Raw genomic sequence first — 71,762 nt, 5'->3', positions numbered from 1 at the left:
TGCTCATCCTTCTCCTACTGTCCATGGAACTCCCTTCTTCCTTAGGGGGCAATGGGAAACTCTGCATGCTTATACTTCAATAATTTTATTCTGGCCACATACACCTATGAGAGGGACCAAAATATGTGCATTTATTATACAAGTGATGTCATTCTCTGTACCGTGTTTGACACCTGACTTTCTAAAGCATAGATCAGGGATCGTTTCATGTAATAGATATAGAAAGCTGCTGTCCGTGTTTTGCTGAGTGACATGTGAATAGACTATGATTTACTTAATATATCACTCTTTTAAAAAAAAAAAGATGTTATTTATTTATTTGTCAGAGAGAGAGAGAGAGAGAGAACACAAGTTGGAGGAGGTCCAGAGGGAGAAGCAGACTCCCCACTGAGCAAGGAGCCACATGTAGGACTCCATCCCAGGACCCTGAGCCGAAGGCAGACGCCCAACCGACTGAGCCATCCAGGCATCCCTTAATAATATTTCAGTCTTGATGAACATCAAGTCGTCTGTCTTTAGGAATTCAAACAGCACTGCATTCTTGTGCTTGTTTATTACCCCCCTGTGTAAGCAGGGACATGGTTGGGTCCAGCTGGGGAGGAGTGCTAGCCCTTTATACTCCTGAGGCATGAAGGTACAGGGGGCTGCGTTGGGGCATGAAGTTACAGGGGGCTGGGTGGACCCTGGGTTGGCTGCTGCCAATGAGGTCTCCATATGCCTGTGGGAGGGTGTAGGCACCCGAGTGAGGCTTGGAAGGAAATCCACAGTGAGAAATGGCACAACTCAGACAGTAGCTGGACCCGCAGAGTGCTACATTTTTTGTTTGCCTGTGACCAGCCCCATTGTCTGGAGCTCGTGGTTCTTTGTTTCATTATCTTCTATAGTATGCATCTACCATAATTTACTAATATGCATCCCTGATAATAGACATTATGTTACTTCCAACATTCCATCCCTCCAAAATAAAGCAGTGGCTAATATGTAGGCACACATCCCCCAAAGAACAACATAAGCATTTCTTTAGGATATATGCCCAGGTATAAACAAATATTTAAATTGACCTAATGCTGCTGTTCAATACTTATCTAGAATGGCTACAGCAACCAGTAATGCAGGAAGCAGGGAAGCCTTGGATGAAAGCCCCAGAAATGCTTGTTCTATTAGATGAAATGCTTGGGACTTGTTTGGCAACTTGGCCCAATATCTTCTGGACATGAAGCAACTCAAATCTTCATTTTTTTTCATTAATCTTTTTTAAGATTTTATTTATTTATTTGACAGGCGCCCCTCTCCTGCCTTTCTGACTTTGGTTTCTGCTGTTCCGTTCTGTGATCCCACCTCCTCATCATTTGCCTTTTTTTGTTCGTCACTGTTGGCTCTGTTGCCAGAAACCAGCAAGCCTGGACTTGACCTCCGGCTTCAGCAGTGAGCCTGTGACAGTCATCACAGGAACCCCCCTACTGCCCTCATTCCAGCGTGCAGCCTGGGAGCTGCGGCCAGAGCCCGCCTCGGCCTTTCTGCTGTGTCTTCTCCGGCCTTGAACCTGCCTTTGCTCTCCCTCCAGAGCCTCAGTGCCTGACCCAGATTAGGTAGAACCCTCTGACCCCAAGAGATTGGGCTCAATTTCTCCCCAATCCTGTGGCTGTCTTCTGGTCACCCTGTGGGCAGGTAGGCGGGTCCTGGTGCGGTGAGGCTGGGCGGGGAGTGGATGGGCACAGCTAAGTGGGAAAGTAGAGGGAGGGTGAGCCACTGGGAGAGAGAGCGGGAGCCCCTGAAGAAGGAAAGGAGTCATGAATGTGGGCCTGAAGGTTCAACTGTCGAATTCTGAGCCTTTGTGATTTGTGGGTCCTAGAAATTTCTCCCTCCTTAGCACAAACTCTTTTATTAGCTTGGGTTAATACAGGACCTTTGGATTCCTTGTGAAATGAAAATAGTGAAATCGTGAACCCATGAAAATCTGGACATTTGGACTTGTTTCTCCTTAAGTCTTAGCAAAGAGCAAGCACAAGAGGATTAGATGCAGGTGGTTTAAGAAGAAAGAAAAACAAATCCGAACATCTGGATTTGAGCTCCAGCTCCCCACTTACGACTGAGCAACTTACACAGCGCATTTGATCTTTCTGGATGCTTCGGGGGAGGGGGCAGGGAATCAAATGCTTTAGGAGCCCTAAGCTGAGGTTAGTCATTGCTGCTACTTTCCTCCTGGGAGGAGACACAGGCTCTCTGTCACCCGACAGGAGGGTTTTTCTGGGTGGGCTTGTTCAGACAGGGTTGAGAAAGAAGAACCGGGGTTTGGATTCAGACTGGGAGCCTGTGACGAGACCCCAGGATCAGAGCCATAGGAGGCAGCACTCTGTGGGGTTCTGTCCGATGCTTCCCAGACTCTCTCTGGTTTTCTCAGTTTCCAAGTTTAAGTTCATTCTGAAGCTGAAAAGCTGTGAATGGACCCTGAGGTTCAAAAGGGGAAGGCCCACTCTATTCCCATTTTATCTAGAAGGACCCTCTCTATTCCCATTTTATCTGCACCTCTGATGAACCCTTGCCTGCCTGCTGTCTGAGAGGAAGCCTCTGTCCCTTTAAAAAATTTTTTTTATTAACATATAATGTATTATTAGCCCCACGGGTATAGGTCTGTGAATTGTCAGGTCTACACACTTCACAGCACTCACCATAGCACATACTCTCCCCAATGTCCATAACTCCACCACCCTCTCCCTAACCCCCCTCCCCTGGGCAACCCTCAGTTTGTTTTGTGAGATTAAGAGTCTCTTATGTTTTGTCTCCCTCCGGATCCCATCTCGGACAAGATGGGACAAGATGGTGGCAGAGTGCCTGTGCCAGATCTGGGAGGGCTAAGGGAGAGCCAGGGCCAGAAATAGGAAAGACGTGGTGGTTTCCAGGAGCACAATGCTGGTGTGGCTGGAGAAACATGGTCCAGGGGAGGAGGGGTGATGAGGTGGGAGAGGCCAGCAGGGGTCCCGGGGCGAAGAACTTGAAGCCAGTTTGGGGGTGAGGCTTGGATACACTCTGGCAGCTGCCAACTCTTCTTTGGGTTTTGAGGTCTCTCCAGCTCTGTTGGGAGAATGGGTCAAAGCTGGTAAAGGGAGCAGTGACTATGTGGGTGACCTGGACAGGAGCTGGGAGAAGAGGCAGCCCCTCCCTCACCTCCCCATTCCCAAAGAGTCCCTCCTCCAAGCCCCCACTTGTGTCTCCATGGAAATGAGGTGTTGGGCCTGCACATTGGCCCTTGGGGTTTTCATTCCCGGGCGTTTGTGGTTATTGTTTAGACAGAGTAAAGACCCAGTAAATTTGCTGCGAGCCATCATCTCTGGAACTGAGCTGGTGGTAAAGTAGGTAGCAGGTGAACCGCTGAAATGAGGTAGCCTCTGCAGAGACCTGCCGGTCCTCTGGGACACGCATGAGACCAACGCGGGCTGAGAAGATGTCCTATTTAACGAGAAATCCGGCCGCCAGCTTTGGAAATCCACTGCACGGCTGGTGGGCCCCAGCAGAGCCCCCTCTGATTGGCTGTGGTAGCCCCGGGGCAGGGCTGGCAGCCAGCTGGGCCTTAGGCCCCTGCAGTTGGCAAGCCAGGTAGTGTCTTGGGCTCAGGAATGCCCCCAGGGCCTGAGGAGTGTCTGGTGTGTTGAGCGTGGTTAGGGAGGGGGCAGTGGCCACCCAGATGTCTGGCCAGGAGGAATTCATGCTTCCCAATTCTCGTGAATTTCTCTCCTCCTTTCCCAGGAAGGCCTCCACAGAACAAGTGGCTAACACATTAAAAACAAACAAACATAGGGAGGGCACAGATTGCATGGAGCACTGGGTGTGGTGAAAAAAACAATGAATACTGTTACGCTGAAAATAAATAAAAAATTAAAACAAACAAACAAACAAACAAACACACGGAATAGGAGAAGATATTTGCAAATGACTGTACAGACAAAAAGTTGATATCCAGGATCTATAAAGAACTCTTCAAACTCAACACACACAAAACAGATAATCATATCAAAAAATGGGCAGAAGATATGAGCAGACACTTCTCCAATGAAGACATACAAATGGCTACCAGACACATGAAAAACTGTTCATCATCACTAGCCATCAGGGAGATTCAAATTAAAACCACATTGAGATACCACCTTACACCAGTTAGAATGGCCAAAATTAGCAAGACAGGAAACAACATGTGTTGGAGAGGATGTGGAGAAAGGGGAACCCTCTTACACTGTTGGTGGGAATGCAAGTTGGTGCAGCCACTTTGGAGAACAGTGTGGAGATTCCTCAAGAAATTAAAAATAGAGCTTCCCTATGACCCTGCAATTGCACTACTGGGTATTTACCCCAAAGATACAGATGTAGTGAACAGAAGGGCCATCTGTACCCCAATGTTTATAGCAGCCATGACCACGGTCGCCAAACTGTGGAAAGAACCAAGTTGCCCTTCAATGGACGAATGGATAAGGAAGATGTGGTCCATATACACTATGGAGTATTATGCCTCCATCAGAAAGGATGAACACCCAACTTTTGTATCAACATGGACGGGACTGGAAGAGATTATGCTGAGTGAAATAAGTCAAGCAGAGAGAGTCAAGTATCATATGGTTTCACTTATTTGTGGAGCATAACAAATAACATGGAGGACAAGGGGAGATGGAAAGGAGAAGGGAGTTGAGGGAAATTGGAAGGGGAGGTGAACCATGAGAGACTATGGACTCTGAAAAACAACCTGAGGGTTTTGAAGGGGCGGGTGGGGGTGGGGGGTGGGGTGTGGGAGGTGGGGGGAACCAGGTGGTGGGTATTAGGGAGGGCACGGATTGCCTGGAGCACTGGGTGTGGTGCAAAAACAATGAATACTCTTACGCTGAAAAGAAATAAAACATTAAAAACAAACAAACAGAACAAAACAACAACAAAAAAAGCCCCTCATTTTAACAAGTGGCTAACGCATTAAAACAAACAAACAAACAAACAAACAAAAATCCCCTGGGCCCCTGGGTGGCTCCCTTGGTCCCCAGTTGGGGCTCCCTTCTCAGCAGGGAGCCTGTTCCTCCCTGTCCCTCTGCCCCTCCCTCCCCTTGTGCTCTCTCTCTCCCTCTCTCTGTCTCAAATAAATAAATAAAATCTTAACAACAACAAAAATAGATCCCTGCCCTCCCAGAATGTGTAATCTAGCAATAGTACTAAGGAGAGAAAAATATGAGACTTTCTTCTTAAAATACAGTGAGATTTTAAAAAATTCAATACGTTTTGTTATCAAAGTAGCACGTGTAATGTGCAGACCGGAAGTCTCTCGCTGGGGGGAGCATAAGTGGGTCCAGCTGCGGCGGCCGACGGGTTGGCAGAGGCCCCTCCAAAAGGGCGCGTGAGCGGGTACTTAGTCCTGCGAGTCCGCTTGTAAGGGTCTAGTTCAAAGAACTGAAGGCGGGGCTCGGGTAGATCGGCGTCCGCACAGGATGACAGCAGCGTTGTTCACAAGGGCCAAAAAGCAGACACAGCCACATGTCCTCGAGCGGATGAAGAGATGACACTCGACAGAGCCACCCAATGGGATACCGTCCAGCCGTAAAAGGAATGAGATTTGTCCATGCATTCGACATGAATGAACCTTGGAAAACCTCTAAGTGAAGCTCGAGTTGTGTACATCTTACCAAAGAACAAGTACTGAACGATTGCACTTATATGTGGTACCTAGAATAGGCAACTTTATAGAGACAGAAAGGACAAGTTCCCAGGGGCTGGGGGATGGAGGAAATGAGGATTAGTGTTTAATGGGCACAGTTTCTGTTTGGGAAGACGGAACATTCTGGAGATGGGTGGTAAGGACGATCTCACCACAGCGTGAATGTACTTGATGCTATAAACCGTACACTGACGAATGGCTAAAGTGGGGGCTCAGTTGGTTGAGTGCCTGACTCTTGGTTTTGGCTCAGGTCATGATCTCAGGGTGGTGGGATTGAGCCCCACATCGGGCTCAATGCTCAGTGGGGCGTCTGCTTGAGATTCTCTCTTTCCTTCCTTCTCTGCCCCTCCTCTTGCTGTCTCTCTCTCTCTCTAAAATAAAGAAAATCTTGGGGCACCTGTTTGGCTCAGTCATTAAGCATCTACCTTTGGCTCGTCAGGGTTTTGGGATGGAGCCCCGGATCCGGCTCCCTGCTCTGTGGGGAGCCTGCTTCTCTCTGTCTCTCTCTCTGTCTCTCTCTCTGTCAAATAAATACAATCTTTAAAAAAATTATATACATATATATATACATACATATGTGTATGTATATATATATATATATAATTTATTTCTCATAGTTTGGTGGTACAGCTGGTTCTCTGGCATCTAACTACTGGGTATACTCATCATTTTGCTTTGTCACATTACCACATTCCATTAGCATTTGGTGTGTTTATATGGCTTAAATTATCTTACAAAGTTTGGGTCTTAGCATTTCTTTTGTCCCTACTAAGTCAAAAATACATCTTTAATTCTAATAATGACTTGTGTTCAGGATATAATTTTGTATCTGGTTATATTCACACTTTCTTTGTATGATATTTCTTGTAGTTTTTATTTCATCTTTTGAGTAAGTAAGGAATTTACATGGCTCATAATCCAAAAATACAAGCTAATTGTACTGTGAAGTTTTCCCCCCTTATTCCCCATCTCTAATTCCTCCCTTTCTAGCCTCTAAAATCCTATTTTTAGTTTCTTCTAAATTATAGTTTCTTTATAAAGTACAAGCAAATACAAATATAGATTCTTACCCCCCCTTTTTTTAAACATAGAATGTCATATTTGTTCTGCAACCTCTTCTTCCTCCTTAATTTTCAGTATACCTTGCCAATCTTTCCTTATCAGTAGATGGAGAGCTTCTTTATTCTTTCCATAGTTCCATGTATAAGTTACTCCATAATGGAGGGAGCTTACTTTCTTAACCAGACCTCAACTGATGAATATATACTATTTATTTCACTATTATGAACGTTGTTGCATGCTTCTACACATGGATATGTATAAATCAGTCTTAAGTGTAACAGCGGAGCTGCTGGGTCAAAGGGTTTCTCTTAATTTTGACTGATACTGTCAAATTGCCTCCCCCCAGGGGTGGTACCATTTCACCCTATCACAAAAAATGTGTAAAATTTCCTTTTTCCACAGCCTCACCAACTCCTTGGATTTTTGTCAATCTGACAAAGTTGAATTCAGATGAAAACTGGTATCTTCAGTTTTATTTAAAACATTTAAGTTAATTAATTTATACATTTATTTATTTGAGAGAGCACGAGTGGGAGGTAGGCAGGGAGACCGACATGGGGCTTGGTCCCAGGACCCCTGAGACCTGGGCCAAAGGCAGAGGCTTAACCCTCTGAGCCACCCAGGTGCCCCTAAAACGTTTTTTATTGCTATATGCATGTATTAATTTTTTTAAAAGTTATTTTATTTTATTTTTTTTTAAAGATTTTATTTATTTATTTGACAGGGATTACAAGTAGGCAGAGAGGCAGACAGAGAGAGAGGAGGAAGCAGGCTCCCCGCTGAGCAGAGAGCCCGATGCGGGGCTCGATCCCAAGACCCTGGGATCATGACCCGAGCTGAAGGCAGAGGCTTTAACCCACTGAGCCACCCAGGCACCCCAAAAGTTATTTTATTTTTAAAAAAGATTTTATTTATTTGTTTGACAGACAGAGATCATAAGTATTAGACAGAAAGAGGAGGAAGCAGGCTCCCTGCTGAGCAGAAAGCCCAATGCGGGGCTCAATCCCAGGACCCCGAGATCATGACCTCAGCGAAAGGCAGAGGCTTAAACCACTGAGCCACAGAGGCACCCCTGCATGTATTAATTTCATAACAAATGATAAGCATTTCTAATGTGGTTTTAAAAATCACGGGCCTAAGGAAATTGAGGTAGATTTCTATGCTCTTACACGGAAGAATGTCCAAGTTAACAAATGATTTAAGTTACTGGATAATGATATGCATACCATAATTCTACACATATAATGTGCATAGACGTGTCTATGTAGCTGTACATAAAAATAAATCTGGAAGGATAGAGAGAACGTAACAGTGTGACCCCTGGGTCGTGAGACTAGGGAAAGGCCTTAGTTAGGGAACTTTTACTTTTTACAATATATTCTTCTGCAGTTCTTGCCTACTTCTTAAGAAATGTAATTTATTTAAATTAAAACAATAATTTGTTCTGTTCTCCCACCCCTAACCATCACCTCTGGTAACCATCAATTTATTTTCTGTATCTATGAGCTTAGCTCCTCCTTCCTTCCTTCCTTCCTTCCTTCCTTCCTTCCTCTCTTTCTTCTTTCTTCCCTTCCTTTCATTCTTTCTTTCTTATTTTTTAAAAAAGATTTATTTTATTTATTTATTTAAAAGATTTTATGTATTTATTTGACACAGAGACAGAGAGAGACAGTGAGAGAGGGAACAGAAGCAGGGGGAGTGGGAGAGGGAGAAGCAGGCTTTCCGCTGAGCAGGGAGCCCAATGTGGGCCTCGATCCCAGGACCCTGAGATCATGACCTGAGCTGAAGGCAGATGCTCAACTACTAAGTCACCCAGGCACCCCTATTTGTTTATTTTAGAGAGAGAGCAAGAGTGGAGGTGGGGAGGGGCAGAGGGAAAGGGGGAGAGAGAGAATCCTCAGCCTCCCCACTGAGCATGGAGCCTGACACAGGGCTTGATCTCAGGACCCTGAGATCATGCATGACCTGAGCAGAAATCAAGTCAGTTGCTTAACCGACTAAGCTACCCAGGTGCCCCTCTTTTTTAAATATACATACTTTTTAGATTTCACATATAAGTGAAATCATACAGTATTTGTCTTTCTCTGACTTATCTCATAAGCGGACTGCCCTTTGCAATTACAAACCCTGTTTATTCCATTGGTTTCTAAATTTACCGAATTATATCTCCTTTGCTTCGTGGAACCGTAGTTACACCCTTTTGGTCTCTGGTTCTGTGGGGCACTCCGGGGACACTTTTGCTAGTCCACTTGGATGTGGCTCCTCCACCAGGAGCTTGTCCAGGTGATCAAGCAGAGTGTCCCAGATCGGGGACTCAGTGACACCGCGTTCTGTGCAGATGTCCTGTGAACACCGCGCTTCCCCAGGGCCTTTCAGGTTCTGCCAGGTTGTGGAAGAGGCCTCTGAGAATGTGAACCTCCCCTGACAATTCCAGCAGCAGGTTCCTGATGGTGTAGACCACCCCTCACCACGCCCAGTTATGCGGGACCTTCTATGACGAGCACCCATGCTTGCATAACCCAGCCATTGCTGTGGGCTCCAGGTGTGTCTAGACACCAGCTTGGTTTGAAGTCCGTATCCCATGGCCCTCTAGAAATCCAAAGCATTCTCCAGCGTCCTCACCAATACCCTGAGGATTGTGTTCTCATGTTATCTCTGACTTCAGCTCCCGCCCCCACGGGTGATGTCTCCGTTCTGCTCCTCCAGATGGTAAATGTCAGCCCTTTCTATTTCTACAGAGGGACCGGCTCACACCAAGCATGTGGGGCATGGGAGGCATTTCTGAAGATTTGGAGCACACGTGGCGATGTGAGGATGGCACAGGGGCAGCCCCCTCTTTAAAGTGCCTCATCTTGGAGGCACCGCTGGCTTCCTCCGCAAATGTTGCTGCTTTCCCTCTGTCTCCTTTTCTCGCCGTCTGCCTACCTTCCTCCCAGGAGCAAGATTCCTGACTCAGGCAGGAACAGTTTGGCTCTATCTTTTGATCTCACCTTCCTGGAAGGGGTTGCTGTGACAGGCAATCACGAGTATGACCCGCACAACCATGTGAGGTGGTCTGGCCTGCTGGAGCATGATTTTTTTTTTTTTCTTTGTAACTCTTGCTGTTTGTTTTTCTTGGGGGTTTCCTGTGCTTTCTGGAAATTCTGCTTTCTGAGGCTCTGGGTAGGGGAGTCAGGGCGTGATGGAGGAAGTGATGCGGGAGTGATGGAGGAAGAGGAGGAACACTGTGTGAGAAAGGATTGGGAAAGGACAATTAGGGGCACCTGGGTGGCTCAGTGGGTTAAAGCCTCTGCCTTCGGCTCAGGTCATGATCCCAGGGTCCTGGGATTGAGCCTCGCATCGGGCTCCCTGCTCGGCAGGGAGATTGCTTCTCCCCTACCCTCTGCCTGTCTCTCTGCTTACTTGTGATCTCTCTCTGTCAAATAAATAAATAAAATCTTAAAAAAAAAAGGGAAAGGACAATTAAAGGCAATATAGGCACAAGAAAAACAATTCAAACTGTAGAAAACCGAATATAGAGTGACAAGCAAGACTGTCCCCTCCACCATCAGTCCCATAGTTTGCTTTCCTAAAATAACCAGTGTTACCAGCTTCTTATTGATTTTTTGGGAGATATTTTATGCATATATAAGCATAAATTATATGTATTATGTATATGTATTTTCTCTTTTAAAAATAAATGGTAGCCTGCTATAGCTTTTTTTTTTTTTTTTGCCATTTATCTATTTATTTATTTTAGTAATCTCTATTCCCCATGTGGGGCTCGAACTCATGACCCTGAGATCAAGAAGCACATGCTCCTCTGACTGAATGAGACAGGCACCCCTTCTTTTGCCTTTTAAAAATTTAACCATATAACTTTATTATTTTTATTGGAGCTACCTATAAATATATACGCCTAAACACACACACACACACACACACACACACACACACACGCACGTATTTCTTCTTGTACTTGCACAAAAGGCAATCCTAGGTGACCCCTTTCATCAGCCCCTGGGGAAAGGTTTCTAGGGCATGGGGATTTCCAGCATGAGGAGGGATTCTGGTTGCTGGAACATTCCTGATGTCAGATTCAGTACCAGGAGGTGATGACGAATACCCAGCCTTGTTTCTGAGGGCTCATGGCTGTGGTCAATTGTAATTTTGTTTCCAGGTATTTTCTGTCTACGCCCTAGGGGATTTTGTGCTCCTTGAAGGTGACCTTCAGCATGTCCCCATGGGAGGAGTGGATATGTCCCCTCATTGGCATCAGGTTTGGCCACATTACCTCCCTGGGCCAAATGGAAGTGAGCAGGGGTGTGGGGGCAGCACTACCACGTCCAGGTCGGAGTCTCCTGAGCCAGGTGGGCTTCTGCTCTGTGTCTTTGCCTTTGGACAAGGGAATGGAGACGGGGTGGGGAGGGGATTGTTCTGTCAGCCTGGGTCCTGGAACCAGAAGACATTTGGGAAAAAAAGCCACAGTTGATCCATATCTCATGAGTAATGTGGGTGAGAAATAAACCTTGCTTGTTGTCAGCCCTGAAAGCTCTGGATTGTTTGTTCTAGCAGCCTCAACTCATGAAAACAGATTTATGCTGGGCAACAGTGCTGGGCGCAGTCCCCAGGTCCAAGAGGGTTCTGGGGATCTGCTTCCCTACTAAGAGCGGCCTCTGGGTTTGATCTGGATTCACCACCAGTTGATAAAGAAGTCTGGTTGTTATTACAGGAACCAAGATATGCCACAGGCACTATGGAATCCCATACTTTCTAGCAGCAGGACAGGTTGCCTCGAACGTTCAGAAAGCCATTTGGCATTGTATAATGAGTCCTAAGATAATTTTTACTTCTAGAAATCTAGGTCAAGAAAATAACCGGAGATATGCAGGGAGGTCCATAATAGAGTTATTTGAAAAATTGGAGACAACCTAAATGCCCCATCACAGGGTAATCATTTATTCTATATGATGGATGGTATGCAGCCACGAGAATCAAGTAGCTGCATATTTAATGAATGGGGGAGATGTTTACGTTTTAATACTGACCTAGAGAAACACGAGGTAGAACTCTATCCATATGACAGTCTTAATTTATATAACAAATACGGGTTGATGCTCTCTATAACTTTGTAGATTTTTTTCACTTACATCATGCGAATAAGCATTTCCGCTAAGTGTCAAACATGTAGATATGTATAGAAAGAGACCGTGAGGAAGTAAGCAAAAATAGTGGTTCTCTCTGGCTCGCCTTTTCTTTTCTGTGCTTTCGGTATTTTCCGCATATTCTACGAGGAGTATGGACTGCTTTCATAATCCAAAGTAACTGCTATTTAAAATAAGAATTATTCCGGTCACCTCAAGGGCTGTGCCTTTGCGCTGTGGCTGCCCAGGGGCCTTAACTGGGGCTCCTTGTCTAAGAATAAGGCCGGGTGTTTAATTAGGTCAGTCTCCTGCCGCCCTAGAATCTTCGCACTGAGCTCAGCTTGCCTGGCCCAGAACCCCAGAGACGCAGCTCAGCTGGAGCTCTGAGCCTCCTGGGCTGTGCTGGGCCTCTGCCTGCCTTTAGCTTCGTCTGGATTTGAGACATCTGTGACCCGTCACCCTGCCCCAGTCCCCTTCACATCCCTTCAGCACGTCTCCTTTAAGAAGTAACTGTAGACCTCACTGTTTTATAGAGGAGAATAGTAAGACTCCTGAAGTAAACATTCTGACCATTTGAGGCTGACAGCAATCTGGGATGAGAAAAGCTGCTCAGCCAGGCAGCTCCTGTTCCTTGCTCCCCGGGGCCTTCTCGGTAAGCTCTGTGTCAGACGGTGCGGGGCCCAGGGGCTGGCTGGGGGCCCAATGGAGGAGGGAGAATTCTCAGAAATCTCATTTGCCTGAGAGCCCAAAGTCTCCCAGTTTGGGAACTCCATCCAAGGGAAAAAGGAGCCTGCACCCAGCCTCATTATAAATAGGGTCAGCAAAGGCCAGTCCCTGCGTATGGTTTCGATAACGTCTTTATCCAGGTGTGTCCCTTGTGAGTGAGTGGTGGGTAAGCGGTGGCGGAGGCAGTGTTCGCGGTCCTGCCCCGTGGGAACTGCGGTGGAGTTGGGGGTCAGACCTGTGTCTGCTCAGGGAAGGGACAGCTGGGACCGGCAGCCTCATGGGAGCAGAGCCCGTCAGTTAGCTAGTGCAGCGTGATCCATGGGCAAGAGGAGTTGTGGGAGCTGTCTCACAATCCGTGCCACCTGCTGAGTGATTTCTCTGTCTGTGGAGCAGAGACCCCCCTCCCCTTCCAGACTCCATCAGGCTCTTTGGACATGCTTCAGCTCTGCCCGGGAAGGCAACCCTTGGGCCTTGTCATCTCCCAGACCATCCACATCTGCGACCTCAAATTCCATCATCCTGAGTTTTTTTTTTTTTTTTTTTTGAAAAAAAAAAAACAAAAACAAAAACAAAACATACAGTAGAGTGCACGGATTCTTATGCCTCCTGTGTCTGTAAAGATTCAGCTGTGTTATTGTGGATGGCATAGTTTATTTTACTTAATTTTTAAAAAAGATTTTATTTATTTATTTGACACACAGAGAGAGAGATCACAAGTAGGCAGAGCAGCAAGCAGAGAGAGAGAGGGAAGCAGGCTCCCTGCTAAGCAGAGAGCCTGATGCGGAGCTCAATCCCAGGACTCTGAGATCATGACCTGGACCGAAGGCAGAAGCTTAACCCACTGAGCCACCAGGCGCCCCAGCATAGTTTGTTCTTGACCGCTAATTCCATTGGAAGAACATACCACCATTTATTTATCCATTCTTTTGGCAGACACACATCGTCTCTGTAACCCACTTTTCTTCCTTCACCCTCTTTGTTGCTCATTGACGCCCCAACCTGGCAGCTCCACCACGTTTTCTTGCCCATCAGTCTGGCTACTGTGCCCCATCTCATTTCTTTTGAGGCCAAGGCTCTTGCAAGGGAACCCTCTCTCGTGCTGCTCCTGCTTCCCTACCCTCTGCTCCTACTCAGCTGCCGCCATCTTGCCAGGGACATCCCACAAGTCCAGGTCTCTTGTGACCTACCTTTGCCATATGTAGGGGACATTTGGAGCTTCTCTGTGGCACTGTCCCTGCTCATGGCTCCCCATATGTTCCCCGCTCCCTTTCTCCTTCTCTCCTACAAATCTGGCTGCCCCCTCTCAGCCTCCTTTGCTGTCTCCTCTCCTGTCCCTGTCCCCACGTGGTTGTTCCTGGGCTTCTGTCCTCAGCTCTCCTCTCTCCTGAAGGGCCCTCTTGGGTCCTTAGCTATCACAGATACTAATATAACTTCCTTCCTCCTCAGTCCCTAGATCCCCAAACTGAAAGGATTTCCCAAACTCATTTGGTGGAAAGCCTTGATCAGGCCCTGACATGAGCTTGTTTATTGTCTTTACATAACCACTTCGTGGGAATGAATATTCATGTGTTGGCTGCAGGAATGTCAATGTGTTTGATTATGGGCTGTTGTCCCAGACCCACCAAGGGAATGATCATGCATATATACAGTAAATCATGTATTACTTTCTGAAATTCAGAAAATTTTGAATTCTTTTTTAAAAAATATTTTATTTATTTATTTGACAGAGAGAGACAGTGAGAGAGCAGGGGGAGTGGGAGGGGGAGAAACAGGCTTCCCACCAAGCAGGAAGCCTGATGTGGGGCTTGATCCCAGGATCCTGGGATCATGACCTGAGCTGAAGGCAGATGCTTAACTGACTGAGCCACCCAGGCACCCATTGAATTCTGAAACATATCTGGACGCCTGGGCTTCAGGTGAGGGTTTGTAGACCCAGAACTCACTCCCCACCTCATACCCTCCCAACAAGTCCCTTCATTTCCTGCTGCCATCTCTGGGTTGGTGTCTCCTACTCCTGTGGTTCTGTAGGATCTTAACTTCTTCCTTCCTTAGGATCATCTCCAGTTAATCCGTCCCCAGGTCCTAACTAACCTACTGACTCTCTGGCCAGCTCTCCCCTCTCCACTTCTTGTAAATTCAGGCATGGCCCAGTGCCTGCCTGGCTGCTGTGGGACCCTCTCAGTAGCCAGTCCGGCTCCTAGCTGGCCAGTCATTGGCACTGTCACAAGGCGCAGCTTTAAAACACAGGGGATCATATTCTCTCCCTGCTCAAAACGCTGCCAGGGTTTCCTACCACCGTCAGGGTCAAGGCCAAGCTTTTTAGTGGGACATAGTACCTTTCCCAATCTGACTTTGCTCCCCTCCCCTACCTCTCTGGGTCTCCTAGAAAGAGGTGTGGGCTCACTGCACCCCTCCCCTTTCAAGAATTGTGGGAATTCTTCTTGCGGTCTGTCCAGGGAGCTCCTGTTCTTTTCAAAATCGGGCAGGCATCACCTTCTGGAAACTACCCTCATCCCTAACAGAGGAGCTCCCCTATCCCTCTGGCTGGCTGCCTCTGGACCTCATGGGCAGCATCACGTGCTCAGGACCAGGGTGCTAGGTATTGGCTTACGTGGCGGGTGGTACCATCAGGGGTCTCAGTCCTCAGTGTTCAGGGCAGGTGTTCATGAAATGCAAAAACAAAACAAAAAAAAGTTATACTTAAAACAATAAGTATGAATTACATAGCATTTCATATTCTGCTATTTTCATTTGGCATAAATACTTCTTGAGTTTCTATGTCACTTCATGTAGTTTTTTTTTTTTTCCATTATCAAGCCATCTATCAGAAAATTGAGATACTAAAGACAAGAAATTAAATATGACCCGGCATTTTGACCAGGCCCCGGAGTGCCTCACACACATTAAGCTGTTTTTTATTTTGAGTTATTTTCTCCAGTCCTTTTGCGTTTGCATTTTGTAAATGGTGGGCAAGTCGGTGCGTTCTGCCTCTTTTTCTCGTGTGGCAGTCTGTCTTAAGCGGTTTTTGGGTTCATCTTCTTAACCACAGTTAGTCGGATTTATCCAGCTGTTTGATGATACAGATGTGCTCTGCTGGACACTGAGGGGGCTGATGGTTTCTCATGAGTCGTCTTCTTGCATCTAGCTTTGTTTCTTTTCCAGGTGACTTCGTAAAGGATGGATTCTCAGGATTAGAGGATTCGAAGAAAATGGAAGTTGTCCGTGTGACTGGATATGCATGAAGCTGGGTTTTCCTCGGGGGAGTGACCGCTGACCACAGACACTGTGCGGAGGGGGTTGTCATCCCCGGAATGTGGACAGCCCGGGTCGCATGCTCTCACCACGTCCTGCCTGATTCAACAGGAGATAGTGGCCAGACTTGCAGAGGACTTACCGGCCCAACAAAAACATCTGGCCACTCACCCCTCCCCTGTTGCCCTCCACTCCTTTCTACCTGGAGCAGAGCTCCTGGCCCAGTGAAACTGTAGGGATTTCTAGTCTTTTAAAAAAAATTCTTTAAAAAGATCTATTTATTTGAGAGAGAGAGAGAGAGAGCAGGGGGAGGGGCAGCAGGAGAGGGAGAAGCAAACTCCCCACTGAGCACGGAGCCAGGTGTGGGGCTCGATCCCAGAACTCAGATCCCGACCTGAGCCGAAATCAAGGGTCGGACGCTCAACTCTCTGAGCCACGCAGGCGCCCCAGGGATTTCTGTTCTTATCCCTGCTCTCCGTCTGGCTAGTAGGTCAAGTAGAAGAGGGATCAATGACCCCCAAAGGGAGTGACTGTCTCCCTCCTCCGCCCCCACCAACTGGGATGGAGCCATGACTGAGAGACCTGGGGCAGACTGCAGGGAAAGCAGCAGGAAGGGGATGTTTCCCCCAGAACCTTCCCAGAGGGTTGGGGGTGGCATTGTTTGTTGTGGCAGAGGTTTCTAGAGCAAGCCCTTAACTTCCTCCTCTAGAAAGAGAAAAGGATGGCGATAATAGTAATAACATCCACAGCACAGGGCTGAGGTGAACGTTAAATGAGAAAATGAAGTGAAGACATAGTTCTCGAGAAATGCTGGGTGTTTCCGTGAGGGATGAGATTCCCAAGGCCCAAGGATGGGGTGGCTTCAGCCTCCAGGGGCACGCACTGTGTCTAATGTTGGCTTGCTTTGCTAAATGTCCTTTTATGTATTTTATTATTATATTTATAGAGTTTGACAGTTTTTAAAAGAGATTTTATTTATTAGAGAGACTGAGAGAGAGAGAGAGAGAGCATGGGTTGGGGGGAGGAGCAGAGTCAGAGGGAGAAGCCGACTCCCTCACGGGGCTGGATCCCAGGACCCCGGGATCATGACCTGAGCTGAAGGCCGACGACTGAACCGACTGAGCCACCAGGCGCCCCTGTTCAATGTCTTTTTAAAAGTGAGGTTCTGAAGTTTTGTTGTACATTAGACTCACCCAAGGAGTAAAAAATGCCCAACGCTCCCTCCCTGTATGCCTGCCTGGGGGACTTCTTTGCTGGCTGCTCCCGCTACACCAACTATATCCCGCGCCCTGTCCAGCCCTGGGTGACCAGCAGGACACTGCCGCTGCCACTGCCCAGGGCCCATGCCCTGACCTGGGGTCCCTGCCAAGGAGCACAGAGCCTTCGTGAGGGGCTCTAGGAGCTCAGTGGGAAGGCTTTCACTGAAGGCGGGGGCCTGACCTTGTAACAGGCTTCCCCTCCAAGGGATGACCCACAGCCTGGGGTGATGCCCCTTCCAGCAGAGCTGGGACACAACTCAGTGTGGTTCAAGGGATGACTCTGATACAGGGTCCAGGTTTCCTGGTCACCTCAGGCCTCCATATCATGCTCCGCTGTCCTCACAGCCTGCCCCAGCTGTGACACTGGCTATTAGCATGGGAAACTCTTCATGTTGTTCCGAAGCCTCTTCCAGGATGTGTGCGAGGCCATGGATAATGTCCACCCACTGGTGAGGGCCCAGGACCCCAGGACCCTTGTCCTGTCTGCCCTTGGCTCTGTTGGACCAACCCTGAAGGCTTCTGCCCCCATAGAGTTTCCATTCCTATGCCTGCTGAGGACTGTGGTCTGGGCTCTCTGCATCTTGGACCCAGGCCTGCCGGCAGGTTGGACACACACACACACACACACACACACACACACTCCCCTCTGCTCCACCTGTAGGTCTGTCTGAAGGAGAAGACCCTGGAGGACTTAGACAAATATGTGGAGAAGGACGTGAGTGGGTCATGACCAGGCCTGTCCCTTTGTCCCCCTCCTCCCTAGGGCAGTGGGGCTCTGTCCCTAACTCCCTCCTCGAGATGTGGCCAGAGCTCTATAGCCTAACTGTGCTCACAGACTTTCCTGCCCGGCCTGGAGCGCTGTGCCTGGGAGGCTGAGAGCCGAGAAAGGGATCCTGGGGGCAGCTGGGAGAGGCCCCACCCCTGGAAGTGACATCTGTCTACCTCTGCTCCAGGTGCGAATCCCCACCCTGCTGGGCAAGAGGAAGGAGGATGGGAAAGGGTTTCTGGCCACCACCAGCAGCTACTACTACACGGATGTGAGTCTGTGGATGGGGTGGGGGGACAGCCTCAGCCATCGGAGCCCAGAGAACAGCCTCCTTTCTGGCTGCTGGAGGAAGCTGAGGCCCTGTAGGAACAGGAAGGGGTCAGGAGGAGCCAAGACCCTGCTACCCTCCGGGTCTGTTTGGCATTTTGCATTCCATTTCTTGGCCTTTTAAGGTCTCAGTGGATTGAACAATTTCTCACCATGTTGTTCCTGTGGTCCCCAGTGTGTCCTGCAGGGTGAGGGCAGAGGCAGGCAGTGACCCCAGCCCCGCCCAGCTGGGTGCCTTGACCCTTGCCCTGTCTTTGCCAGGCCATCTGGACCTGCCTGTTTGGCCTCTGTGAGGTGAATGCCACGTGCCTGGCTGGGGAGCGTGTGCCAAAGACAGGGAGGGCCAGGCCAGGCCACAGTGCTGAGGGCCTTGCTCATGTCTGGTCCTCCCCTTTGGAGGGAACTAATTGTGGTAGGGGCGTTTCCCATGTATGGGCCTGGCTGGAGGGAGTCAGAGAGGCCGGTGACCTCAGCCAGGCCGAGGGAGGGCCCTGGAGGGGTGGAGAAGACCACTTACCGCCCTGGAGGAGCTATGAAGAGGCAATCAGACGTCTGGGGGTGGGGGGTGTATGACCCGGAGTCCCTGGCAGGCAAACGGGTGAGCAGGGCTCGCACTCAGCCGCCGTGCTCGGGTCCTGTGTCCCTGGGTCTCTGCCCCAGTGCTGTGAGTGAGAACTGAGAACCGGCACAATAGCCAACACCTGCCTCCACCAATACCTTTTGAACACTTCCTTGTGCCGGCATGGTCCTGGTCATGGGTGCTGGGGAGCCGGGGTGTCGCAGGGCTGAGGGTCAGGACTCCAGCACACGGATGGCTTGTGACCTGAGTGCGGGCAAGCTTTCACCAGTGCAGAGCGTGGCTGAACCTGGGCAGGTGCTCCCGCCAAGGTCAGGGGGTGGGTGACCGGGGAGCAACTGTGACACGTGTCAGGGTCAGGAGTCCCAGACTGCGTGCACAAGTCGGCACATGCTCTCCCACGCCTGCCCCAACAGGCTGAGGCCTCAGCCAGGCCCTGGAGGTCTGACTTCGACCTGATTGTGGTAGACACACGATAGCCCTGCTTGTTTGCTGAGGGAACGGTGCTGAAATGGGTCAGCACAGTGATGGTGGGTAGGGGGCTGCTGAGGCCCCATGAACCTTGACCGGTGGGCCACATCGTGGGGAGGGCACCTGCCCCTGAGGCTGGATCTGCCCTTGGCAGCTGCCTCTTGGCTGCTCTGTCCGTCCCTGGAGACAGGGAACAAGGGGACTCTTTGGGGCTTTCACCTCCTTCCTCCCTCACCCCCGTGGTTACCCCAGCCGATCCCATGCCCCTGCTGTCTCCGACCAGGGTGCCCCTCTGCCCCTCCAGGACTTAGGTAAGCTCCACATGAGCACCTACATGGGGCCCCACCAACCCTGGGCTGTTCACTTTGGAGGTATTAGCTCCCACCTCGCCCCGCCTCCAAAGGCACCCTACTAAGAACCCATGTCCCCATGTCCCCAGCCTGCCTACCAGGCAAGAGGGGCTGCGAGCAAGCCTGCCCTCCATGGTGGGGCAGGCTTTTCGGACGTGGTGCGTGAGCTGCTTTGGGTGCGGGGGAAGGATATCCTGTATGTTGGGGACCGCATCCTTGGGGACCTCCTCAAGTCTAAGAAGTGTCAGGGCTGGCGGACTTGCCTAGTGGTTCCTGAGCTGTCCCGGGAGCTGGGCATCTGGACCCAAGAGAAGGGTGAGCTGTGGAGCGGTCAGGACCTGGCAGGGGGCCACGGGTGGCTAGCGCAGAGGCCTGCCCTTCACTATCTTGTCTTCTTTCCTGTTGGGGGTTGGTAGTGACCATAATAATATTGTCCACTCTGTGCTTCACCAGAGCGGAACAGGGACAGGGAAACAGAGGAAACAGAGATCCAGAGAGGTTAAGCAGCTTGCCCAAAGTCACACAGCCAGAAAGGGCAAGGCTGACTCAAATTCCTATGTCCCGACACCAGAGTGCTGTGGTGTTTCCATAGTCTGAGGCTTCCTTCCCCACCTGACTCTACCCTCCCCATCAGCTGAGGACTCTGAGAGTGGACGGTCCACTCCCCCACCTGGGAATGACTGGTATCTTCGGGGTCAGGAGCGGCTTCAAGCCCAAACAATTCGGGTTTGTTCTAAGAGTTGGGTTTGAGTCATTACCATGTGACCTTGGGTGGGTCACCTGACTCCCTGACCAGCTTCCTCACCTGTCCCACAGGACCTCTGCTGTCTTTGCTTTGCTCTGGGTGGAGCTTCACTCAAAGAAAGGAAGGGGTGAAGGATGTTATGCACACAGCTTGGTATGTTGACCCCTGGTGACCTCACCACAGGTTGAACTGGGCCTGGGACAGACAAAGGTAGTTAGGGCTGTCACTCACCCCCCACAACCCCCCGCTGTCCCCTGTCCATTTTCAGAGCAGAGGGAGGAGCTGAAGAGGCTGAACGTGTGCCTGACAGAGCTGTACCAGTGAGAACCCAGCCCGCATAGGGGAGAGGAATGGAGGGTCCTGTGCAGTGGTCAGGAAATCACGATCTGTTCCAGGCTGGCCTTCCCTGCTAAACTGGATTTGGGGATCCCTCTGACCCCTTGGGTCACATTGTGACTCTAGACCCCTCCTCTTTACCCACTCAGCACAACCCCAGCCCAGCGCCCTCCCTGGGTGGCCGCAGAGTGCCCTCCGACCTCCACAGAGGTCAAGAGAGGTTGCGCCTGCATCTCGGAGGCCTCCTGGGTCACGTAGCCATTTTTGCAGCAGGCGCATGGACGGGAGCAGTTATGGGCTGCAAGTCATCAATCCTACTACAAAGGATATTCAGGTAAGCGTGCTGAGCTGCTCAGTCCCAGGTTCCTGAGCCCAGTTCCGGGATTTTCCCCAACCGCTGCAGGGCCACAGCTGTCCCTGTCTGCTGGTGCCCTCTGCTGGCCCATGTTCCAAATGACAGCTGCGTGCTGCCCCAGAAGGGCCGAGTTTCAGCCTGTGGGGTGATTTGTGGTGCGTCTCTCCATCTCCCTTAACCTTCCTTGAGATGTGCAGGCCTGTCCATTGACTGATTAGCTAGCTGTGATCAGCGAATAGGGACAGCCTGATGAGTCGCCCCAGGAGTTGGGTCTGAGGGCCAGTGAGCTGATAGGTCCTGGGAAGAGGAGGAAGGAAGATGCTCTGTGGCACTACTGACCAGATCCCAAAGCCGGGAGAGTCCCATAGGCCACGTCAGGGGGATTCAGGCCACTTAGCATTCACAGAGCCAGCAGGGCTGAATAATGAAGGATCTCTTCAGGGCCTTTGCCCTATATAAAGCCCTTGCCTACTGTGTGATCCTTCCCTAGCCCTGAGAAGTGGGCTGGGCAGGGACAGTTACCTTTATTGTACAGATGAGAAAACGGAGGTTCCATGAGGGGAAAGAGCAAGCTTTTGGTCCCTGTGGGAGTAAAGGTCCAGACCAGTTCTCTAGACGCTGAAAGCAAGGCCTGATGATGGGGTGGTGGGCTTGCGGAGGGGGCAGGCATGGGGCCGGGAAGATGAGCCTCTGCACGCGCTCTCTCGGGGCATCAGAAGCTACATTAAATGGAGGGTTTAGTTTGGTGGTCACTCTCCAGGTCCAGGCAGGTAACTGTGAGGAAAGCAGGGAAGGGAGGCCCGGGCAAAGCAGAGAGCTGCCCCACCACCTGAAGCACCAGTAGTAGCTGCTGCCTCTGGGTTTAGAGAACCCAGCTCCTTCCCTACCCGGGGGCAGAGGCCTCAAGTTCTGGGGGTGATAGACACAGGGAGGGTGCAGCGGGGCCTGGCCCCAGCAGGGTAGGATTGGCTGTGGGTGACACAGGTCCGGGTGGGGTGGGATCTCTCCTCTGCCGGAGAGTTACCCTGGAGCTGGACCTGTGCTACAGCATGATGGGCAGCCCGTCCGCTGTGGCTTCTGCCAACTGATCTTCTCCAACCAGCTGATGGGCTCTGCAGACCTCTACGCTGCCACCTGCCTCAGCTCCCTTCCCTACCTGCTCAGCTTGATGTATCGGGCGGCCCTGGAGCTGGCAGGTCCCTGCAGAGCTTCCCCGGCATCCCTCACCTTCTGCCCCAGAAGGACCCTCTGGTCCCCAGCCCGACCAAGAGCTTTCAAGGTCACCAGACCCAATCTCCCACCTCCAGGGACAAGTGGGTCCAAGCCTTACAGGGAATTGTGGGACATAAAAAAGGCTCGGGAGGAGTTACAGTGATAGAGATAAGATGCCGCTGCCAGGATGTTTCCCTCCTGCCCAGCCTTCCCAAATGCTTTAAACTGAGACCAACTTAACTCAGTATTTCCTTAGTAGAGAGGATACCAGATGCTAGGAGGAAGGCGGTAGTCCCTTTCCCTTCGTTAACACAGGGTGACTTCAGGAGAAATGGACGAAGCAGCAGATGGTACAGTAAACGCCTCAGCTGGCTTTCCTGTGGAACACCTGCGCATGCTCCTGGGTCAAGGGCAGGGAGGTGGAGGTGGGGATGATGTCACTGGGTTTAGCGGGGAGCCATGAGACCAACCCAGGCAGCGCGTCCCTGAGCACGTGTGTCAATTCTCTCAAAAAAGTGTCAATATTTTCATCTTGTGACATGGAGTCTCATGTCGAGGATCTAGACTTGAAAGGATTTTCCGGGGTTCCTTGCCCCTTGCTTTCCTTGCCCTTCTCAGCTGCCTTCCAGGAGCTTGAGAGGGGAAAACCATTTTTCTGAGTGTCTCCTGGGTTTCCTGCATTGGCTAGGTGCCTTTTCATTTTTTTAAAGTAATTTTGCTTAATGCTCAGTATGACCCACCAGAGAAGGTCTTTTTTGGGAGATTTTACTTATTTATTTGACAGAGACACAGCGAAAGAGGGAGCACAAGCAGGGCGAGTGGGAGAGGGAGAAACAGGCTTCCCACGGAGTTGGGAGACCAATGTGGGACTCAATCCCAGGACCCTGGGATCATGACCTGAGCCGAAGGCAGACGCTTAATGACTCCACCCAGGCACCCCTAGAGTACGCTTTAAAGTCCTCATTGTTCCATGTGAAATGGAAGTGCAGAGAACCTGAGTATCTTGCTGTCATGCTGCTAGTAGACTGCAGGGTCAGAATTTGAACCCAGTCTCTTGAAGAACTGGGGACATGCTCTGTCCCCTCCACCCCACTGCCACACACTGGCAAGGGGGGAGTGAGCTCTCAGGATGCAGTCTCATCTCATCGCCAGGTTTTTAGATGAGCAGGGCTAGAGAATTCCTGTGGCAAAGCTGGGGGTCTGAAATATAGTTAAATGTCATTGCTAATGTAGTGACCAAGAGGTGAAGAAAAAGCAACCTGAGCACCAAAGGGAAACATGTAAAGAAACCTGGCCTTTGCTCATCCATGCTGGCCTGGGATTAAGTGATGTCCATTTACTAGAAACTTCCTTCTCCGGCTGACTCCCCCCGGCACCGCCCCCCCCCCCCCGCCCCTCGCCCTGGGCTTCCTCTTCTGCAGCATTATTGAGCAGGAAGCCAGCAGCTGTGAGCTGTGAGTGAAGTGGTGGGTTGTCGTTGTCTATGCATAACCGAGGGCTTCCAGAATGTCTTGCCATGGAAGGAGCTGTTCCATCACCACTGGCACGTGTCTCTGCAGATGCCCCATGAGTCAGTTGTGGAGCCAGAACAAGCTAACCTGGGTCCCTTCTCCTGCCCCTGCTTCTACCTCCAGAGGGTGAGTTGCTGGGAGAAGGCAGGTTGCTTCTATCCACAGTGGAGCTGGGAGGCGCCAGCTGGCTGTTCTGGGGGAGCTCAGCCACCTGGGGGTTATCCTGGGCTAGAGTAGGGGTCCCCAATGGAATGGTACTCAACCAAGGAGGCATCTTGTCTTCAAGCGTAATTGAAAATTCCCGTATTTATGTTGGAATTTTACTATTTTATCATATATCGCTTTGCTCTGGATTTCTCCTATGTTATAGTATTACATTGATTTTTAAAATTGTGGAGACACTAACCACATTATCAATGAATTTCGATTCAGGGGAGAAAAGAAGAAATTAAAGTGTTTGTTTTCAAAATGGGGCATTGGGTCCCTCAGGGCCAGGAAGCACTGGCTCTGAGCCCAAATTCACAGGTTTTGTTCTTCAGAGGTTAGCTGGTGCCTTCCACCTCTCCAGACCGCTTTCGGCCGATTCATCTGACAAATCCATTCCCACTCTGGAAAAGGCTGCAGAACACGTGCTCTTCCAAGCTAGGATTCCTCTCCAGACAGCTTTTGTAAACACAATGAGTAGGGGCCCTGCTTCAGCTCCTTTGTCACGTCATGCTTCCTGGTCCCCCTGCGAGTGGACACTCCAGCTTTCATGATGGCAGTCTTGGCTCCTAGTCTGGTTCTTCCTCCCGAGCCCTGATTTTTTTTTTTTTAAAGATTTTATTTATTTATTTGACAGAGATCACAAGCAGGCAGAGAGGCAGGCAGAGAGAGAGGGGGAAGCAGGCTCCCCGCCGAGCAGAGAGCCCGATGTGGGGCTCGATCCCAGGACCCTGAGATCATGACCCAAGCCGAAGGCAGAGGCTTTAACCCACTGAGCCACCCAGGCACCCCCCGAGCCCTGATTTTTAAAACATCCACCTCGTAGGCTTCCTTTGGCTGGGTGGTGCCTGGCTCGGTGTGCATTTTTTCAGCTACTGTTTACTGAGTGCCTCCTGCACGCCCAGAAATTTAGAAATGGAATCATAAGCTACTTTACACCTGCCTAGGAGAAGCTTACAGTTCAAGAACATTAACAGTCCTTTATCAGTGGTCTGCAACTATGTTTCCAACTCAAGCCCCCAGAGGGCTGGACACATCCCCATCAGGACCTGCGGGGCCTCTGGGGAATGTGTGTGGTTTGATTTCTGTACCCCTCATCTCCATCCCAGACCAAGAAGGGGCATTCTGGCACATTCTCTACCCCAGGGTTGGGAGCCATTGTGTAAGCTCGGGAGGACGGATTCCATAACCAGCTTTCTTTGTTTCTTAGAAGGCTGAGGGCAAAGAGAGGGAAGAGGACCAGGGAGACTGCTTTGAGGTTGACTGAATCCTGGTCAATCCATTGTTGTCTTCTACCTGAGATATTTTTTTTCAGGTAAATAGAAACGTACGGAAGAGAGAAAAAGCAATCATACTGAAATCTAAATGTAACAGATTTGGAGCCTAAGAACACCTCTTTTAGGGAGGAGGGAGTACTGTCATTATCCTAGAAGACACCCACTGTGGCCTTGGAACCATTTGAAAACAGGCATAACAGGTGGAATTATTTTACCCAGTTCTCCTGAGCTGCATCATTGGTCACATCCAGTTTTATTTCTACACATTCTTTTTAAATGTTTTATTTATTTATTTGAGACTCTTACCACAGTAAGAGAGAGCATGAGAGAGCAGAAGGTCAGAGGGAGAAGCAGACTCCCCGTGGAGCTGGGAGCCTGATGTGGAACTCGATCCCAGTACTCCAGGATCATGACCTGAGCTGAAGGCAGTCGCCCAACCAACTGAGCCACCCAGGCACCCTACACATTTTTTAAATTAAAAGAGTATTTTTGTGCACTTTGATTCTGTTACTAGTAATAATAGTAATACTCGATTGGCCGTAGATGACTGCATTGACTGCTCTTTCTCTCCAGGTCATTACGAAAAACAGTGAAAGAGACAGCCCGAACATCTTTGAGATTGCTGTGTGCATGCATTAAAACATGTACAAGTCATACTCATGACTTAAAGGCTTGGTGCTTTATTTTGGCAGGAGCTGCTCTGTGACACTAAGCCTGGGCCCTTCTCTGTTCTGATGTCATTGACGAGTTCACTTCTGTAGTTCCTGTTTCATCTGCTGGTAGCATCACTTGGCATCATCTAGAGGCTTAAAATGAATACACCCACGTAACCAAAATGACAAATGCTCGAAGGAACAGGGCTGTGAAACAGTTCACTAGTTTTGCTTTATGTGGATAATCGAGGGAAACATTTAAAATATCTGAGGATCATTAAGGAACAATGGGCCATGTCCTGAGAGAGTTTCAGAAGCTTCCAGGTCTGGGACTGCTAAAGCCTTTTGCTCTTCTTCCTGGGTTGACTTTTGGGCCTGAATCTGTAAAGCGGCTTCTCCAGGCAGAGACCAGCTTTCCCTGACCTTGTGTCTTCAAACACTACATTCTTGTTCAAGGGCTAGAGGGTAGAATTTTATCAGGAAAATTGCTCGGCCCCTAGGGCCCATGCTTTTCTGGAAAGATGGCTGAAATATGGTGCAGTAACTAGTAACTAATACTACAGAAATCAACCAGAAGGGCTCTGTGGGTCTGAGGGAGGGGGAGGGGGAGGCGGTGGCCAAAGGGCCTTTTGCATGCTTTTTTTCTTCTACCTGAAGTGTCCCCTACCTCTTCTCCTGTTAAACCTGCTCCTGCCTCAGACTCGAGGGGGTTTTCCACCTTCCTGACGGGATCAGATCCTTCTGTTGGTCCCATCCTAGGTACCTCTCTTTCTGGTGATTATTCCGTTTCCTTAAAACTCTTGGCTTCATGGGGCCAGGTCACATGGCTCATTGTTGCATCTCGGGCATCTATGGCGTCCTGTATGTTTTACTGAGTGGACTACGTCAGTCACCTGGTTTATTATTATGTCACGGGGATAGGGTGGGGCAAAAGATGGATTGTAAGACAAGAGGAAGTGGGGAAAGACTAGAAGGCTTTGGATTAGAACTCTGCTAAGCTAGTAGGAAGTCAGCTGGGGCAGCGTAGGGTGAAAGATACTTCTATTGGGGGCTATTCATTTAATGCAGGTTTTAAAAAAATTATTTTTATTTATTTTTTAAAAAATTTAAAAGGGATTTTATTTGTTTATTTGACACAGAGAGAGAGAGAGAGATCACAAGTAGGCAGGGAGGCAGAGAGAGAGGGGGAAGCAGGCTCTCAGCTGAGCAGAGAGCCCGACACGGGGCTCGATTCCAGGACCCTGAGATCATGACCTGAGCCAAAGGCAGAGGCTTAACCCACTCAGCTACCCAGGTGCCCCCCCCCCCTTTTTAAACCTAATGTTACCTCTGTACCCATTTATCTATACCTTAGTTGGAAATGTACTTCATTATTCCAAAGACTATAGTAGATACTGATAGTCCCACCTCTGGAAGAATTTTTAGTTGGGCAGAATATGTTTCCCAGGGTTCTTTGGAGATAAGTGCATGTGCCCAAAGTTACAATCCCGCAATCCTGAGTAGAAATAATGTGTCCAAATTCCAAGTCGTAGCCTTAAAAGGAGAGGGGCATGTCTTCTACCTCTTCTCTTCCCTGATGCCTCTGGCTGGAATGTGACCTTGGTTGAGAGCCATCCTTGGCCACATGAATGAGGCTGTACCCCTTGTACAGTCGTGGCCTGGGCCTGGCACCAAACAATGGACAGTTTCACTTGAACTGCTGATGAAAGAGAGACAAGTTTCCCTTTGGGACTAGTTACAGCAGCTGAATGGATACCCTCATTCTGACATTCAGCCCTGGGCAATCAGAAAGGAAGGGAATGGAAGCATCATCCCTGAGTTAGTGGCCTGGTAAAAAATGTGATCAGGTCACCTCATTTGTAGAATAAACCACAGTACTCTGGCTCTCATAGCAATTTCTGTTTGGTAAATGGGAACAGTTCAAGAAGTTCTCCTACTTTATCACCTTCTCACTCCTCATTTCCTTACTTGGAGTAGAGGTGGGGACTGAAAGCTCTGGACTTGGCGCCAGACAACCTTGAGCCTGAAATTTCAGCCCTATCACTGACCGTCTAACGAGCTTCTCCATACCTATGTCATAAGGCTACTGTGAAGATGGAGTGAGATAAGGGGTACAGAACCCAGTCAGAGGAAGCACTAAATAACAGTGTCTTACGCTATTGTTTGTGTGTGTAGGACTTTTCCCCTAGTAACCGACAGAAACCTAACACAGGCTTTCAGATTTTGTGATCTCTCGGCAACTCCCTGGGCATTATTTGGCTTCGCAGGTGAAGGGAGTCTGTCCAAAGGGAAGGAAAGGGCTGGCTGTGTGGATTCCTGCATTTTGGTCATGGTGACCATTTATTCTTATTGAAAATTAGTATTTTAACTTTATGGCTTTATAGCTCAGTTTTATGAACCTTGTCATTATAAACCTGACTTAGAGAGATGGTGCTTCCCTCATTGTGATGAAATCTAGTTCCTGGGTGGGGATGATGGTCAGACTCTGATCAAGGTGAGTTCTTCATGGTAATGAATGTTCATTGTGAGGTCTCTTGAGATTGCCTAATAGTGTTTCCCCAGACAAAACCCTAATTCACTAGACCAAGCCATCATCACTGTTTTTTTTTTTTAATAATAAATAAAATGCATGAATAAGCAGGAATGAACAAAATTTAATTTTTTTGTTTTAGATAATACTTAAATATTAAGAGAGCTAAAATTTAAAAATTCACAATATGTTGGCTAGGTTTTTCTATACATTATATTTACATAATGATTCTAATTTTACCCTTCCAAGAAGAGTTGCCCAGGAGGAAGGAAAGGCAACCTATGATAGTCTCTGGGGCTTGTACTGTCTTCTCAGGCCAAGTGTCCCCATAGCAAAGAATTGAAGAAGCAAGTGGCCCTCCCCACCCCTCTCCCCTGCTCCCTTTTGTTTTTCTTTGAAGCATTTCTGAATAACAAATGCACAATTAGATTTGGATATAAAAGCTAGACAACTAATACGGCTGTGTTTCACTGGAGAAGCCCTGGCACAGACAGGACGGGAATTGCCCCTCATCTATAGGGACACTGTGACGGAAGTCAGAGTCGCATACGAGAGTCATCTGGGACATCTGAGCAAAAGCATAGCTAGCATCGGCTCCGTAAAATGAGGGAATTTGATCAGTCTGTCGCATGGCATCTGGTCTGGAAAGCTAGCTTCTAAGCTCCCCTCACCGGGGCAGGGAGGACTCGCCCCCTCTGGGAAGTTGGATGCAGGAAGGAAAGTCTATCATCCTGTGGCACCAGCCTCCTCATGTAAAAAAGAACTACTGAGCCTACTGAGAGTAAATTAGGTCAATAAGGTGAAAATGTTTACCATACTTGTGGGGTAAATGAATAGTCAATAGTTTAAAATTTACGTACTATAAAAACTGTGGCAAACTGTAGTCTTAAATCCCCCACGACAGTCCCGTGGGAATATTAAATTTGAGAGTAAGCCCAGGGGCTTCGAACTCCTGAGAGCCCGCAGTCTGCCTGTCCATTATAAAGTTTTGGCCAGGTCACCTGGACAAGGCTCTGAAAACACCTTTAACAACAAAAACAAAAAGACATTAAGAAATTAGGACTCGAGGATTTTAAACCCTAATGTTACAGGCAAGGCCTCATTTTTACGAAATATGAAACACTCTGTTTCTTCCACTTCTAATAGCTCCTTGAGCGAGGCCACCACCACATCATGCTCCTGCAGCATTTCCGGGTAGCGGGACACCGCCCGCTCAATCCTGGCCGAGCGCCGCACGGGGGTGATGAGCTTCATGTCTTGTACTTCGGGCAAGCCGCTTATTCTGCGAGATAGAAGGAGGCATTCAGAATCTCCCGAAGTGTTAAGTGTGGTTTGCCTTTGATACTTGGCAGTGGGTGTTTGTTTATTCCATGAACCTTCAAAGAGTTGATAGGTTTTAAGGAAATGGGGCCTAACACCAAGTGGGGTGGGACACATGAATTCTAAGATTCTTTCTGGCTTTGACAGAAGATTATTCAAAAAACCTCTTTTAAGACGGTGGACAAACCACAAACTGAAACTGGGCCAACTGGGCATCTTCCTTGTAAACTTTAATGTGTTCCAATAAAAGTAGCCCTGAGGATAGTCTGCAGAGAACTTTCATGTAGTGAATCTGTTCTACATCTCATAAACCCTCTGATGACATTAGCCTAAGAAAACTAGCAGGCTGGTTGGCTAAAAACTCTCATAATAAATTCCAGAGTCAGCAAGAGGTGGTTTTCAGACCCCCTGCTTGCCTTCGTCCTTCTGTGAGTTGGCTGTAATGGCAGGAGAGAGAGGGGGTTTAGGAATGGAAGAGGCCCAGCTGTGCTTTCCAGGGAACTAAAATACAGAACTGTGTGGTCGTGGTGCTTTTGTTCGGAAGCCTTTTTTAAGATCATGGATAGAGACTGATGTTAACGTTTTAGGAAATGGCACTGATACCTGGACACAGTTCCTATGAATTCTGCCTTAAACTTTTACTTATTCAAACATCAAAGACTTTTTCAATAAAACGTGCAACTTCTACCTAGCACGTATCCGACGGCGCAGCCTGTTCTTATAGGGCTATTCGCCGTCCCTTCCCTCCTATAGCTACAGAGGTTGCCCCTGCTTGGCATTTTGTGTCCCCGCCCCGGGGCCTGGGAGGAAAGGTGGGTGGGATCTGTAATTGCAGTACCCAGTCCAGGAGGGAGGGGAAACCCATTCCAACCTGTCTCCACACTCCAGCACCACCTTCCTCATGGCGGGTCAGGTCTCCTCAGAGTGCTGTGAGGGCGATGGCGTGTGTGCACAGAAAGGGCACAGGTCTTCCTGTCAGTGGTTCCAACCCTCCCCTCACCCTCAGCTCCTTTCCTTAATGTCAAAGATGGGTTTGACATTAGACCACCTGTCCTCACATGACGCAGGGGTTTCCGTAAACTGCTGGTACTCTGCGTCTGTAGAAGTGAAACTGAGAACAGGGCTAGAGTTAGACCCGTGGACACAAAGCCTACTTAGAGTTTGCTTACCTAGGGATCGGGGCGATCTGTAATTTGATACCAGGATGATTATCCTGTTCTGCCTTGGTTATTTGGGGTGTTGCTGTAACCTGTTCTCCCTCTTTCAGAGACAGACAAGACTTTTCAGATTCGGTCTTGTCGGCCAGTTCTTCTGTTGCTGTTACATTCGTCTCAGCAACTGGAGAGTCGGAGGTAACGCCTGTGTGTGCAAGGTCAAGAAGGAAAGTAAGGTTTAGCAGTAGGTTTTAATACTGAACCTAAAAGGCAATAAAATAAAAAATCAACATACACAGTGATTTCCCAGTTTAAAAAAGAGTAACAGATTTGAAGTAAGACGTGTAGTTTTTCCCGCTCAGCCCTCTAATTTGCTCTGCTGTACGAGGCCATCCTTCTAACCAGCTCTCCAGACACTCTTTGGGTCTCCTTATCCCTTTAGATGGATCCTTGATAGTTTTTCCACATTCTGAACACATTCCCACCTCTTATTAGAGGTTCCCTTAGGGACTAATTATTGTTTTTTTTACCTTATACCATAACTTGGGTCAATTTCTTTGACTCACTAAGGTTAACTCAGTTGACCTTCTAATCCCTTCCTACCCAGAGATGACTACATGATTATTACCTTGGGCAATGGGTGAAAAAATGTCTTGTTTGAACACAATATACATGATAGCTCAATCACAACAACCGAAAGGAAGGGAAGAAATTTGGATTGAGATAGGCAGATATTGTGGTTGGAGGCTAAGACCCTAAAAGAGGTTGGGGGAGCCAAGAGGTGGGAAAGGTACGGATTCCTGTCTTTCTTCTTACCCCTTTGAAGAACAATGCCATGAATTACAAACAAATATCTGAATAGTAGCATCATTCCCAGTATAAGAGCACCATTGGGCATATCTCCTCTGTGACCTTATTCCCAAAAGTAATAGATTAGTTAGCTATCATTCCACATGACTTGGTTGTTCCCCAAAGTTCAATCTGTCTTAAAGGAGGAACATTTGTCACCTTCTAAGATCAGAAAAATAATCTGTTTTCTTTTCTCAGTGGAGCTTGTTTTTTCTTTCCATTCATATGACAAATATAAGCAATTAGAGTGGGCCACTCACTGTATTTGGCACAGTAATTTTCATAGAAGAGTTTTCTAAAGGTTCTAACCAATGATAGCAATGGTTAGCTAAATGAAAACGTTCCTGCGCCAGCTGATTTTTTTAAAAAAAGATTTTATTTATTTATTTTTTAAGATTTTATTTATGTATTTGACAGAGAGATACAGAGAGAACACAAGGAGACAAAGCAGCAAGCAGAGGGAGAGGGAGAAGCAAGCTCTCTGCTGAGCTGGGAGTCCGATGCGGGGCTCAATCCCAGGACCCTGGGATCATGACCTGAGCTGAAGGCAGCCGCTTAACTGACTGAGCCACCCAGGTGCCCCAAGATTTTATTTATTTATTTGAGAAAGAGAGCAAGACAGAAAGAGAAAGAGAACAGAAGCAGGGGGAAGCAGCAGAGGGAGAAACAGTGTCCCCCATAGGGAGCCCGAGGCAGGGCTTGATCCCAGGACCCTGGGATCATACCCGAGCCAAATGCAGACGCTTAACAGACTGAGCCACCCAGGTGCCTCTATTTTTAAAGGCTACAATGTGGATTTGGTTGTGTGAGTACAGGTGGATTGTTATGACACAGAGGCATCTCTCCCTTCTGCCTCAGTCTCGTCTGAGAAAGAGCCACTTGTCTTCTCCCACCTAGCACTCTAGGGAATCAAGATACCCTACCATAGGCTGCTCTTGTGAAAACAACCTATGTTTGGTGTTGAGCAGTATATTTACTTGTAATAATAGAAATAATTCAGCTGATGATGATGGCTGAAAAAGCTAGGCTATGGAAACCAAGAAGTGAGAGGGATTTCAGGGGACTTATAATTCTTTTCTTTTTTCCCTTATGTGTTCCTTGATGGCTTTTACTTGAGTGGCTAGAGGGAGTGAAATTTAAAACATTTTTTTAAAAAAGATTTTATTTCTTTATTTGACAGAGAGAGATCACAAGTAGGCAGAGAGGCAGGCAGAGAGGCAGGCAGAGAGAGAGAGGAGGAAGCAGGCTCCCTGCCCAGCAGGGAGCCTGATGCAGGACTCGATCCCAGGACTCTGAGATCACGACCCAAGCCGGAGGCAGAGGCTTAACCCGCTGAGTCACCCAGGCGCCCCTAAAGGGAGTGAAATTTAAATACAAAAATAGCAGTACCTTCTGTGGTTCTGTTTGGGTCTTGCAAAATATTAAGAACAACTTCCCGTAACTCTTGTATTTGCTGGAAGAAAGAAAATACATAAATAGTATTAAAAACATTCATGGAGGAAATGATCTAAGGAACTTTGCTTAACATCAAATAAGCTTTTTTTTTTTAAGAAAAATGTTTCCTTTTTAAAAATCTCTTATCTGACTACAAATAACATTTAAAAAGTTTCAGATTTACAGCTTTATGTAAAAAATGAAGGAACAAAGGAAATGTTGGTTAAATGCTGGCATGCTTTAATGAAGAAATGTGCTTATGGAAAGCTGTCTGTAGCGACATTTCTTTAAATCAGTTAATTTTCTTCTTGACTTACATGATCCCACTGAAGATGTATCCCCACATAAAGATTCTGGCCCAAAGATGTAAAGTTAGTTATACAAAAATGCAGCATACGTTTTTAGTGTTGTCTTTACTGGATTTTTGTTTTTATCATAAAAGTCATATACCTCATTACAGAAAAACTGAACAATAGTGAAACTTAAAAAGAGAAATCACCCGTAATCCAACCACCCAGATACAGCCTTTATTTATTTTTTAAAAAGATTTTATTTGTTTATTTGACACAGAGAGACACAGCGAGAGACGAACAGAAGCAGGGGGAGTGGGAGAGGGAGAAGCAAGCTTCCCGCTGAGCAGGGAGCCCGATGCGGGGCTCAATCCCAGGACCCTGGGATCATGACTTGAGCTGAAGGCAGATGCTTAACGACTGAGCCCCCCAGGCACTCCCCCAAATAGAGCCTTTAGCTAGCATTTTGGATAATTTCCCCTAGTCTTTCCTTTCTTTCTTCTTTTATTTAGTAACATAAAAACATAACATTAGACATAACATATAAAATACACTATTAAACATAACATAAAAAACAAAACATTAGAAAAAAGCCATTATTATTAAAAGTACTTTTCTGGTAAATATTAAAAAGTACTTTTCTGGGGTAACTGGGTGGCTCAATGGGTTAAGTCTCTGCCTTCGGCTCAGGTCGTGATCTCAGGGTTCTGGGATCGAGCCCCGCATTGGGCTCTCTGCTCAGCGGGGAGCCTGCTTCCCCTCTCTCTTTCTCTGCCTGCCTCTCTGCCTACTTGTGATCGCTCTCTCTCTGTCAAAAAAATAAATAAAATCTTTTAAAAAAAGTACTTTTCTGGTAAAATTATCTGAGATAGACTTCCTTTTTAAAGTATCTAAGCCATTCCATGAAGTAGAACAACATAAGTGAACTGTAATATCTCATAGGAATATTATATTTGGAGCTTGGCCTTTCTCTCTCTCTCTCTTTTTTAAAGATTTCATTCATTTATTTGTCACAGAGAGAGAGCACAAGCAGGGAGAGCAGCCGGCAGATGGAGAAGCAGACTCCTGGCTGAGCAGGGAGCCTGATGTGGGACTTGAACCCAGGGCCCTGGCATCACAACCTGAGCTGGAGGCAGACATTTAACCGACTGAGCCACCCAGGTGTCTCTCTCTCTCTCTCTCTTTTTTTTTTTAAATATTTCACTCATTTATTTATTTTTCAGAGAGAGCGAGAGAGCACAAGCAGGGAGAGCAGCAGGCAGAGGGAGAAGCAGACTCCTGAAGGAGCCTGGTCTTTCTGATCTGGGATTCTCTATCAAATAAATGATAGATGTAAACTGACAACAGAACATAAAAGCAAAGCTGTTCATACATTTTCACAAAGTCTAACATAATTCAAGCTTAAGGGAATGGGAATAAATGCACAGAATACATTGCGAAAAGTCTGAATTATATAAAACATTTATCAAACAAATTTTACATTTTTACAGGCTTCTAGTTAAAGACGATGGATTGAATATACATTTATTTCTAATCCCTATGGAAACTCTAGTGAAATGATAATGGGATTAAAGGGGGCAATAACTACAAAGAATAGAGGAAATAGCAACAAGATTTGGAAGCTAGAATGTAGAAGGATGTAGAAGGAAGAGATAACCAACTTAACCGACAGGAAAGAGCTGAATCCTAAGCTGGCAGTGTGGCAGAGAAACAACATGATTCAACCCCAGGGCCTTTCTGAAAGGCTCAAGAATGAATGGGGGGGGGGGTCAAAATCAGGAGGACTTGAGCATCAGTTCAGCAGTCAGACCTCCAAGTCTTTTTTTTTTTTTTTTTAAAGATGTTATTAATTGAGAGAGCGACAGAGAGAGCACAAGCTGGGAAAGAGCTAGAGGCAGAAGGAGAGGGAGAAGCAGACTTCCTGCTGAGTGGGAAGCTCAATGCCAGGCAAAATCCCAGGGTCCTGAGATCGTGACCCAAGCCAAAGTCAGAAGCTTAACCGACTGAGCCACCCAGGTGCCCCTCCAAGTCTTTACCCTAACAGAAAACTGAAGATGTATTTTCCAAGTCTCTGGGGAATATCAAGCACTATCGAAGGTGGGGATGCCCACTGAAATAAAGGGATAAATGAAAGTTTCCATGCTGAAGGTTGAGATTCCCAGCTCTCTTCTCCCCCCCAACACTGGTAACCTGGTTTCCAGATCCTTCTTTAGACAATATGGGCAATTTTAGAGTTAAGATCTAGATATTGAAGGTTCTTCAACCAACTGGATTAGCCAGATCACCCTGTGGTAAAACCTCATTGGTGTGTCCAGAGCTTTTTCAAGCCACATCTTTGTATACAGCCCAGTTTTTACTGGCATCTGAGTAAAGCTTTTCATGAACAACAGAAAAGAAAAGAAAAGACAAGAAAAGAAAACCACCACCAACAGCAATAACACAAAACAGAGAGAGAAGAAAACCATTGGAGGGGTGCCTGGGTGGCTCAGTGGGTTAAGGGTTGGACTTGTGGTTTCAGCTCAGGTCATGATCTCATAGGTCATGGGATTAAGCCCTGAGTGAGGCTCCGTGCTCAGTGGGAAGTCTGTTGAAGATTCTCTCCCTCTGCCCCTCCTGCCATGCACAAACACTGGCTCTCTCTTTCTATTAAAAATAATGAAATTAAAAAAAAATAAAACCACCCCCAACAACAACACAAACAACAGAGAGAGAAGAAAAGCACTGGAGAAGAAAAACAGGCAATGCAGATAGAAATGGGAATGTGAGGGTAATGGTGAAAGGTCCCAGAATAATAGGCAAAGATAGTGGTAAAGAGCAACCTGTAGAGACTGGAACTTGTCAGAAAGTTCTGGGAGAAGGGTCTTTAAGAAAAAGAAATCGATAAGCTATCTGATGTTTTAAAAGTATTGAGAAATTTTGGACCTCATCAAGATAAAACGCTCCTGCACAACAAAGGAAACAATCAACAAAACTAAAAGGCAACCAATGGAACGGGAGAAGATATTTGCAAATGACATATCTGATAAAGGGTTAGTCTCCAGAATCTATAAAGAACTCATCAAGGGGTGCCTGGGTGGCTCAGTGGGTTAAAGCCTCTGCCTTTGGCTCAGGTCATGATCCCAGAGTTCTGGGATCCAGCCCCGAATGGGGCTCTTTGCTCCGCGGGGAGCCTGCCTCCTCCTCTCTCTCTCTGCCTGCCTCTCTGCCTGCTTGTGATCTCTGTCAAATAAATAAATAAAATCTTAAAAAAAAAAAAGAACTTATCAAAATCAATACCCCCAAAATAAATCATCCAATTAAGAAATGGGCAGAAGACATGAACGGACAGACATTTCTCCAGAGAAGACATATAAATGGCTAAGAGGCACATGAAAAAATGCTCAGCATTACTTGGCATCAGGGAAATACAAATCAAAACCACAAGGAGATACCACTGCCCACCTGTAAAAATAGCTAAAATTAACAACTGAGGAAATAATAGTTGTTAGTGAAGAAGTAGAGAAAGGGGAATACTTTTGCATTATTGGTGGGAATGCAAGTGGTAAAGCCACTCTGGGAAACAGTATGGAGAGTCCTCAAAAAGTTAAAAATAGAACTACCCTAAGACCCAGCAATTATACTACTGGGTATTTATCCAAAGGATACAAAAACTGGATTCAAAGGGGCACATGGACCCCAATGTTTATAGTAGCCCTATCTGCAATAGCCAAATTATGGAAAGAACCCAAATGTCCATCAACTTATGAATGGATAAAGAAAATGTGGTGTATATATACACAATGGACTATTACTCAGCCATCAAAAAGAATGAAGTCTTGTCATTTGCAACAACATGGATGGAACTAGAGTGTATTATGCTAAGTGAAATAAGTCAGTCAGAGAAAGACAAATATCAATGATTTTACTCATATGTAGGATTTAAGAAACCAAACAGATGAACATAGGGGAAGAGAAGGAAAAATAAAATAGGATGAAAACAGAGAGGGAGGCCAACCATAAGTGACTCTGAACTATAGGGCTGCTGGAGGGGTGGTGGGTGGAGGGATGGGTTAAATGGGTGATGGGCATTAAAGAGGGCACTTGTGGTGAGTGCTTTGTGTTACGTGTCAGTGATGAATCACTAAATTCTATTGCTGAAACCAATACTACACTATATGTTAACTAACTTGAATTAAAAAAAGAAATATTGAGAAATTTAGACAGAGAAAAGTTCAGAATCAATTATATACTAATAAATACTAAGCAAAGGGAAAACGAGACAATAATTAACTTCAGGAAAATTAGAAGATCATGCTTGAAAGGTAAAATAACCTTAGTATGTATTACATGGCTCAATGTATTCATGTATTTCTTATATATTCATAACAATATGAACATAGGATTATTCATAACAACAGTAACCAGGATTCCATATAACTCTAGTGGAAATATGGAGGATGGCAAAATTTGCAGGATGTGTGTCAGAAAGAGGGTTAAATCCTTATCCTGCATAGTTGGAAATCTACAAATCATGTCTAAAACTGAAAAATCAAGAAATAGCAATTAAGCACATTATCTGAAACTATCCAGGTAAATATGAACATAATCAGTTTGCTCTGGGAAGTGGGAAATGGGAGGCCTTATGGAAGGAAACTTACTGGATGGTTTTGACTATTTAAACTATGTGCATCTACAATTCTGATTTTGAAAAATGGGAAGAGGTATGGTAGAATAGAAAATGACATGGAAAGTGACATTTAGGTGAAAAGAGTTATGAAACTTGGATGAAGTCTTTGTTAAAAAAAGTCATATGGAGACAGTGGTTTTGCAATGAAATTTTTTTCATGTACTGGCTCTGAATTATTGTTGTGTGAATATTGATATGTTGGGCTTAATGTATCTTTAGTTTTTTTATGATGAGGTATAATTTTGTAAGTACTGCATATTGATGTAACTTTCCATGCTATTACTTTCTACAAGTGCATATTTCTACAATGAGTGTAAAGTGAGACACATTCATTTAACAAGAACAGTGATTCTATTAGTTTACATGAAACACTATTTCTACTGAATAAAATAGTTTTTTAAAAAGATTTATTTATTCATTTAAGAGAGAGAGAGAAAGAGAGAGTAAGAGAGAGCATGTAAGCAGTGGGGAGAGGCAGAGGGAGAGAGAGACTCACAAGCAGGCTACCTGCTGAGGGGAGAATAGGGAGCCCAATCACATGACCCATGAAATCATGACTTGAATTGGAATCACAAGTTGGATGCTTAACTGACTGAGCCACCCAGGTGCCCCTCTAGCAAATAAATTTTTAATTAAATGTACATAAAGGACTTGTGCTTCATAATCTATGTATACTTGATGAAGTAAATTAGAAGTTTACAATTACATTGTATGACTGCCATACTGCAAACAACAGACAACTAACATGAGAGAATTTTCCAGAAGTTACCCACCCAAGACAGATACTCACTGTTGCCCCATTTCTAATGGCCTCTTCATACAGCCCAATAACATCAAAGGGACCTTTACTTGCCAACAACTTTGCTTTACAGATCCAGAATTTAGCAAATTTTTCGACCTCAGGAATACTGGACAATATGGTAAATATTGCATTAGAAGGTACACCCTGTAAAAAAAAAAAATACCCAGAGGTAATTATTACCATTTTGCTGTTATTCTCACATCTAATGTTCATCAGAGCAGTTATGCAGAAATCAGTCTGATCACTTTTGCTTAATTTAATTTCTAAAAAAATTCAAATTTACTGAGGTACAGTTTACATATAATAAAATGCATCCATTTAAACAGTATATTTCGATAAGTTTTGACACTGGTCATTCAACTTTAAGAGTTACACAAGACCAAATCGTAAAATGTTTTTCACAGCTGAAGGTAAGGAATATGTTTACATTTTTATGCAAAACCAAACCCCAAACCAAACCAAACCAAACCCTACAGGAATCAACATTCATATATTTCTTACATATTCATAATAATGTGAACACTGAATAGTGAATAGAATTTCCATATGTTTCTAGCAGAAGTATGAAGGATGGCACAGGTAAGCAAGGGTCATGGGGTGTGTATATTTGTGTGTGTTGGAGATCCATGCAGCATATATAAAAAGGACTAATTCTCACAAAAAGTAACTTTAAAATATCCTCACTAATTTGGTCCCCTTCTGGCTTGTATCCATAGCAGAGAGTGACATGGATCAGGAGGAATATGGGGAGCTACCATGACCAGAAACCCAGATACTGGCACACTCAGCTAAGCAGTGCCTCCTACTCCCCCTGAGAGGAGGAAGCCCCAAAGGTAAGCTCACAGTCAAGAATCCTCAATGTCTGAGAAAACCAACACTGCATGAAAGAGGCATAAATCTCAACAGAATTGAAGAAGAAATCAATGAGCTGAAAATTTGGCTGTGGGATTCTCCCAGAACTCACTGTGACTGAACAGAGAAATGAAGGGTATGAAAGAGAAGTTGAGAGTTCTGGAGGGAATAATCTATTAATCAGGAATTCCAACATCCACCTAAGAGATGGAACATTCACCATGACTGATCAGACATTCATTTCAACAAATTCTATCAAGCAGAACACATACAGGCTACAGTTACAATGTAGTATAATTAGAAGCTGGAAAAAAAGATAGTCACGAAAAACAAAACAAAACAGAACTCTATCTGGAAGTTAAAAGATATTCTTCTAAGATAACTTTCAGGTTAAAGAACTCAAAATGGAAATCTCAAACTATTTAGAGATGAACAATAATGAGCATGCTTGTCAATTATTAATCTATGGCCTCCTAGTTCCAAACCCACCTTTTATCCTCTGTTTTGGGGCACTGGGGCTGGAATTCTGTAAATCACCCACTGTTTTCACAGCACAGGGTTTTGCCAGTAAGGGGAAATAGAGGGAGACTGTGGGCATGGAGAAGAGAGGGATTTCCTCTTTCGCCACCCAGCAATGGTCCTTCACTCTGGCAGCAACGGTAGATTCTAGCCTCTACCTTTTTTCCTGGTGCTTACAGATCCTGCCTCACTGTGCTCTCTCAGAGGCAAAAGCACCCAGTGGTAGCATCCTTTCCTCAAGGTCTGAGTCCCAGCCCTGCTGGGCCCCTCCACCAGTTTTTGGTACCAGCATCTGCTAGGTAGTATGGCCTCCTTAGAGTTGGAGTTTATTTCTCCTAGCTTCTAGATTCTAATACCCTCAAACTCTCTTCATTCCCCTTAGCCCAGTGGGTAATAGCTGCTTTCTGAAGTTAGCATCTCTGTTACCTCAGGTTCCCTTTTGCTGTCAGCCCTGTGTGTAGTACCCACATTTCCTCTGATGGTCCCTGTACCATTTTTGTGCACTGAGGCTTACAAGGTTCTTTCATGTCCAACAGTCAGCATCTGCTCCTCTTTGTATGTACCAGAGAGTCAGAGTGCCTGGGGATTTTTATCTCCCCAGGGGCAGCCATTAATCAATGACCATGGAAGTATTAATACTATAGGTTCCTTGCCCTGATCAGGATGATTCTGAGAGCTCTGATCCAGTCTCCAGAGCTCCCCTGTGGGATTGTGCTGCAGTTAGATTCCATGGATTTTGTTTGATACCACATCCTTCTTGTTCCCTTTCTCTTCTGGGCCCACATCCCCAATCCTCTCTGTTTTTCCTGGGACCCTCTTCCTAATAAACTACTTTCAAACAAATTCTCCTCTTAGGATTTGCTTCTAGGGAACTTACATAAGACATTGTGAAACACACTTTACATTACATTCATTCTAGTAGAATACCTGGTGCAGACTCTGGAAAACAGTGTGGAGGTTCCTCAAAAAACTGAAAATAGAGCTACCCTATGACCCAGCGATTGCACTACTGGGTATATATCCTAAAGATACAAACGTGGTGCTCCGAAGGGGCACGTGCACCCGAATGTTTATAGCAGCAATGTCCACAATAGCCAAACTGTGGAAAGAGCGTAAATGTCCATCAACAGATGAATGGATAAAGAAGATGTGGTATATATACACAATGGAATACTATGCAGCCATCAAAAGACATGAAATCTTGCCATTTGCGACGACATGGATGGAACTAGAGGGTATCATGCTTAGTGAAATAAGTCAATCGGAGAAAGACAACTATCATATGATCTCTTTGATATGAGGAAGTGGAGATGCAATGTGGGGGGTTTGGGGGGAGGTAGGAAAAGAAAAAATGAAAAGATGGGATTGGGAGGGAGACAAACCATAAAAGACTCAATCTCAAAAAACAGACTGAGGGTTGCTGGGGGGAAGGGGGATGGGAGAGGGTGGTGGGGAAAGGGACATTGGGGAGGGTATGTGCTATGATGAGTGCTGTGAAATGTGTAAACCTGGCGATTCACAGACCTGTACCCCTGGGGATAAAAATACATTATATGCTTATTAAAATAAAAAAAATAAGTAAATAAGATCTCAAAAAAAAAAAAAGAAAGAAAGAAAAAAAAAAAGAATACCTGGTACAGTTTCTGTTTTTCTGAGTTGACTGACTAATACAGAACCTTACCTAATCAAACATAAAGGATTTGACTAAAGCTAAATTCAGAGGCAAATTTATAGCATTAAAATGTATTTTTAAGAAAATAAGATTGACATAAATGATTTAAGCTTTCAACTAAAAAGGCTAATTAAAAACAATAAACATAAAAACAGATTCATTGATGCAAGAGAAAAAAAAATCAATAAAACCCCAGAGATGGACGTTTAAAAAGATTGATAGAGAAATCTTTAGAATTTTTTTTTTTAAGATTTTATTTATTTATTTGACAGACAGATATCACAAGTAGGCAGAGAGGCAGGCAGAGAGAGAGAGAGGAAGCAGGCTGCCTGCTGAGCAGAGAGCCCGATGCGGGACTCGATCCCAGGACCCTGGGATCATAACCTGAGCCAAAGGCAGAGGCTTTAACCCACCGAGCCACCCAGGTGCCCTGATAGAGAAATCTTTAAATAAAAGGCACAGAATCACTAAAATTAGCTCAGGAAATACAAAACCGCAATAGACCAATGGTCACAGAAAAAATTGAAAAGATATACCCAAAACTATGCTCCATAGTCTAGATGACTTTATGAGCAAGTTCTTATCAAAGCTTCAGAGGAAAAATAATTCTCATGTTGTATAAACTATTTTCAGAGTACAAGGGAAGAGGAAAATGCCCAACTTAACTATCAAGGCCAGCATAATACTAATATTAGGGAAACACAAGAAAAGACAACAAAAGAGCATATATCAAAATCTGAAATAAAATAACTGCAACTCACAAAACTATATACTTCATTTTTCTATGTGCCTACGTGGTATGTACATGCATAAAAGCTGTCTGGATGGATAACTGGTAATAGTGGTCAGGTCTAGGGAGAAGCCTGGGATACATAAGGTGTGTGTGCATGCATAATAGTTGTTATTGATAATTGTACGAGATCATGTAAGTAAAGTGTTAGAATAGTGCATGGCATATAAGAGCATATAAGAGCCAGATGTGCTTGGTGGGGAGGTCTAGTCACTTTCTATTTGAAATGTTTTTAATTTTATTAATATTATTATTGTTATTATTTTTAGAGGGAGGGAGGGGCAGAGGGAGCCAGAGAATTTTAAGCAGGCTCTATGCGCAGGCATAGTGCAAAGCCCGGCATGGGGCTCAGTCTCATGACCCTGAGATCATGACCTGAGCTGAAATCAAGAGTCTTGACGCTTAACCAACTGAGCCACCCAATTGTCCCTGAAATGTTTTTAATAATAAGAATGTATTCATGGGGGTGCCTGGGTGGCTCAGTCCATTAAGCATCTGCCTTCGGCTCAGGTTATAATCCCAGGTTTCTGGGATTGAGTCTCACATAGGGTTCCCTGGCCAGTGGGGAGTCTGCTTCTCCTTCTTCTGTAGCTCCCTCTGCTTCTCTCTCTGTGTCAAATAAATAAATAAAATCTAAAGCAAAAATTGTTAAAGAGTGTATTCATGCATTTTCTTTAATACAATGAGAACAAAAGAAAGAGCAACAACAAAAAAAGAATTGAACTTTAGTTCCATCAAGGGGAAATAATTAATGTTTAACTGAATTTTGCAAAAAAATTGCCTGGAATAGACCTAAATTGAAGGTTTCTTTTTTCTGTTGCTGTCCAATGCCATCAGCCAAAGGACAGAATTTGGTTTGCTTCAGGCAAGGACCTTAGTATAGATGTCTACCCAATGGTTTTTTATTAATATATTTTTCCTTCAAGGCATCTCCTAGGGATCATACCCTTTGCTTACCATCTCCTTTATCCTTATCTGCAGAATCCAAGATACAATTTAGCTGCCAATTATAGCTCCCCAGAGTCATCAGGATAACCTAATTTTATACATGACCTTGCCTTTGACTTCAGCTTCATATCCAAATGTCAAGTATTTACTCCTTGACCTTGATGCCTAAAGAAGGCAAAATTCCTTTTGGATCCCTTGAGAGGCAGACTGCTTGGGTTAGTTTTCCAACTTCTTTGTGCCTCAGTTTCATTTGTAAAGTGGGCATGGTAATAGTTGTTATTGATAATTGTACGAGATCATGTAAGTAAAGTGTTAGAACAGTGCCTGGCATATAAGAGCCTTTATTTAAGTGCATGCCATCATTATTATTGCTATTCTGTATTTGAAAAAGCAGATGAATTTCTGCTAAGACCAAGGTTATCTTTCTTATACTATATTTAAGAAAAATATTTAAAAACTGTAAAGTTCTAGGCCAAAGCTTTGGGAACTTATCCTCCTTACTCACCTCCTCAATGAGTTGCAGACATTGTGTTAGAGTGTTGTTAATTTTGTTGGACAGTTCAAGTTGTGCTTTCTTTTCTTCTTCTTCTTCTTCCATACTCTTCCAGAATGAAATATTCATTTCCTCTATTATTTTTCTTTTTGTTTTAAGTTCCATAGGAGGCCGTTTATAGATTTTCCCCTTAGATTTCTGCCATTCTTCCAGTTGTTTCCTGTTATAAAATTAAGAGTTGGGGCATGGGAAAATGCTTTAGGTTTCTTTTTGTATGTAGTCACACTTTCAAAGTATAAGATATGCATAGATTGAGTACCACTAAACACCTTCAACTACACACAAAGTCAGGAGAATGGAGTTAAAAACAATTTACAAATGGGTAATCGCCACAATGGTTGCCCCTACCCTTCAGAAGGCAGATTGCAGAGGGATTACTAGGATCTCACTCCTCAAATTCCTTGACTTCATGATTATTCTTCATTATTTTTCTCTAAAAATTTTCATTTCACCTGTATATTACTTCTGGCACTTGCTTTCCTAAAACATCCCTCCACCTCTGAGATCACAAACTCAGCACTCCCATTTCTCTTACCATAAGCTCTCTATCTGCCACTCAACCAGACCCACCAAACCTGCATTCTGCCCTTAATAGGGTCTTGGCCAGAGTCACCCACTTTTCCCAGTTCATTAGCCTTCTCCTGGCCACATGTGACCACCTTTCTTCCTAAACAAGATCAATAACTTCAGGAATCATAAGTAGCTAGACTCTGATGGTGGCCAAATCTTAATCCTCACCCTCCTCCACCCACTCCTGCTTCTAAGCAGTCAACAGATTACTGTTGGAAGAGGTACCAAGACCCATAGACTCAAGCATGTGAAGGTAGGCTCTTCAGCTTCTTTAAATTACTACATGTTTATAACTCACAGATGTACATTTCAAGCCAGATTTTCTCCTAGAGCCCCAAACTTTATAAAACCTACTGCCTAGTTGGTGTTTTTTAATTTGATGTTTGACAGTCACTTCAAATTTAATGCTGTCTAAAATAAAGGTATGGATGTTCATCTTCAAACCTGTTCCCAAATAGCCTATATTGGTAAATAGTACCCTAGTCTACCCAGTTGCTGGGACCTAGAACGAGGGGTTGTCTTTACATAGTTCTTTCTTTCCCTCACATCTGACAACATTGTACAGCCAGTAGACTTCTATCTCTACTACCATGACCCTAGTCTGTATCATTGTCACCTTCTTCCTGAAATGTTGTAGCAACTTCCTTCCTAACTCATGTCCTTGCTTCCACTCTCACCCTCAACAAATTCATCATGTGCCCAGTAGCCAGAGTAGTTTTAAAGTGTAAAGCAGACCATGTCACTGCTCATACCCCTTTCCCTCTTACTCTATCCACACCAGGAGCTTTGATGTTCCTTCAGTTACTTGACCCACCCTCTTTCCTGTCTCAGGGTCTTGAATTATCATCTTCATTCAGTCATCTGCTCAAATGACACCTCTTAGAAGAGATAATTATGTGTATTATTTAATTTCATTAATGTGTTGGTTTTCTGTCTTCTCCACTAGAATGCAAGTTCTGTGAAGGCAGACATCTTCAATGTCCCAGTGCCTAGCTCAGTGTCTAGAACCCAGAAGCGTTCAGTAACATACAGCAAAATTCACCTTTTTTTTGAAGTGTATGGTTCTGTGAGATTTGACAAATGCACAAAGCCATGTCACCCCAACTACAATATAATCCCTTCAAAAATTCCTTCATGTTTCTTGGTAGTCAACCCTTCTCTTCATTCTCAGCTGCTGGTGATCACTGATCTGTTTTCTGACCTTATGGTTTTGCTCCTTCCTGAATGTCAATAACTAATTAACCCTCGTTTCTCTCCTTGACTCCAGAGCACAATCCATAGCGCTTATTTCAGCCCCAAGTGCCCCAACACCTTCACCTTCATGGTAACCACCTGCTTAATGACAGAAGCTGAGATGTCTGGCATGTGTTTCCTCTATGTTCCTGGCATTCTTCCTCTCTCAGACTTCCTTCCAATCATAAATGAAGAGGAAACTTACCTTTTTCTAAGCCAACTTATTCCTAGGACCTCAGTGCTGTGATTTTATTATTCTAGTACTTTCCACATAGACACCAGAAAAAAAGCTCCATGAAGGTAGAGTGTGACTGTGTGCTCTCACCATTGTATCTCCCAGGAGCCCAGCACTCTGTAGGTGCTGAAGGAACACTCAAGCAATGAGTGAGTGGTCTGTCCCTCTCCAGACTCTTCTTGGGTAATCAAACACAGACCGCACTCCACACACTGTCTTAAAGACCCAACATCTGTTATCTGGTCTAGACAGTGGGCTCCAGGGGGAGGGACTCTGATTTCCTCATTCACCAGCTTGGAGTCTTTATACTCAGTTTTCTTTTTGCTCAGAAGTTTCATCCTTCTTTTTGTCACTATCCTTTTCCTAGACCACATGTCACTGTTGAAAGTACCTCCTTGATCCTTCTATCTAAAGAAGTCAGCTCAAAAAAAAAAAGAAGAAGTCAGTTCAGCCTTTCTCTCTCAATCACATCACCCTAAATTAAGCTGTTTGTTTTCTGTCTCTTTGGGAGGGCAGAGAACTTGGTGGTGGTGTTCAGGGCTATATTCAGAGAATAGATCCTGCCCTCTCTTCATCCTATTATACCTTCTACCTACCATCTAATTTTACATGTTCCTTTAGCCCTTGTCAGGAATCTCCTTATTTTCTAGCCCACCTATGTGTATAAAGTGCTTCTCCTGGGAGGTTCACCACACTGTGACTCTATCTAGTCCAGTGCAGACAGTGTGAGGATTTTTGGCTTGGTTTCTAGCTACATGTATGTTAATGTGAACCTCCAGCACCCTGAGATCCCCATTTCTACTGTCTGAACTCTGGGTGTGAACTCACTGCTCCTCTTTGTCTTAGCTTACTTTTCAAAACTTGGCCTGCTCACACTCATGGAAGTTTCCTGTTCTTTCTTCCCTGATAACGCTCCTGGATGTAACCACTGGTTTGCTTAACAAGGGACTACCAACTCCCCACTTCCTAGCTATATAAAACCACTACTCTGGCTCTTCCCACCCTGCCCTCTTTTACTCTTGTTCAGTTCCTGCAAGGTACTTCTTGAACGAGTAGTCTGCTTCTACAACCCCTATGTCTTAATCAAACATTCTGTTTCAATTTTGTTTTAAAAAATAATTTCAAGCATACAGAAAATTACAGGGAATAATTTATAACACACGTATGTCCCACCTAGCTCTATCAAGTCAATATTTGTTATATTTGCTTCCAATCTTCTTTCTTTCAGGGTTGTAGCTAAAAATTACTCAGAAGCCCTTATTTATGGCCTGAATATTCCTGATGGTCAATTGCCTAATCTTAAATTGCAAAATTATGGAATTAAGCAAAGTACCTTCGATCCTCTGCTGTGATCTTCTTCTTAATATTTGGATTAGTCTGGGTCTCATTTGGGACTCTTCCTCCACTTATGGTTTTGTTACCAGCTTGAGTTTTGGGAGCTGTTTTATTGAGAAAATGGTTCTGGGGAAGAGTATTTTTCAACTTGGAGTCCAAAGTCCGTGCTTTTTGTTGATAGCTGTTGCTGCATTTATTCCCATTGGTTCCATTTGCTGTTATGTTAGGGGTACTTGGGATGACCGATTTAAAACTGCCAACTGCCAAATTAGGCCTTTGGCTTATGGCTCTTGAATTTTGCAGTGCACATGATGTCTGAGTTCTAAAACAAGGTTGAGTGGCTTTCTGATCTTGCTTAATGTTTGGATGTCTGTTATTAAAGCCTCCCTGAAGCACATTAGGGCATGTCCAGGATTTGGTTTGTTTTATTTTCTGTTCAGTAACAATGTGTGACTTAAACTTAGTTTCATTTGGTCTCTCATATTTATCCCTATTAACCTTTATATCCTTTATGTCCTTGACCACTGCTTTCTTTGGTGCCTGAGTCCTACTAAGGATCTGAGCATTGTGAGAGGGAACTGTCTTTGGGAGTTTTTCTCCTGGTCTTGCAAGATTTGTTCCTCTAGAGAGTTGCTGTGACTTTACTGGTGGTATCCTAATTTGTGTTTTTCCAACAAATTGTTTATTAACTCTGTCTTTCAGAACAGCACTATTCCTGGAACTTTTGCCCAAGGCTTGTTTGGGAGCCAAACTGCTCTTGATTTGATTATAAGAGTTAGTCTTTGGTTTACTTATTGTCCATAATTCAGGATTTGACTTCCTTTCAGAGTCTGGTAAGGTTTGGGGCAAGTTCTCTTTGTTTATCTCTTTTAGACAGCTATCCAAGGGTTCATGTTCAATATGTTTATTGTCCACAGAGTCTGAACATTTAGTAGTCCCTTGATCTGCTACTTGCTGCTTTGCAGTTTTCAATTCTTGCACATTAAGTGACCCTATGGTTTTTCTAGATAATTCTCTAGTAGTGGATGATCCAGCTTTATGCTGTGGTTGATGACTGCTGGAAGGCTTGCTGTTTGAGTTAGAAGAAACACTTCCTGAAGTCAGCCTTTTACCCAGAAGTTTTGGTGCCTCCAACTTTGGGTTCTTGAGTCCTGTAATATTGGCAGGTCTGGGTTGGAGTTTAATGCTGATGGGTCTTGTACCTTTGGTAGGCAGAGCAACACGATTGGTAACATCTTTTTTGGGTATAATATGCTAAAAAGACAAAGAGAAACATCAAAAAAATAAATTCATAATAATAACTCAGTTTTAAAAACAAAAAAAATTAGTAAAAAAACTAAAAAAATAGTTATTTGGAATTTCATTTAAGACAGTTAAATCTGAAAAAATAAAGGCATGAGTTGGGGGAGGGGCAGAGGGAGAGGGAGAAAATCTCAAGCAGACTCCCCACTGAGTGCAGAGCATAGAGACCAATGAGGGGTTCGACCTACAGCTTTATAAGGGACTCCCATCTCATGACCCTGAGATCATGACCTAAGCTGAAACCAAGAGTCAAGATGCTCAACCAATGGAGCCTTCTGGTGTCATGTCCCTTTAAGGTCTTTATAATTTGAGCTGTCACCAGAAATATACAAGAATATTTTAGCTTGATAGAATTCAGCAGAGATGCAGTGAACACACAAAAATTACATTAAAAAAAAATAAAATTTGCCTCAGTTGAACAAGTATTTGCTGAATACCCATTATGTCCCAAATGAAGTGTCCTTCTAGGGACTCTGGGAAGATATATACATAATAAACTAATGTTAGGGTACCTCCCAAGTTCCTCCTAGTAGTACTGTGTATTGCTACACTATTTTTTTTTTTTTTTAAACAACGCTGCTTTTGTAAAGGTCACAGGGTCACTAAAGAACCTTTGTCTCATCCCTGGAGATCAGTGGCAAGGATAGGTGGTAGATGCTGGGAGACCTGAGATACTTTGGAATAGTTTTCAATAAAGTTTTACATTTCAGTAGAAAGTTAGTTATATTTGTAAAGTCAGGACAGGGTTTTAAGGTTAGATTCTACATTATCAACAAGTAAATGTTTCATTCATGTGATTTAATCTTGGATAAGAAAGGTAGGACTAGGTTATTGAGAACTTAAAAAAACTAGGGATGGGAGTTTATTTAGTTTTTAAAAAATTTTTAAGCAGTTCTTCTTTTTTTAAGATTTTATTTATTTATTTGATAGAGAGATCACAAGTAGGCAGTCAGAGAGAGAGGGATAAGCAGGCTCCCCGCTGAGAGGGAGCCTGATGAGGGGTTCAATCCCAGGACCCTGAGATCATGACCTGAATCTAACACAGAGGCTTAACCCACTGAGCCACCCAGGTGCCAGGGGATGGGAGCTTAGAATTGATACAGTAAATAATTGGAGCAAGTCATTGTGGATTCCAGAGCATTTGCACTAAAAGCAAGTTTCAGAAAGGAGAATTTGGCAGAGATTTGTAGATTATATGTCTCCAGGGGAAGATATGGGAGTGCTAGAGTTACCACTCTTTACTTTTGATTTGGTAATATTGTTGAGAATTGCTATGTAAACTTTGTGAATGTTTAAAGAAAGTCTGTAACCAAAACCACTTGGCATTAAGGGCAAAGAGATGTCCGCTCTAAAATGGTATGTGAATGCTGGTGTTGCTGGTCGTGGTATAGGGGAGGGTTGGAAGTGGGAGGCAGGGAGATGGATGGATAACCACATGGCTACAGGGGGTTACTCCTTGAGCCCCAATGTTTACATCTACCTCTCACCATTCTATTTATTGCTTACTGAAGAGGCAGGGATGATGGTATCAAAGTTTCCAAACATGTGCTATTCCTTAGTTGTTGTTGTTGTTTAAAGATTTTATTTATTTATTTGTCAGACAGAGAGCGCACAAGCAGGGGGAGCAGGCAGGGGGAAAAGCAGGCCCCCCGCTGAGTAAGGAGCCTCATGTGGGACTCAATCCCAAGACTCTAGGACCTGAGCTGAAGGCAGACATTTAACTCACTGAGCCACCCAGGCATCCCTAGCTGTTCTTCTTCTTCTTCTTTTTTTTAAGTTGAGATATAATTTGTATCACAAAGAATTCCCCATTTAAAGTTTGTAATTCAGTGGGTTTTAGTATATTAACAGGGTTGTATAACCATTGCCACTCTCTCGTTCCAGAATATTTTCATCACCCCAGAAAGAAATCCCATACCTGTTAGAAGGCATTCCTCATTTCCCTGTCCCCACAAACAGTGGCAACCACTAATCTACTTTCTGCCTCTACCGATTTGCCTAGTCTGGACATTTTGTATAAATGGAGTCATACAATATGTGGCCTTCTGTGTCTGGCTTCTTTCACTTAGCAGAATGTTCTTGAGGTTCACCTATATTGTAGCATGTGTCAGTCTTCACCACTATTTTTCAATAAAAAACTTTATTTTTAAGAGCAGTTTTAGGTTCAAAACAAACTTGAGTGATAAGTACAGAGAATTCTCCTATCCTCCTTGTTTGCATGCATGCACTGCATTACTTTTTAATTTTTTTAAAAGATTTTATTTATTTATTTGACAGAGAGAGCGATCACAAGTAGCTAGAGAGGCAGGCAGAGAGAGAGGAGGAAGCAGGCTCCCCGCTGAGCAGAGAGCCCGATGTGGGGCTCGATCCCAGGACCCTGAGATCATGACCTGAGCCGAAGGCAGAGGTTTAACCCACTGAGCCACCCGGGTGCCCCTGCACTGCATTACTTTTAATGGCTGAATAAATATTTTATTTCATGGATATACCACATTTTCGTTATTCCCTCATTGACTGATGGACATTTGGGTTGTTTACACTTTTTAGTTATTATGAATAATGTTGCTGTGAACATTTGTTATCAGCTTTTGTGTGAGCATGTTTTCAGTTCTCTTGAATATATACATAGGAGTAGAATTGCTAGGTCATATGGTAACTCTGTTTAAATTCTAAGGAACTGCTAAGCTATTTCTCAAAGTGGCTGCAGCATTTTACTTTCCCACCAACATTGTATAAAAGTTCTAATTTTTCCATATCCTCCCCAATCCTTGTTATCTGTCTTTTTGGGTTATAACCATCCTAGTGGGTATGAAGTAGTATTTCATTGTGGTTTTTATTTGCATTTCTCTGATGGGTAATGATATGGAGCATCTTTTCATCTCTTATTGGCCATTTGTATATCTCCTTTGGAGAAAGGTCTATATAGATCTTTTGTCCATTTTATTATTATTATTATTATTTTCCTTTGTCCATTTTAATTATTTGTCTTTTTAATTGATGGCCTGCAAGAGCTCTTTATATATCCTGGATAGTAGGTCCTTATCATATATGACTTGCAAATATTTTCTCTTTTGTTCAGTTTTTATATCTTTATTTGAGATCAGCCTGACCTTGCTAATTTATTGTAAGTGGTAGAACTGGTTCTGCAGTTTTAAGTACTACATTGAGAGAAAATCTAGACTTAGAAGAGTCATCAGGCTAATAGAATAGTCTGCAATCAATACGCAAATACAGAGAATTAAGGCTGAAATTTTATTATTATTATTATTATTATTATTATTTTTTAAGATTTTATTTTTAGGTAATCTCTGCATCCAACATGGGGCTTGAACCTACAACCCTGAGATCAAGAGTTGCCCCTGAGCCATATCCAGGTGCCCCTAAGACTGGAATTGAGCCCCTCCATTTGAGAGGGAAAGTGAGCTGCCGAAGGTCAGGCAGGGTGTTAGGGGCAGGGTTGAAGGTGGAACTTCAGTCTCTAACTCTTGGTCTCTAATGACTCACTGCAGAATTGATGGATCAAACTGATTAAAAAAAAATCGAAGTCTGTAGAAGAGGGAACAATTGATCTAAACTGAATTTGGTCTCTTTATTTTCGACATATGAAGCCAGGGGAGAGAGAAAATGCACAAAGGATATGACTAGGGTTTATATTACAGCAGGTTTACTGAATATATACTAGGCACTGTGCTAGACTCTAAGGGCATGCAAGATGAGAAGGGAGGATACTTGCCCCTGAGGAGCACTAATAGAAAAGATATATGCACAAAAAAATTATGATATGATGAAATGAGGGCTGTAGTAAGGCTGAAAGAGATTGCAAAGCTCATCTTATCAGTGTTTTTCAAGCACTTTTGTTCATATATGCCCAAAATAACTTTGACAAACCCTGTGCCTTTTCATACTTTTTAAAGTTAACATCTAATGTTTTTCATTGTTAGTTTAAATTAGTTGCAAAGGACGTAATTTCAGGCACAGTGTACATATTGGCATTTTAAGATAAATGAAATTTGATACTCACTATAATTCATGTAGAAAATTATATTCTTCTTTAAAAATTGAAAACATGGGGTGCCTGGGTGGCTCAGTTGGTTCAGTGTCTGCTTTCAGCTCAGGTCATGATCCCAGGGTCCTAGGAGGGAGCCCCATGTCGGGCTCCTTGCTCATTGGGGAGTCTGTTTCTCCCTTTCCCCCTTCTTCTTGCTCTCTTTCTCTTTCTTGTATGCATGCTCTCTCTCTCTCTCAAATGAGTAAAATCTTAAAAAAAAATGGAAGGGGTGGCTTCCAATTGGGTGGCTCAGTGGGTTAAAGCCTCTGCCTTTGGCTCAGGTCATGATCCCAGGGTCCTGGGATCGAGCCCCACATTGGGTTTCCTGCTCAGCGGGGAGCCTGCTTTCCCCTCTCTCTCTGCCTGCCTCTCTGCCTATTTGTGATCTCTGTCTGTCAAATAAATAAATCTTAAAAAAAAAAAGAAAAACCTAACACCTTTCCTTTTTTCCCTGGGTCTCTTTTTGTTCCAGTTAACCACAAAATTTTAACCTAGATTTTTGTGCTTAGAAGCTTATATAGTTCATTACCCTATCATACTTCTTCTCAACATATATATGTTTATATGTATATATATGTTTATATGTATACATATGTTTATATATATTTTGTGTGTGTGTGTGTGTGTATATATATATATATTCCCTCTGAACAACTCCATGAGAAATCTCCCATTATTTTCATTTTACAGATAAAGTCATATAACTTGCCCAAGGTTGTGCTCACTTCGGCAGCACATATAATAACTTGCCCAAGGTCATTTAGCTAGAAAATGAAGGAGTTAGGATTTGGACCTAGTCAGTTTTTAATAATTATACATCACAGTTTCTCAATAAATTTAAGGGTATGGCTCCAAGGAATCCTTTCAGATATTGGTTTAATATATTAAACTGCCAGAGAGGAACAGAAAATGAAAAACTTTGTGTTCCTTTGAGTAGCAACACTGCAGTAACAGTATGCCAGAAGAGTTTTGTTCAAGTCTTGAGTCTGTATAATTACTGGCTCTATAATTTTGGCAAAGTACTCAATTTCCTTGAGCCTTAGTCCTCTCATTTGTAAAATAACAATAATGATATATATCTCCTAGGAAGTGTGTCATAATGTCCTGTCTTTCACAAGATAGTTTTTATTTATGATCATTGGCCCAACATAACAGTACCTCCTTTTATTCATGAAGGTATCTGGACATTAAGTCATAAGGCCACCTTTCTTACAGGGTTCTTTTGAATATTAATTGAGATATTGTATGTAAGTGTCTTGCCCAGTATCAGGATGATAATAAGTACTCAAATGTTAGCTATTATAATTAGGTATGAAAATGTTTTATAAATTTTTTTAAATTATAAGGCATTATACAATTGTAATGATGACTATTATTTGCCTAGTCCTCTTAGTTCCTTCTGTTCCATACTTGCCTTTCCCACTTAATTTTTATCTTTACAACTGGGTAAAAAAGGTGTAGGCATCACCCCATTTAAGAGATGACTTACTGAAATCAGTATTGTCAGCTTCTAGAGAAGCCTCTGGGAACTCTGAAGGAGGATGCTTTTTTCCCAGCAGATTTTTCATTTAATACTTGTGTGCTACACTAATTCAATCTACATGAAGTAGAAGTCTAACCCAGTGATTCCCAACTCTTCACATCATGATCTACCAGTTTTGTCTTATATATATTTTCTATCCTTCAGTGTCTAATGATGTTATATGTAGCTTTTCAGAAGGCTAATTTCTTCATTTAAACCTTGAAAATGTGAGGATCCTTTACCACTCTATCCATAATATAGCTGAATTGAACTGTTTAGGAAGCATAGCTTGTTAGTAGCTTGGAAGTTCCCTTTAAATGAGCCATTTAACTTCATGGCAGCATACCCAAGTGGTTAAGACCACAGGTTCTCACTCTCATGACTTGAGCCAAAATCCAGAGTCAGTCACTCAACTGCCTGAGTTACCCAGGTGCCCCCAAAGTGATGATGATTATATTTTAAAGATGTATTTAATTTATTTATTTGAGAGAGAGAGAGAGAGAGAGAGAGAGTCCATGAGCAGGGGGAGGGGCAGAGGGAGAGGATCTTAAGCAGACTCCGTGCTGAGACGTGGGGCTTGATCTCATGACCCTGAGATCATGACCTGAGCTGAAATCGAGAATCAGCCGCTTAATGGGCTGAGCCACCCAGGCACCCCCAAAATGATTATTTTTTGAAAGACTAATTTCTACTTACAGATTTAGAAGGTGGAGGATTCAGACAATTGCGCTTGGCTTTTAGATAAGGCCTATAAAAGACAAAATAAGATTAATTTTTACTACAGAAGGACAGCAAGGCCTGGGAAGTACAGTGATTAAGATTTATTAAGATTAGAATTTTAAATCATTGGAATTTCTGTATATTATAAAATAATTCAAAATTATATGCAATAAAGTCTCCTTATTACCCCTTTCTTAGTCCTGTTATTCTACTCTTCAGTGACCACACCACTCTTACCCATTTTTTTGTGATCCTTTCAGAAATGTCCTATGCATAAATGCAGCATTCTAACAAGATTAATGAAATACATGTCTTCTTCATATTTGCATACTGTTGTTCATCGAAACATCATTTCTTGAATACTGCGGTATGCAATATTGTAGAGATATGATATCAAGAAGGTAATTAACAGCTTCTTTGAAAAACTTCCATTTTCAAGTTTTAAGTATCTTCAGATAACGGATATTCAGAGGTGAAAAAAGAGAATTAAAAAAACAGGAGCACAGGGACGCCTGGGTGGCTCAGTTGGTTAAGCGGCTGCCTTCGGCTCAGGTCATGATCCCAGCGTCCTGGGATCGAGTCCCACATCGGGCTCCTTGCTCGGCAGGGAGCCTGCTTCTCCCTCTGCCTCTGCCTACCACTCTGTCTGCCTGTGCTCGCTCGCTCTCTCTCTCTCTAACAAATAAATAAATTAAAAAAAAAAAAAACAAAAAAAAAAAAAAACAGGAGCACATATGAAATCTAGCCAGTGAGCAGAAAATGTAACAATGGATAGGAAAGTAGAGGAGAATTTAGAAGGATTCAATCTGCATGGATCAAAAATAATTCCTAGACTAAAAGGGACTTTGATCATGATTTGCTGTTAGTTTCCCACATCTTGAACATAAACCCTGGAGGGGGAGGGACTCTCTGCCTTGTTAAGTATCACATCTCCAGAACCAAGAGTGACTGATATATTATATGTATTAAATAAATATTTGTTGAATAAATAAATTAAATTTATTTAGTCAAGGAAATAGAGTTGAGTAAAACCCCAAAGTTAAAGGAAACTAAAATAAAGGGTCAAAGCTAACTTTGTAAAAATTCACTTTCTCTTCTTTGGGGAGAAAATATATCAATGTTAAGCAAGAGAGACTAATAACACCACTACAATAGCAAGATGTTGATGGAAGATAAAAGCAAAACAGTCATATTCTGTCCAACTCAAGAGTAAGTGCTGAGAGAATGGCCAAAGACCATTGTCAGGCCGGAGGATGTTGGTGTGGAGCTATGGAGGACTGACTATAACTGGCTCTCCTGTCTTAGCAAGGAACAACAAAACCAGGGTCATTCAACTTCTTGACCTTTTCTAGCCTTCACAAGAATCACTTCCCCAGGGAAAAAAGCAGGGATAGGAAAAGTTTCCAGCATTGTAGGTAATACTGTGGATCTCCCCCCAACCCCCACCTTTAGAGACTGTCACAATATTAGTGCTTAACCTGCTCAGGTTTTTGTTGTTGTTGTTGTTATGTTTGGACCAATGTACCCTTTTCTGAGTTATCATAGGCTCTCAATGCAGTTTGAGTAGACTGCAAACAAAAGGGTTATTTTTTTAAAGAGTATGTCCTTTCTTTAAAAAAAAAATGTTTATTTGATAGAGAGAGAGAAAGAGAGTACAAACAGGGGGAGAAGGAAAAGTAGGCTCCCCACTGAGCAGGGAGCCCAACATGGGGCTCCATCCCAGGGATGGATGGATCATGACCTGAGATCATGACCTGAGCCGGAGGAAGACACTTAACCAACTGAGCCCCCCAGGCACCCCCAAAGGACTATGTTTTGAAAGGCTTTAAATTGCTAGTAGCAATGAGGGCAACAAAACTTGCATAATTGTGTGAGACACTCACTTGGTGTTTTGGCACTTCAGTTTTCCCTTGGCTGCTAGGTACTCCTGGAGCTTTCTCTGCCGCTCTTCTGCAAAATAGGCGGGAAAACAAACAGCAGAACTTTAGTTGGAGATTTCTTTTTTAAGATTTTATTTATTTATTTGAAGGAGAGAGATCGCAAGTAGGCATAGAGGCAGGCAGAGAGAGAGAGAGAGGGGAAGCAGGCTCCCCGCTGAGCAGAGAGCCCGATGTGGGGCTCGATCCCAGGACCCTGAGATCATGACCTGAGCTGAAGGCAGATGCTTAACCCACTGAGCCACCCAGGTGCCCCTAGTTGGAGATTTTAACTAATATTCTAAAAGATGGCACTCTTTTGTAATAATTTTGGCTTTGGACTATCCATATGTTACAAAGTTCCTAACCCCACAAATTTGCCTCCAAGTTAATGTCTATATTAAAAATATTATCATTATGCCATGTCCTATACTGAGCTCTTCATACTTACATTACTTTCTTTATTCCACACAACAATCCTATGTGGTATTTTACAGGCTGAAATCTAAAGAGGGTAAATGATATGCCCAAATCACCTAGCTAATATGTAGCAAAGCCAGGATTTGAAACCAGGTTTATCCAACCCCAGAGTCCTTGCTCACAGCCACCGTTCTCAGCTATAACGTATTATGTTTTGCATGAAGAAATCTGTTATTGGCTTATCAGAGCTGGTTAACCAGTCCTGGTCTTTTTTTAAAAATATTTTATTTTTTTAAGTAGGCTCCACGCCCAGCATGGATCTCAATGTGAGGTTTGAACTCATGACCCTGAGATCAAGACCTGAGCTGAAATCAAGAGTTCAATGCCTAACGAACTGAATCACCCAGGAGCCACTTGGTCTGGTCTTATTAATTTGTGTTTTTTGTTTTTTGTTTTTTTTGACAGGGATGATGATTTTTGCCACAAACTCTTACATGGTTTTTTTTGAGCCTAAGGACAAAATAGGCTAGGTTAGGGGGTTCATGGCAAACATCTATTACATGGTGACTTTCTTTTTTTTTTTTTTTAAAGATTTTATTTATTTATTTGACATAGAGATCACAAGTATGGAGAGCAGCAGGCAGAGAGAGATGGGGAAGCAGGCTCCCCGCTGAGCAGAGAGCCCGATGTGGGGCTCGATCCCAGGACCCTGAGATCATGACCCGAGCCTAAGGCAGAGGCTTAACTCACTGAGCCACCCAGGACCCCCTACATGGTGACTTTCTAAGCAAGGCATTTGTGAGGGTATGAAAATTCAGTATTTCTGTCTTCAGGAAGTTTCTAGGTATCCTAAGAAAGGGTCAAAGAAAGAATTATGAGAGTTCAGAAGCAGGGAATGAGTGAGAGGAATAATAGGTGGTTGGAGAAGGCTAAAATTCAATAATGACAAAAAAAAAAAAAGACAATGGGGTGCAAAACAACTCTTAATTTCATTAAATCGAGTTGCTGTGTGTTTTGATATCCAGCTCTGATGCATCCCTAGGAGAAAACTTTGAGGATTATGCATTTTACTGTGCCAGGCAGTGTAGAGAGCACTGGCTGAGAGCCTGGGTCAGAATCCCAGCGCTGTGGCTTCTAGCAAGTTAGCAAACCTCACTGCTGCTGAACCTATAAAATAGAGACAGAAATGCCCATCTTTAAGGGCTGTTATGTAAAGTGCCTAGGACAGCAGATAGTCAACAGGTATTATTACTGAAACTATCAAAACACTGTGTGCATTTGGGAGTTGGTGGCATCTGAGCCATATTTTGAAAGGCAGCTAAGGGCTCCAGGTACATTTAAGAGATCAGGGAAGCCAGGACTCTCAGTTCTCGGTGCAGATTTAACCAACTTCCAGTGCCCACGCCCCCCTTTCGCCCCCCAACCGCCTCCACCGCTCCCTTTAGGGTCAGACACTGCCTCTTGGCAGCTCTCAAAGATCAGGCGACAGCACAGAGGACCACGCCCAGGCTCTGCCTGGAGCCAAATCTGGCTTAGGGAGCGCTTGGCTTCCTTTTGGGTGTGCGACCCAGGGAAGGGGTCTCAGGTTCTCCACCTAAACGAGATGACAATGACGTCTCTTTGCAGAGCTGCTGCAGGAATTACGGGGAAGATGCCTATAAGGCATCTGGCTCCGCATCTACTCTCCCCTACCCAGGGCCAGGGACTGGGCTCGCATCAGCGCTCCCAGGACTGGAAACGCCCAAGGGGGAGACTGAGGCACGGGAGCGGACCGACGCTTCCCGCTAAAATAACGGACTCGGTGGCCTCCCTTCTTTCCCGCCCCTGCTGGAGTGCCTGCAAGACTCAGGGCCTCACGATCTTACTCACCGGCGGCTGCGGACGGCCCCGGTGGCACCATGACACCTCCGCGACAGTTTTTCTTCAAACCCCGCGCCTGAGACTACGGACGGGGCCCGACGCGTCCGCTCGCTCTCATTGGCTCCTGTGGGTTTGAAACCCGCCAATAGGAAGCAGGGGAGGGCGGGACAAAAGGAATAGGGGCCTTCCGGTTGGCTCTACCCTTCGAGCCCTCCCCGGGGGCCCTTTGATTGGAAGAACGTGCAGCTCCCCGGACATTAAAGGCGGCTGCGGGACCCTGCGACCGTCGGGGAGTCCGGCTGGTTTCTTCTGAGGGACCGTGCACTGCCAGTCGTGGAGTCGGGTGGAGTCGGTTACGAAAACCCGCTCGGCGGCATAGGCAGGGCCGCCTTACTCCTCTCACACCCTAAGAGTCATAGGAGCTCTGAAAACAATAAGGTAAACCCCAAATCTGATGAATTCGGAGCGCGTCACCAGCATATTAGCTTTACTTTGTGAACGTTCTCATGAATCTAAAAGCTCTAAGTTCTTAGTACTGCAGGGTGACTGCTCTTTTTTAAAAAATTTTTTTCTTTTTAACCGAGGTAGCATATACCTAACGGAAGTTACCATTTTAACCAGATTTAAGTGTACAGACCAATGGCATTAAGTACATTCACTATGTTGTACAACCCTCACCACCATCCAAATCCCGAACTTGTTTATGGTCCCAAATAGAAACTCTATCCCTATTAAAGGGGAAATCCACCCCTCCCGTGGGGGGGGGGGGATGGGAAACACCATTTCACTTTCTATGTGTGATTTTGATTACTCAGGGACCCTCATTTAGGTGGTATTGTCGGCTTATTTCCCTTAGCAGTAAGTCCTCAAGATTCATCCATGTCGCACCATATGGCGGGATCTCCTCCCTTTCTAAGGCGGAATCATATTCCCTTGTATGCTTGTACCACCTTTATCCGTTCATCTGGGGATGGACACTTGGGTTGTTTCCACCTTTTAGCTGCTGTGAGTAACCCTGCTATGAACATGGGTGCACAGCTACCTGTTGGCATCTCTGCTTTCAATTCTTTGGGGGTGTTTATAGAGAAGGAGTATTGTTGGGTTATATGGTATTTCTATTTTTAATTTTTGGAGGAAGTGCCATGCTGCTTTCAGAGTGGTTCCTTTTTAAGTCCTCCTGAGTCATTAGACACACCCCACTCCTCTTATTTCAGCCCTAAAACGTTTTCCTTCAAAGCTTGTCCCTTGTTTTGACTATTCGCTGGTTTTACGAAGAGGTCTGGGGAATGTTTCCTGTATTCTGCATGTCAGGGTACCTCTCTCCTGGATGCTGAGAAGGTGGGTAGAGAGGGAGTCATGTCTGGGTCCCTGTGTGCCACATTTGCTTCACCAGTTGGGCACTCAGCTGGGCATGAAGCTATCATAGCAGCTTTTCACTTTGGCCTCAAGTGGGGAGTTTAGCAGGGAGCCATACAGAGGTTTCTGGATTTATGCATTTTGACATTTACATTAATTATATACAAATATGCTTCAAATACAACAACTGACAATTATTTTAATGAAAATTTTGGACTCTTTGTCGAGGACCACGAGCCTTCCTAATGGTTAACACTAGCAGCTGGGCAAGAGCCTTTTTGGTTAATGAGTAAGAAAGGGGCTTGTTTACAGACAGTTTCAGAAAAGCAGAGGGAGTTCTGTTGGTCTTTACGGAATCTTAGTAATTGAATGGATTTTAAGTTATCTTGCCTGATTTCCCACCCAGTGCTAGAGTATTCTGTAGATCCCATTAGGTATTTTATCTTTGCAGGAATATTGCTGGTGTCAAAGAATTGCCTTACCTTATTAGAAAGCCCTGATTATTATGAAACTTTCTTTAAAATGAGCTCAAATAAGCCTCTTGCTAATTGGTCCCACTTTGAGTAACATAGGCCAGTTCCGCACCCTCTTCTACATTCTTTGGATAGTTGAAGGACTATTTTGTGGGACACAAAGTGTGGAAAGAAAGCTAGGTAGGTTTTTTTTTTTTATTTTTAAGTATCCAGCTTGTCATTTTTATTGTTTTTTTAAATTAACATATAATGTATTATTTGTTTCAGGGGTGCAGGTCTGTGATTCATCAGTCTTACACAATTCACAGCACTCACCATAGCATATACCCTCCCCAATATCCATCACCCAACCACCCCATTCCTCCCAACCCCCTCTATTCCAGCAACCCTCAGTTTGTTTCCTGAGGTTAAGAGTCTCATGGTTTGTCTCCCTCTCTGGTTTCATCTTGTTTCATTTTTCACTCCCTTCCCCCTATGATCCTCTGTCTTGTTTCTCAAATTCCTCATATTAGTGAGATCATATGGTAATTGTCTTTCTCTGATTGGCTTATTTTGCTTAGCATAATACCCTCTAGTTCTATCCATCTCCTTGCAAATGGCAAGATTTCATTTTTTTTTTTGATGGCTGCAAAATATTCCATTGTATATATGTACCACATCTTTATCCATTCATCTATTGATGGACACCTAGGCTCTTTCCATAGTTTGGCTACTGTTGACATGCTGCTTTAAACCTTGGGGTACACGTGCTCCTTTGGATCACTACATTTGTATCTTTGGGGTAAATACCCAGTAGTGTGATTGCTGGGTCATAAGGGTAGCTCTATTTTCAACTTTTTGAGGAACCGCCATACTGTTTTTCAGAGTGGCTGCACAAGCTTGCATTACCACCAACAGTATAGGAGGGTTCCCCTTTCTCTGCATCCTCGCCAGCACCTGTCATTTCCTGACTTGTTAATTTTAGCCATTCTGCCTGGTGTGAGGTGGTACATCACTGTGGTTTTGATTTGTATTTCCCAGATGCCAAGTGATGTTGAGCACTTTTTCATGTGTCTGTTGACCATCTGGATATCTTCTTTGCAGAAATGTCTGTTCATGTCCTCTGCCCATTTCTTGATTGGATTATTTGTTCTTTGGGTATTGAGTTTGATAAGTTCTTTATTGATTTTGGATACTCGCCCTTTATCTGATATGTCATTTGCAAATATCTTCTTCCATTATGTCGGTTGTCTTTTGATTTTTTTGACTGTTTCCTTTGCCGTGCAAAAGTTTTGCTCTTGATGAAGTCCCAATAGTTCATTTTTGCCCTTGCTTCCTTTGCCTTTGGTGATGTTCCTGGAAGAAGTTGCTGTGGCTGAGGTCGAAGAGGTTGCTACCTGTGTTCTCCTCAAGGATTTTGATGGATTCCTGTCTCACATTGAGATCTTTCATTCATTTTGAGTCTTTTTTTGTGTGTGGTGTAAGGAAATGGTCCAGTTTCATTTTTCTGCATGTGGCTGTCCAATTTGCCCAGCACCATTTGTTGAAGAGGCTATCTTTTTTCTATTGGACATTCTTTCCTGCTTTGTTGAAGATTAGTTGACCATAGAGTTGAGGGTCAATTTCTGGGCCCTCTATTCTATTCCATTGATCTATGTGTCTTTTTTTGTGATAGTACCATACTGTCTTGATGATTACAGCTTTGTAATAGAGCTGGAAGTCCAGAATTGTGATGCTGTCAACTTTGGTTTTCTTTTTCAACATTCCTCTGGCTATAGGGGGTCTTTCCTGGTTCCATGCAAATTTTAGGATTATTTGTTCCATTTCTTTGAAAAAAGTTGATAGTATTTTGATAGGGATTGCATTAAATGTGTAGATTGCTTTAGGTAACATAGACATTTTCACAATATTTATTCTTCCAATCTATGAACATGGAATGTTTTTCCATTTCTTTGTGTTTACCTCAACTTCTTTCATGTGTATTCTATAGTTTTTTGAGTACAGATCCTTTGCCTCTTTGGTTAGATTTATTCCCAGGTATCTTATGATTTTGGGTGCAACTCTAGGGAATCGACTCCTTAATTTCTCTTTCTTTTGTCTTGTTGTTGTTTTATAGAAAGGCAACAGATTTCTGTGCATTGATTTTCTATCCTGACACTTTACTGAATTCCTGTATGAGTTCTAGCAGTTTTGGGGTGGAGTCTTTCGGGTTTCCTGCATAAAGTATCCTATCATCTGCAAAGAGTGAGTTTGATTTCTTCTTTGCCAATTTGGAAGCCTTTTATTTCTCTTAATTGTCTGATTGCTGAGGCTAGGACTTCTGGTACTAGAATATATAACCACTGAATAAGAGTGGTTATAGTGGACATCCCTGCCGTGTTCCTGACCTCAGGGGAAAAGCTCTCAGTTTTTCCCCATTGAGAATGATATTTGCTGTGGGTTTTTCATAGATGGCATTGATGATATTGAGGTATGTACCCCCTATCCCTACACCTTGAAGAGGTTTGATCAAGAAAGGATGCTGTACTTTGTCAAATGCTTTTTTCGTCATCTATTGAGAGTATCATATGGTTCCTGTTCTTTATTTTATTAATGTGTTGTATCACATTGATTGATTTGCATATGTTGAACCAAACTTGCAGCCCAGGAATAAATCCCACTTAGTTGTGGTGAATAATCCTTTTTTTTTTTTTAAGAATTTATTTATTTATTTGACAGAGAAAGATCACAAGTAGGCAGAGAGGCAGGCAGAGAAAGAGAGAGAAAAGCAGGCTCCCTGTTGAGCAAAGAGCCTGATGCGGGCGGGGCTCAATCCTAGGACCCTGAGATCATGATCTGAGCCAAAGGCATCGGTTTAACCCATTGAGCCACCCAGGTGCCCCAAATAATCCTTTTAATATACTGTTGGATCCTATTGGCTAGTATTTTGGTGAGATTTTTTGCATTCATGTTCATCAGGGATATTGGTCTATAATTCTTTTTGATGGGGTCTTTTCTGGTTTTGGGATCAAAATAATGCTGGCCTCATAAAATGAGTTTGGAAATTTTCCTTCCATTTTTATTTTTTGGGTCAGTTTCAGGAGAATAGGTATTAATTCTTCTTTAAATGTTTGGTAGAATTCCCCTGGGAAGCCATCTCGCCCTGGGATCTTGTTTGTTGGGAGATTTTTGATGACTGCTTCAATTTCCTTACTGGTTATGGGTCTTTTCAGGTTTTCTGTTTCTTCCTGGTTCAGTTTTGGTAGTTTATATGTCTCTAGGAATGCATCCTTTTTTTCCAGATTGTCAAATTTGCTAGCATATAGTTGCTCATAATATGTTCTTATAATTGTTTGTATTTCTTTGATGTTGGTTGTGATCTCTCCTTTTTCATTTATGATTTTATTAATTTGGGTCCTTTCTCTTGTCTTTTTAAATTTTTTTATAAACATATAATGTATTATTAGCCCCCAGGGGTACAGGTCTGTGAATCGCCAGGTTTACACACTTCACAGCACTTCTCTTTTCTTTTTGATAAGTCTGGCCAGGGGTTTATAGATCTTATTAATTCTTTCAAAGAACCAGCTCCTACTTTCCTTGATCTGTTGTACTCTTCTTTTGGTTTCTATTTCATCTCTGATCTTCATTATTTCTCTTCTGCTGGGTTTAGGCTTTGTTGTTCTTGCTCTAGCCCCTTTAGGTGTAGGGTTAGGTTGTGTATTTGAGACCTTTCTTATTTCTTGAGAAAGGCTTGTATTGCTATATACTCTCCTCTTAAGACTGCCTTTGCTGCATACCAGAGATTTTGAACAGTTTTGTTTTCATTTTCATTTGTTTCCATGAATTTTTAAAATTCTCCTTTAATTTCCTGGTTGACCCAATCCTTCTTAGTAGGATACTCTTTAGCCTCCATGTATTTGAGTTCTTTCCAAATCTCCTCTTGTGACTGAGTTCTAGCTGCAGAGCATTGTGTTCTGAAAATATGCAGGGAATGATACCAGTCTTTTGGTACTGGTTGAGAGCTGATTAGTGACCCAGGATGTGATCTGTTCTGGAGAGTGTTCCATGTGCACTAGAGAAGACTGTGTATTCTGTTGCTTTGGGATGGAATGTTCTGAAGATATCCGTGATGTCCATCTGGTCCAGTGTGTCATTTAAAGCCTTTATTTCCTTGTTGATCTTTTGCTTAGATGATCTGTCCATTTCAGTGAGGGGGTGTTAAAGTCTCCTACTATTATTGTATTATTGTTGATGTGTTTCTTTGATTTTGTTATTAATCGGTTTATGTAATTGGCTGCTCCCATATTAGGGGCATAGATACTTAAAATTATTACATCTTCTTGTTGGACAGACCCTTTAAGTATGATATAGTGTCCTTCCTCATCTCTTATTATAGTCTTTGGTTTAAAAATCTAATTTGTTTGGTATAAGGATTGCTACCCCAGCTTTCTTTTGATGTCCATTAGCATGGTAAATGGTTTTCCACCCCCTCACTTTAAATCCAGAGGTGTCACTGGGTCTAAAATGACCTGTTGCAGGGGCGCCTGGGTGGCTCAGTGGGTTAAGCCTCTGCCTTTGGCTCAGGTCATGTTCTCAGGGTCCTGGGATCAAGCCCTGTATTGGGCTCTCTGCTCAGTGGGGAGCCTACTTCCCCCTCTCTCTCTGTGCTTGCCTCTCTGTCTATTTGTGATCTCTGTCTGTCAAATAAATAAATAAAATCTTAAATAAAAATAAAATGAGTCTGTTGAAGACAACATATTGATAGGTCTTTTTTTTTTTTTTTTTAATTCATTCTGATACCCTGTGGTTTTTGATTGGGGTATTTAGCCTACTTACATTCAGGGTAACTATTGAAGGATATGAAGTTAGTGCCATTGTATTATCTGTCAGGTGACCGTTACTGTATATTTTCTCTGTTCCTTTCTGGTCTGTGTTACTTTTAGGCCTTCCTTTGCTTAGAGGACCCCTTTCAATATTTCTTGGAAGGCTGGTTTGGTGTTTGCAAATTCTTTTAGTTTTTGTTTGTCCTGGAAGCTTTTTATCTCTCCTTCTATTTTCAGTGATAGCCTAGCTGGATATAGTATTCTTGGCAGCATATTTTTCTCGTTTAGTGCTCTGAATATATCATGCCAGTCCTTTCTGGCCTGCCAGGTCTCTGTAGATAGGTCTGTTGCCAATCTAGTATTTCTACTGTTGTAGGTTATAGACCTTTTGTCCCAAGCTGGTTTCAGGATTTTCTCTTTGTTTCTGAGACTTGTAAGTTTTACTAGTAGGTGATGAGTGTTAACCTATTTTTATTGTTTTGAAGGGGGTTCTCTGTGCCTCCTAGATTTTGATGCCTGTTTCTTCCTCCAAATTAGGGAACTTCTCTGCTATAATTTGCTCCAATATACCTTCTGCACTCTCTCTTTCTTCTTCTTCTGGGATCCCAATTTTTCTAATATTGTTTTGTCTTACAGTATCACTTATCTCTTGAATTCTCCCCTCATGATCCAGTAGTTGTTTGTCTCTCCTTTTCTCAGCACTTTTATTCTCCATCATTTGGTCTACTATATCACTAGTTCTCTCTTCTGCCTCATTTATCCTAGCAGTTAGAACCTCCATTTTTGATTGCACCTCATTAATAGCCTTTTCTTAAAATTAATAGCCTTTTTGATTTGAACTTGGTTAGATTTTAGTTCTTTTATTTTGCCAGAAAGAGATTCTCTAGTATCTTCTATGCTTTTTTCAAGCCCAGCTAGTATCTTTATAATCGTCATTCTGAACTCTAGTTATGACATCTTACTAATGTCTGTATTGATTAAGTCCCTGGCAGTCAGTACTGTTTCTTGTTCTTTTTTTTTTTTTTTGAGGTGAGTTTTTTCATTTTGTCATTTTGTCCAGAGAAGAATAGATGAATGACAGAACAACATGCTAAAAAGGTAACAACAACCCTAGAAAAATATACACTAAACAAATCAGAAGAGACCAGAAACTGGGGGAAAGAAAGGAAAAAAAAAAAGAAAAAGAAAAAGAGAATATGATCAGGCTGGTGAATAGAACAGATCCACCACACACTAGGTTTTGGGTGTATTTTGGTCTGTTAGAAGAAACTGTGTCCCAAAATTTTAAAGAAAGAAAAACTTAATATATATACAAAAATAAGGGTAAATATGATGAAGTAGTGGCATATGACTGTAAAGATGAAAATTTAAAAAGATTTTAAAAAAGGAATTGATAAGATAAGAAGTTGGTTGAAAAAAGAAAGAAAGAAAAAAAAAAAAAAAGAATGTGATCAGATGGGAGACTAGAACAAAGCCATGCACTAGATTTAGCGTATATTTTGGTCTGTTAGAAGAAACCATATCCCAAATTTTTAAAGAAAGAAAAACTTATATATATACAAAAAATAAGGTTAAATACAATGAAGGGATAGAATATGACTGTAAAAATGAAAATTAAAAAAAAGATTTTAAAAAAGGAATTGATAAGGTAAGATGTTGGTTAAAATAGGAAAAAAGAAACATTTAAAAAAAGAAAAAGAAAAAAATAAAGAATATTAAAAAGAATAACTTTGAAAGACTAAAAAATCATGGGAAAAAAGCCATGAATTCTATATGATGTATTTCCCTAGCGCTGGAGTTTTTCAGTTTTCACTGATTGGTAAACTTGGTCTTGGCTGGATGTTCTTGCTGATCTTCTAGGGGAGGGGCCTGTTGCAGTGATTCTCAAGTGTCTTTGCCTGAGGTGGAACTGCCCCACCCTTGCCAGGGGCTAGGCTAAGTAATCTGGCCGGGTTTGCTTCCGGTAGATTTTGTTCCCTGAAAGTTTTCTGTACAGCTTTGAAAGATGAGAATGAAAACGGTGGCCTCCCAATCTCTGGCCCGAAGAAGTTGAGACCTTGGGCCCCACTCCTTAGTGAGCCCTCAGAAAAAAACAGTCAATCACTCCTATCTCCCTGGTCTCCGGCCACACTTTGTGCTCACCCAGCCTGTGACTGACCATATCTATCTCTGGCACATGACCGTGTTTGGAGTCTCCAAACCCAGCAGATTCCTGTTGTGTGCTCCCATGTCACTCCTGGATCTGCCACTTGTTGGGTCCCTGATTGAAGAGTAGTGGCCCGACTATGCCGTGGATCGTGGTTTATGGCAACCTGAGCTGAGAGCCCACTCCCTGGCTCTGTTTTTGCAGCTGGCTTCCCCAATCAGATACTTGGGAGCTCTGCCACACTCAGGCATGCCCAGTCTTTCTGTGACCCCGAGGGTCCTGAGAACACACTGTCCCAGAGAGGGTTCCACCCCCTGCTTAGCCACTGGAATGACATCCCTCAGTGGAGCAGATTTCTCAAAGTTCTGATTTTGTGCTCCACTGCTCGGTCACTTGCTGGTAGCCAGGTAATGGAGGCTCCCCCACCCTGTGATCTGTCATATGCCACTACTTCATACATTCATATATTTCTACCAAAATACTACCTAAATAAGACACCACTGCTCACTCATTCTCTAATACCAGGAAACAGAGTCACTTGGACTACTCTTTTCCCATTATTTCCCATATCTCATTTCAAGGTCCCTTGACTTTAACTTTTTCCAATTCAATGTATCTTGGATCTGTGCTTTCCAAATGGATCCTTTTTTTTAAAAATATAATTTTTAATTTTTTATTAACATATAATGTCTTATTAGCCCCAGGGGTACAGGTCTGTGAATCACCAGGTTTTCATACTTCACAGCACTCACCATAGCACACACATTCCCCAATGTCCATGACCCAAGCACCCTAACCCTCCCCCTTCCCCCCAGCAACCCTCAGTTTGTTTTGTGAGATTAAGAGTCTTTTATGGTTTGCCTCCCTCCCAATCCCATCTTGTTTCATTTTTTCCTTTCCTACCCTCCAAACCCCCCATGTTGCCTCTCAACTTCCTCATATCAGGGAGATCATATAATAATTGTCTTTCTCTGATTGACTTATTTTGCTCAGTATAATACCCTCTAGTTCCATCTACATTGTCGCAAATGGCAAGATTTCATTTTTTTGATGGCTGCATAGTATTCCATTGTATATATATACCACATCTTCTTTATCCATTCATCTGTTGATGGACATCTAGGTTCTTTCCATAGTTTGGCTATTGTGGACATTGCTGTTATAAACATTCAGGTGCACGTGCCCCTTTGGATCACTACATCTGTATCTTTAGGGTAAATACCCAGTAGTGAGATTGCTGGGTTGTAGGGTAGCTCTATTTTCAACTTTTTGAGGAACCTCCATGCTGTTTTCCAGAGAGGTTGTGCCAGCTTGCATTCCCACCAACAGTGTAGGAGGGTTCCCCTTTCTCTGCATCCTCGCCAGCATCTATCACTTCCTGACTTGTTAATTTTAGCCATTCTGACTGGTGTGAGGTGGTATCTCAGTGTGGTTTTGATTTGTATTTCCCAGATGCCGAGTGATGTTGAGCACTTTTTCATGTGTCTGTTGGCCATCTGGATATCTTCTTTGCAGAAATGTCTGTTCATGTCCTCTGCCCATTTCTTGATTGGATTATTTGTTCTTTGGGTGTTGAGTTTGATAAGTTCTTTATTGATTTTGGATACTAGCCCTTTATCTGATATGTCATTTGCAAATATCTTCTCCCATTCTGTCAGTTGTCTTTTGGTTTTGTTAACTGTTTCCTTTGCTGTGCAAAAGCTTTTGCTCTTGATGAAGTCCCAATAGTTCATTTTTGCCCTTGCTTCCTTTGCCTTTGGTGATGTTCCTAGGAAGAAGTTGCTGCCCATGTTTTCCTCAAGGATTTTGATGGATTCCTTTCTCATATTGAGGTCCTTCATCATCACTTTGAGTCTATTTTCGTGTGTAGTGTAAGGAAATTGTCCAGTTTCATTTTTCTGCATGTGGCTGTCCAATTTTCCCAACATCATTTGTTGAAGAGACTGTCTTTTTTCCATTGGACATTCTATCCTGCTTTGTCAAAGATTAATTGACCATAGAGTTGAGGGTCTATTTCTGGACTTTCTATTGTGTTCCATTGATCTATGTGTCTGTTTTTGTGCCAGTACCATACTGTCTTGATGATGACAGCTTTGTAATAGAGCTTGAAGTCTGGAGTTGTGATGCCACTAACTTTGGCTTTCTTTTTCAACATTCCTCTGGCTATTCGAGGTCTTTTCTGGTTTCATATAAATTTTAGGATTATTTGTTCTATTTCTTTGAAAAAAATGGATGGTATTTTGATAAGGATTGCATTAAACATGTAGATTGCTTTAGGTAGCATAGACATTTTCACAATATTTGTTCTTCCAATCCATGAGCATGGAACATTTTTCCATTTCTTTGTGTCTTCCTCAATTTCTTTCATCAATCATTCTTTCAGCAATCAGACAACAAAAAGAAATTAAAGGCATCCGAATCGGCAAAGAAGAAGTCAAACTATCACTCTTTGCAGATGATATGATACTTTATGTGGAAAACCCAAAAGACTCCACTCCAAATCTGCTAGAACTTGTACAGGAATTCAGTAAAGTGTCAGGATATAAAATCAATGCACAGATATCAGTTGCATTTCTATACACCAACAACAAGACAGAAGAAAGAGAAATTAAGGAGTCAATCCCATTTACAATTGCATCCCAAACCATAAGATACCTAGGAATAAACCTAACCAAAGAGGCAGAGAATCTGTACTCAGAAAACTATAAAGTACTCATGAAAGAAATTGCTGTAGTTTGATCACAACTTTTAGAACCTAGAAGGAATGTTGCTTACATTCCAGAAAAGAAAGATTTACAGTTGTCTCTTGGTTACCAAAGTTAAGTTTATCCCATTTTAGCTAGTAGACTTGATAGCAGGTGAAATTGAATGATACAAAAAAGCTAAAGCAAATTTAAAAGCAGAGGAGTGAAAGATAGGTTAATTATCAGCATAAAGTGTTAATATAAATTTATTATCGTAATTACAGTGTTTCCACATATTACAAAAAGCAGGACTCGGACCAAAGTGCCTTGTTTAATTAAGTCAAACTCATTTAGCCTAAAAAACACTTTACTATTGTTAAGGATGACTGTTAAGGAATTGCCATAAATATAATATCATTTTTATCATAAAAATATATTTATAAATACATGTATACATAAATGATAATAAATATATAAGCTTTGCTTTCTTAAGGCTCAGTAGTTTCATTCAAGAAGTATTTTATTAAACTGATCTCATTGATTAGCATAAAATACTGTTGAGGCAGGAAGGATATAAGTATCATCCCCTCCGTTTTAAAGATGATCAAACTGAGGTCCCAGAAACTTACAGTATTTGATTAAGGGTCCATCAGCAACTTAAAGGCAAACAGTTGGAATGAGATCCTAGGTGGATGGCTTCTCATTCCAACTGCTGTTGTGGGTATTTAGTTTTCTAATGCCTCAGTTACTTAACCAATCTGTAATATGGGTAGAATCTTTTTGGTAGCCATAGTCAGTAGCCCCGGTCCTCCCAAGATTGTTATGAAGAATAATAATTAAACTGATTGCTAGTTTGCAAAGTATAGGGTGTTCTTAAATAACAAATAACA

At 43.7% G+C, this 71,762-nt stretch overlaps 2 protein-coding genes across 2 annotated transcripts; one reads left to right on the top strand and one right to left on the bottom strand.

The window, feature by feature from the left end:
* Nucleotides 1–17,497: 17,497 nt before the first annotated feature.
* NT5DC4 (5'-nucleotidase domain containing 4) lies at nt 17,498–25,878 on the top strand (the record flags this gene model as incomplete). The annotated part of the gene is given in 8 exon segments (XM_080813657.1): nt 17,498–17,557; nt 18,062–18,145; nt 19,195–19,254; nt 19,258–19,308; nt 19,689–19,914; nt 20,830–21,014; nt 23,807–23,884; nt 25,813–25,878. Coding segments are annotated over 8 exon segments (810 nt in total).
* A 2,626-nt stretch (nt 25,879–28,504) lies between these two features.
* Nucleotides 28,505–59,512, bottom strand: CKAP2L (cytoskeleton associated protein 2 like). The gene is made up of 9 exons (XM_080813738.1): nt 59,442–59,512; nt 57,120–57,186; nt 55,213–55,264; nt 47,643–48,898; nt 44,224–44,431; nt 38,926–39,081; nt 33,135–33,198; nt 30,912–31,101; nt 28,505–29,704 (listed from the first exon to the last, which is right to left on the bottom strand). The coding sequence occupies exons 1-9, from the start codon at nt 59,470–59,472 to the stop codon at nt 29,479–29,481; spliced, it is 2,250 nt and encodes a 749-aa protein (XP_080669864.1). The 5' UTR covers nt 59,473–59,512; the 3' UTR covers nt 28,505–29,478.
* Between the last annotated feature and the right edge of the window lie 12,250 nt (nt 59,513–71,762).

The sequence above is a fragment of the Martes martes genome (genome assembly GCF_963455335.1).
Source record: "Martes martes genome assembly, chromosome: 9".
In the NCBI taxonomy this organism is placed as follows: domain Eukaryota; kingdom Metazoa; phylum Chordata; class Mammalia; order Carnivora; family Mustelidae; genus Martes; species Martes martes.
Note: the sequence above shows the minus strand (reverse complement) of the source record. Positions and strands in the feature narration are given on the sequence as shown.

Coding starts and splice junctions, on each gene's coding strand:
- CKAP2L (XM_080813738.1), bottom strand. CDS start 59,472: ATGGTGCCACCGGGGCCGTCCGCAGCCGCCG. Junction 48,899..55,212: donor ATCCTCCACCTTCTAAATCT/GTAAGTAGAAAT, acceptor TTGTCTTTTTAG/CATATTATACCCAAAAAAGA. Junction 31,102..33,134: donor CCCAAACAGAACCACAGAAG/GTACTGCTATTT, acceptor TTGCACACACAG/GCGTTACCTCCGACTCTCCA.